Source organism: Ambystoma mexicanum, chromosome 10, assembly GCF_040938575.1.
Source record: "Ambystoma mexicanum isolate Mex_15411 chromosome 10, UKY_AmexF1_1, whole genome shotgun sequence".
In the NCBI taxonomy this organism is placed as follows: Eukaryota; Metazoa; Chordata; class Amphibia; order Caudata; family Ambystomatidae; genus Ambystoma; species Ambystoma mexicanum.
The window spans coordinates 1,327,686,202-1,327,758,290 of record NC_090932.1 but is presented as its reverse complement, the minus strand read 5'-3'; the positions used below and the strand labels follow the sequence as shown (position 1 = coordinate 1,327,758,290).

General features: G+C 43.9%; 1 pseudogene; it reads left to right on the top strand.

The window, feature by feature from the left end:
• Positions 1-32,121: 32,121 nt before the first annotated feature.
• Positions 32,122-34,432, top strand: LOC138492317 (inhibitor of nuclear factor kappa-B kinase subunit alpha pseudogene; annotated as a pseudogene).
• The last annotated feature ends 37,657 nt before the right edge of the window (positions 34,433-72,089 follow it).

The window sequence follows — 72,089 nt, the reverse complement described above, 5'->3', positions numbered from 1 at the left end:
CATCCCTCCTAAAGGTGGACGATGCCCACCTCTTCTGAAGTATGCGTTACTTCTAATGCTGGCGGAGCTTAAAAAGCCAGCAGGAATGTTGGATTCCAGCACGGTGATTCTCTTCACATTCCATTGAGCTTAAAGGAATTATGCGAGGCCCTAGCAATTTAGTCAGGCTTGCCCAAACTATAGAGTTCACTGTTGTCAAAACAGGAAACCGTACAATAATAGATCGCTATCGGGGAGTTGGGATACGTCCTCACTTAGCCCTAAAATAAAATAAATACACTCAACACCATAGGATGAAGGGCAGAGGCAAAACATGGGTCTGGATCAACTTTCAGCTTATTGGAATGCACACTTGATAAAGAAAGACATTGTTGTACATCATCAGAAGTAATGCAATTGTTATTTAAGAAGCTTAAATGGGTCGTGCATGATTCAAGATAAATGTTATGTTGGCAGATGGAATTTCATTTGCCTGTGCGTTGAGAATTACGCAAAACTGCCTCCTAAATGACAGCATGACTTGAGGTTTCGTATATCCCTCAAAGGGTAAACGAAAGCTTAGCAAACGATCGATCACACCATCAATATATTTCAATTACATCGGAAATAATATATTTTGTATTATTGTATCACTTATAATTCACGAGTGTTCAGGCAATCAGAATACTAAGACGGCATGACATTTTTACTGTACCATTATTTTTTTAAAACTTTATTCAAGGTTCATATCATGACAACACAAATAGAGATAGCATTGAATCCAGAGGTAACACTCCAAGTTGAGGGCACAAAGGCAATGCACAATCACTCCTGAGCACAAGCAATGCCAGTTTAGTTCAGCAGCTTAATCGCCATGGCCATTCCCATGAGGATGGTCAATTAGGAAAGACGTAAATGGTTGCCAAATGTTACATGGCCTAATGGTAGCTACCAAAAGTGAACAATATCCTGCTTCGTTATTGCAGCACCAAGTCATGTCCGCAAGCCATTTAGCGGTGGTGGGCGGGATAGAGCTAGAACATTGCATTAGGATACATCTGTTGGCCAGCTACAATCCTATCACCAGTAACTTTCTATCTCTTTTGAGAGAGCCAGTTAGCCACCCAAACATGCCGCACAGTATATCCCTAAACACCTACCGTCCAATCATTTGGCCATTCATTTCCTCCATGGCAGTCCAGACATCCAGAAGTTCGGGCATGCCCAAATCACATGTACAAAGTCTACGTCAACCCCCTTACATCTCAGAAATCTCGCCTCTGACCCCCTACTGAATTTCCTCTGATGCGAGCGAGACAAATGCACCCTGTGCAGGACCTTAAATTGGATCAGTTTAAATCGCGTATTCAATGCCACCTTGTGCATAAATGAGCATATATAGGCCGACATTTTATTGTCTATGTCCCGCTCAATAGCCCTTGCCCAATTTACTCTGCATGGCAGTTCCTCTACAGGGGTTGTCTTCTGCACCATTAGATAAAGTGTGAAGACTATCCTCCTCGAATTGGCTGAATTTACTACATACTGCAAGATAGGAGAACAATGGGGTTCTTGAGGAAAGCACGGTTTCCAGGCATGAAAGGGCACCGTCAACCGCAAGTAATGGTAGACTATCCTGAAGTCTTGCTTAAACTTTGCTATAAGCTGCTCTCTGGATAGAAATGTCCCCTAGGGATAGAAATCATACATATCATTTGCACCACATGTCGACCAAATCCTCATGCCGTGGCATCACAAGCAGGTTCTAATAACGTAAGGCCCCATAACTGCAGTTCTGACATGTACGGAAATACAATCTGCAGACGCTTAGCAAATCGCTTCAATGCTGCAACCGTGCAAGATACCGGGTCAAAGCTACATTTGTCCCTGATGTTGACGGACACGAGGGGGCCATGCAAAGAGAAAGGGTGCATTGACTACCTCTCAATCACCATATGAGGAAAAAGCAGAGGACCAGGCATCCAAACAACACCAGGTAATACAATTCCAAGTCAGGTGCACCAAATTTGCCCTAATCATAAGGCTGAGCAAGTGTTTCCCATTTGACTATAGGTATTTTAGGATTGCAAGCTAACCTCACCATTAACGAACAAAGTTCTGCAAACCTGGCTAGCTACAGGCCACACTGGAATATTTTTTGGGAAAAAAAAGTCATTTGGAGACTATTACCATTTTGGCAATTGTAATACGAACAAACAAGGACACTAAAAGGGTGATCCACCAATCGATCTTTCTCCTGAGGGAGGCCAAATATGCCAAATGATTATCTTTCAGCAACGAGGTGCGTGTTCAGCTCACTTTCATAGGCAGATACTGGACGGATGGATGCCTGCTCCCATCGGTATTGGTTAGACCCCATCGGTTGACACGTGTTATCATTAAGTGGAAACAGAATACATCTTGTCCAATGTATTTGCATGCCCGTCATCTCATCACATTGCTTATGCAAATGGAAGCAGGAACAATGGACAGCCATGCCGAGTACCACGACGCAGCTGGAAGGCCACACAGCTTTTACTGAACAGGCTAATCCTTGCAGTGGATCTAGAATATAGTAAATACACACACCAAAAGAAAAAGTTAGGCAGGCCAACTTTCTCTAGAAAAGCAGAGAGGTATCCTAACGATATTAAATAAACACCTTCTCGTCATACAACAGGGCCGCCATTGCCTATACATCCGGATCAATTTGGGCAAGTATCGCAAATAATCTTCTCAGATTCAAAGCAGTGGAGCATCCTGGGATAAACCCAGACTGATCCAAATGTACAAGGGACCTGAGGTGAGGGAGAAGCTGGTCAGCCGGTATCTTATAGAACATTTGGCCATCTAGGTTTATTAATGAGATAGGCCAATAGGAGGCACATTCTGCTGGATCCTTGCCAGGCTTTAAGATCAATGACACTATCACTTCATGTATTGTAGTAGGCAAGCTATCAACCTGCAATTCCTCCTGCCACACTTGTAGCAAATAAGGAGCCACATTGGGTCCATAATCTGTAAAAAATGTGACTGTGATACCATCGGAACTTGTGGCGTTGGAGGTGGGGGCAATGCTTTTATCGCAGCTTGTACATAATGGGATGTGATTGGAGAATCGAGCGAACACCCCAGTCTAACATGGGCAAAGGGGTATTACTCACGTACGCTTGCAACAACGCGGTTTCCGCTGGAGCCCTAGCAGTGTACAGATTCTCATAATGCTCCAGAAAAGTGTCCAGGATCAGATCTGGATCTGACACCAAATTCCTCTCACTCTCCCTCACCACAACTATATCTATTGGACTGTGGCCAAACGTCTGACCCTCCTAGCCATACCTGTGGGCCATTCTAGGAGCTGCCAGAAATCGTACCTCCCTCTTGGCTGCCATTCGGAATTCCTCAAGCCATGATCAAAAAGCATCCAAAACAACACCCTTTGGTACATCCAGGCCCAGCATGAAAAGGGACATTACTTAATGCAGCTGGGTCACTTCAAGCTTTTCCAGGGCAGTGCCACAACGTGATATAAGGTAGCCACCACCAAGGACCTCCAACATTCATACAGACTGGGCTGGCCACATTTCAAATCTTTCCATGAATGGCTGGCTACCTCGTGGTGTTACGGCTGAACAATGTCCTTCAGATGCCCCCTTCCTCCGGGTCCACGCACACCCTGCTTGGGGTGCAAGTATGCAATTTTACAATGCTTGGGCCTGTATCCAAGGAGGGGAGCCATCCAATCAATCCCTTCATCACTCCCCACTGATCACGGCTACCCAGGAGGATCTCGATTCCTGGCAGCCAACAGAGGACTGCTGCTGAGGCACGGGACTCAGGCTGTCGATAGGCAACTGCTTCTCCCAGAAAGTTTCAGCTCTGAGCGGGTCTAGCAAGCTGAAACACCCAACAACAGGCCTGCACTACTCCCTGTCCCTTCGGATCACAACAGGAGGTGGCCATTACGGTTGTGCGGCCCCTAGCCCCCCCTACTGTACCTTTAAACAAGGAACCATTATCTAATATATATAGTGTTAGATAGCCAACCAAGTCTCTAGTTAGTGCAACATGCATTTGTTCTGGTTTTGTTTAAACCAACTACTTGTTGCACTGTAGGTAATGATTAATGTAAGGTCCTTTGTATGAAAGCAGTAAACATTTTAATGCCTGTCATACATTTAAATCTCACTAGTAATAATGATAAGTAATCAGAAACGAAATCACATGCAAATACTTTACTGACAGGATGAACACAAAAACACAAAGGGACTAATTTTGAAGTGGGCGGATGCAGAAGCAGATCGGAATTTCTGGAGCTACATGATCTCCACCAGAAGATGGTGCAGTGGGGCTCTGGGGAAGTGCATAACTCTGCATCTGCCTCTCGGATCTGCTCCGTGCATTAATTGGCCATACATTTCCACCTGCAACAAACTTTCATGTGAGCAGAGATGTGGTCACTTGCATTGAATTCTGCACCTGGTTTTTAAACAAGCAAACCGGAACACATCGGCAGAGATTCTTGTAAAGGCTCTCCACCATTTATGGACATCCCGGCTGGTATTAATGGATGTATATGTGGTTGGGTTCACTGCATAGAAACCCAGATCCGCCAGACGTTCAGTCCGGAAAATACACATATTTAAGAAATCAAACTTGCACTGGGAGAACTTCTTAGGCGCAATGATTATGTGTAATCATTCCTTTCAGTGCAGGTAAGGGACCACTCTAAAATATCCCCAATGTGTTCTGTCATTGATTATTAACAGAAAGGGCTTCAATAAGTAAAACATTCATTCCTTCCCCCTTTAAAGATGCTAATAAGGAATTGTCCTCCCCTTTCACCTTTTTTGAACGCAATTGTTGTGTGTTCCCCATCCAATCTTCTGCACATTCACGCCCCTAGATCGATATGCCACTCTTGAAACTTGGTTTGTAGTAAATGCTCCAACACATAAAATTCAATGCCATTTCAGACAGTGGGCCTCGTTACGACCCGGGCGGTAAGTACCGGTCATTACCGGCATGGCACAATTACCGTATCCGTGCTGGCAATAGACCGCTAAAAGCGGCCCATTACGAGTTCGCAGGCACGAGCTTTGCGCCATGCCAGTAATTACCTCACCGCCATGCCGTAAAACCCTGAAAAAAAACCTTAGCGGCATCGACTGAAGTAGAAATAGCTCCCCCGGCATCCAAGCCCTCGGCATTAGTGGTAACGCTAATATCAGTTACCGCTAATAGCGGTTACCGCTAATAAGCGGAACCGGAAATAGCGTCATCGCACAGGAACGGGAAAGAGCACGGCGGCCATCTTTAAAAACACAATCCATTGCCATCCACCACAACCATAAGTCATCTGACCCCCGGAACTCTTACACACCTCCACCACTACCTTTTGCATTTAACCATGCCAAAAGTTCTGAAGAAAATGGGAGATCGCCAGCGCAAGGAGCGCTTCTCCAGAGAGGAGCTGACAATGCTAGTTGAGACACTGCAGGAGCATGCAGATGAGGTCTTTGCATACAAGATGACCCGTCCAGCACTGCAGCGGAAAAAGCAGATTTGGGCAGAGGTCAGCCAGAAAGTCAGCGCTGTTGGCACCACACCCCGCACACCAAAAGAATGCCGTAAGCGCTGGGATGACCTGCGTTTACGCGTACGCAGCATACTCCCTGCAAACCGCAACATGGGGATGGCGACAGGTGGAGGTGCGGAGTCCCCCATCAAATTACAACCGTGGGAGGAGATATGCGCCACCACCATAGGGGCAGAGTCTATTCACGGAGTCGGGGACATGGAGCGAGGAGTCCCAAATGATACAATGCTAATACCACCATGATGATGTCCACCTGAACTGACAGTGCAATGATGTAGAGCAGGGTCCTCCAGACACATGAGTAGAAGACTGCCTACAGGCAGTGCAGAGAATCACCTTGTCCACATGCTGAATGCACCCCATATGTGTAAGGCCACACACCTCTATGCATCACCCACCCAAAAGACCAGCAACCCGTATGTCACTCCCCCAATGTCAATCATCTGCCATTCCACATGGATGCAGCCACCCCAATGCATGCCCGATGCCTGTAGACCCATCATTAACCCTCTCCCTCTATTGGTCCCCCACAGACACGCAATCAGACAGTGATGATGAGGACAGCAGGGAGGAAGATGGAACACCACATAAGAAGGCCAGGGCCGAGGAGGGACAACACCGCCCCTCCACTTCAAGGGGCATGGGCCAACCAGCACCACATCGGAAGGCCAAGACAACACCGCAGGCCACAGCACCAATGTGGTCTACGGCCCCCACTGCAGCGCCCACAACAGCCACCAGCACCCAAGTGGCAGCGGCAGAAGGGACTGCATCAGATGCAAGCAGCACAGTGGGCGAGACGATGTTGCAACTCCCACCACAGGCCCCCTGCATTCCCCACAACTGTCACCATGCAGCATGCGTGACACCAGCATGCACGGGCAGTCTCCGGATCATTAATGGCCTGCAACTCCCAGCACTACACCAACTGTGCCCGAGGAGCAAAGTGTTTTTGAAACCCCTCAAAGATCCACCGCAGCCCCAACCACCCAAGAGGGGATCCAGGACATTCAGAGGCGCCAGCAGGAGCTCACTGGCCTGTTGACGCAGCACATAACTGAATGTGGGGGTGTAAAGGATGACATCCGGGAATGTGCTGCATCTTTGAAATCAGCCATTGAGTCATCCTCTAAGGACATTTGTGCCGAATTGGCAGCGGTGCGGCACATCCTCAGTGAGATGGTGGCAGAGATGCAGGCCATGTGTCCAACACAGTTATCTGAACAACCGGGTACATCATCAACTGCTAGTTCAACCAGGACCAGCCCCATGCGGAGGTCTGGCAGGAACCTGCGGAGATCGGACAGGGGGGCACCTGGTGCTGGAAGAGGGGGAGGCCAGTAGGCACAGCCATGCGACCACTGGTGCAGCCTACTGCACACCATGGGGGGGGGTTGAGGGGGGAGGAGGGAGAAGGTGTGTGGGGGAGTTGAGGGGGGAGGGTGTGTGGGGGATATGAGGGGGGAGGGGTGAGAGGGTGTGTGGGGGAGTTGAGGGGGGAGTGGGGAGAGGGTGTGTGGGGGAGTTGAGGGGGGAGGGGAGAGAGGGTGTGTGGGGGAGTTGAGAGGGGATGGGGGAGAGGGTGTGTGGGGGAGTTGAGGGGGGAGGGTGGAGAGGGTTTGTGGGAGAGTTGAGGGGGGACGGGGGAGAGGGTGTGTGGGGTGGAGGGCTTGTTCACTGTCATTAATCTTCAATACACATTTTGGTAACTCATAATTCACATGTGTGGACATTGCTTATTGTGTACGTGTCCTTTATTGCTGAACAGTCTACAGTGTCCATGTCCCTGACACACCCAGTGCCCCGAGTGTCATCTCCATGTCACACTCCCCATTCATGAGTGCTAGAAACATTGGTTGATCAGAGTCTGATGCATGTCACGTCCCTCCTGTGCATCGCTGCCTCCCTGAGGTGCTGCCCCATCCCCACCCTCCTCATCCTCATCGTCAGGTCGTTGCAGTTCAGCGTCAGGGGGCAGTGGCACATTCTGTCTGATGCACATATTGTGTAGCATGACACATGCCATGATGATCTTTGCCACCTTCTCATGGCGGTACAGGAGTGCCCCACCAGACCTGCTGAGGCAGCGAAACCGTGCCTTCAATAGGCCAAATGTCTGCTCAATCACCACACGGGTACGTGTATGTTCACAATTATAGTCCTCCTCGTGCCTGTTCTGTGGGTTCCGGACTGGGGTAAGGAGCCACCTCTTCAAGGGATAGCCTGCATCACCTGCATGTGGGCAACAATGTATATGTGTAAGTCATCACATCATATGGGACCTCATTAAGTGACACCATAGCATGCATTTATTTGTTCATTTCAACCCCATTTCCATGCATGAATGGAGACACACGATGTGACTGCTATGTGTGTATTCCTCTAATGGACTGGTATGCGTGCCATCAACTAGTGGGCGCAGAGGGGTCCAGTTCCTTTTGAGTGCTCATGCACTGTGTTAGTCCACGGCGGTTGTTTCTGTGATCTGGCAGATGTCCAGTAATTTGTATGCTTTCATCATGGCACCGTTGATGTTAGCCTCATGATGGTCTCAATACGTACAACAAATGGTGTCATGCAATTCAGTTGGGCCTCTGTGTCAGTGTGGTGGTGTATTGATGTATTTGACCCTCATGTGACTCCTTTGTACGCAGTAATGGGGGACTGTCCTTTCAGTTGATGGTGTTCGGTGCTGTGTATTGGCTATATTCATTGCTTGTAGCTGAATTGTGTAGAGGGGGATGCAATCTGATTTGGTACAGTGCACATGCAGATGGCTGTGGAATGGTTGTGACACTGCTTCATTTACATGGTAGGGCTGCTTATATCTTGCACTATGTGGTCAGGTGTCAGGTCCAGTATGGGCTGCTTTGGGGTATGAGCATGGTCCATTCCCTCTGGCACTCGCAGCCAGGTGAAGTATGCATCTCTCCCCCCCCATCTCAGCCAGGTGAAGTATGCATCCCCCCCATCTCAGCCAGGTGAAGTATGCATCTATACCCCAATCACCTACCCACATCACATTTCAATGGGTCTAACATGCGACTCACTGAGAAGCCAGGATCTCTGGCCTGCATGTCGCTCCATGTAGCGTGGTATTGTGGAGTTCCGCAGGACCATTGAATCATGGGTTGATCCGGGGATTCGGGCACAACAATGTGTGATGATCTTGTTTGAGTCACATACCATTTGCACGTTGATTGAGTGGTATAGCTTACGGTTGCGGTACGCTACCTCCATGGCATGTGGGACCACCAATTCCACATGGGTGCAGTTGATGGCGCCAATGCAACCAGGGATCCCGGCCAGTGAATGGAAACCTACTTTGGTGTTTGAGATCTCCTGGGCAGACCGTGGTAAAGAAATGTGGTCGTCTGTGTGCTTGAAGAGAGCATCAAGCACTTGGTTCAGCGTACGTGAGAATAATGGTTGTGAAATGCCATGCATGTGCCCCACTTTGTGCTGGTAGGTGCCTATCGCCAGGAAGTGGAGCACAGACACTACCTTCAGTAGGGGTGGGATGGCGGTGCATGTTTCAATCAGGCTGACAATGTTGTCATGTATCATGTCCACAATGGTGGTGATGGTGTCCCGGTCCAGACGGTACAGGGTGTGAATCTGGTCAGGGGTTAGGTTGAATGGACTGGCTCTGATGTGTGGAATTGGGGGCTGCCTGCGTGGTGCCACTGGCTGCACTGGTGGGGAATGCTAGCCCTGCCTTGCCCTCCTTCTCCTCCTGCGTCTCCTCTGTGCTGCCTGTTGTTGTTGTTGTTGTTGTTGTTGTTGTTGTTGTAGCATTTCCACTGCAATCAAGTCCTCCAGCCCCTGCATTGTTAGTAGTATTGGAATCATTGTGGAGTGTGACTGGGTGTGGGAAGGGGTGGGGTGTGCTCCTTTTCTGCTGGCCCACTCTGTGTTGCCTCCACCTGTGCTGATTGTGTGCACCTGTGGCAGTTGGGAACACTGCACATGGCCGTTTACGGGTGGTCAGCAATACGGAATTTGCACCATGGCGGTAAGGTACTTTACGGCCTTCACTAGGGCGTTAATTGCATGTCCGCATGACTCATAATCTTCCCCTTTTTGTGCAATGCCAGTTTTTGCAGCATGGGTGGTCGCGTGCCCGCGCACTTGGCGCCTTTAGTGGCACCGTTAATTACGGTGCCGCTAATAGCGGTTTATCAGGTCATAATTGGCCGGAGCGGTAAGCGATGCCAGTCATCCTTTACCGGCATCGTTATTCACTTACCGCCCGGGTCATAATGAGGCCCTGTGTATCCAAAAATGGAAACTATGTAGAAGTAGACAAAACTGCATTGTTCAAAGCGTTCTAGAAACTAGATGTACGGGTGCACCACAGCATGTTTCCATATCATTGGGAAGAAGGGAATGCACCTTCAACTCCTCCAATCAGTCGACAAGTCTGAAAACCGTATTAATGTAAATATGAGTAAATGGCATCGTTCATTATTGTCCACAAACGTTACTATCCACAAAGTTACTAGAAATGTTGCTAACAATTAGACTGAATCATACTTATCTATAAGTTCACATAGGTGTTCATTGACTCAAATAGCTAAGCACCATTAGACTACCAGAGTAGTCTAGTCATGGACATATGTGCCTAACTAGGTACAGTTTAGAAGAAACTATACAGTTTAGAACAAACTCAGCCTTTCATCCTTCTGAGGTCGATAAATGAGCACCACACACCGTGGGTAATAATAAGCAGTGCTCAGATACCCGAGGGTTTGTAGCGTTATATAAATGCTAAATTATTAAATGTATTATTATTATTATGGATAATACTTGGAGGGTGGGGCATAGTATGGACAAAATCTAAAATATAGATATTGTGGATGTTTTAGGTCTGAGTTGTAAGCAAAAGTAAGTTCCGCAATTAATCTTGTCACCCAGGAAGCACGTCCAATTCTGATCTGAAACACAAAACCAGGCCTATATTGTAGTTTATGGCCCAGATTTACAAAAGTGTTTTTGAATTAGAACGTCCTTTTCAAAAGGTTTAATAAATCAGGCTCTATGGATGTATTTGCTTTACCTCCATTTTCCCCACACCGTCAAATTACACAATTTGGTGGAATTATCACAAATGGAATTACGAGTGGTAATTCTGGCAATTTTTGAAGGAAATGCAGAGGATGTGCCTCTAGCATAATGCTGGAGGTGAATTCTCCACTTTTTCATCCAACAAATCTGCAGAATTTCCACTCGTAATTCCACTGGTGGTAATTCCGCCAAAAATCCACAATGGAGTCCTATGGACTCCAGAAAATGGGGATTTACCCAGCCTGTCATCACTTGTAATCCCATGGAAAATCCATGGGACCAACTGGTGGTAACTGTTTGGTGGTATCTCACAGGATTTACTGCCGAAATACCTCCAAACTTGTAATGAGAACCTATGTCTTTATTATCAGCTACCTAACCATGAAAAGGAAAAATAATTAAACATATGAAAAGGTAAATATTACTAGGGCAACAGGGAAACTTAAGCCTTGTGCACACCCTGCTCAAAAAGCCTTCTGCCGACCTTTCCATCCCGGCAAACTATCGCCCAATTTCTATTACTCGTTTCATGGGCAAACTCCTGGCAACCTGCACACTGAATCTGTTGGTTGTCTTCATGACCATCAGTCTGGATTCAGAGCAGCGAGAGGGCATGGTAAGTGCTCTCCTGAACACCCATGAAGACTTGCTCTCTAACCTTGACGTTAACTCTCCCTCTGTCCTCAACCTCTTTGACCTTTCTTCTTTCTTAGACACAGTGAATCACAACATCCTGATCACCGGTCTCTGAGATACCCTGGGCATCATGGATCAGGCTCTGGCGTGCCTATCCTCCTTCCTCTTTGACCGGCCTTCCCAGGTTCAACTTGGGTCCTTCCTCTCCTCTAATGTGCTCCTCTAAATGCTCTCTAAAGTGTGTTGAAGCTAACTACAAATAGCACATATGCAAAAATGCTAAATAAAATGATGAGATAACTGACAATAAAAGACCCGCTCTCTAATCTAATAAATTGAATGTAGTCAGATCTCCTCCCATGGTTGGGACACTGTGCACATTGGAAAATCCATCCATAATGAAAAAAGGACTATAACAAAGGACTGCAAACATCAACAGTACTTCAAGGGGCACATTTGTTTTGCAACAGTTTGTGACCCAGCATTCCATTGTCCTCATTTCAACTAAAAGAGTACTTGCCCTAACAAAATGTCAAACAATGCTCACTTGATGTACTCATTGATTTTAATGATTTCTGGAAATAAGACGGTATATTATTGTGAAAAATGAAATCTGATACCTGAAAAACTATACATGTGTTACAAAAATGAATAATGTTGTGAAGAAAGAAACAATTATTGATGCACAAAGCACATTTTGAGGTATTGCATCACAACATTTACATAATGTCACAATAACAGATTTTAATATTTTTATTGAGATTTACCAATAAAACAATCCACACAGCTGCAGTAAGCTGCCCACCCATGCATTGGCCAGTGACGTTCCTTATGATATTCAAGGAGAGAAAAATGTGTGGGTTACTTTTAGTTAAATATATTAAGAGGTAATCAGTTCTCTTGAAAAGTAGAAGGTTTGCTACAACTTTAGAGGAAGGGGCTGGTGGCACAAACAATCTTCCCAAACAACAAATCACTTGCACATTGCTCACAATTTCTTATTGCTAATCTCCATTACATTGAGTCCTGTTTTTCCTGAATATGGTCCTTATTCTGTACGGGTGAGCCATGCCTGGAAAAAGACAAGCACGCCGACCTCTTATATTCACAAAAATGTGAGGCCGTTTGCTGCCATTGTTGAGACGCAATTGACCAATCATCCACAATTCATGAGAGTTTGATAGAGGGAGTCCAGGACTGTCATGAAGGAAAATAGGTGTAGAGAGTATTGTTGGCATGATCCAACATTCACATATTTGGATTAAGCAGAGTCAGCAAATGTTCATCAAAACAACACAGCTTTAGTGAGCTTCCCACATAGGCTTTTTACATGAGAAATAGAACCCTACTTTCCACAGTAAGGGCACGGGACAGAAGGCTGCTGCCAAAACAACAGGCCACCTTTACAATGCTTTGATTGCTTACCATGATCTTCATAACATTAAACCCTACTCTTACCTGTCATAGTACATAGTTCACAGAGGTGAGTCATGCTTGCTTTCCACTGTCAACTGAGTTACCTTTTAAAATCAAATATATGCCCTCCCTTTTCAATGGGTATAAAGTAGCTGATCAATCACTGTTAGTAATAGACAAGCAGTACCCCAAGGTCATCTACCCAGGTAAGAGGAAGGAAAGTCAGGACTGTAGTGAAGGTGAGTAGGACTCAAAGGGATGAAGATTACCTGTATTAACTTAACTGACAAGGCTGTGCATCCAGGCTTAGGTCATGCAACAGCAAAGAATGACATGATCATGCATATTTCAAAGGATAACAGGAGCAGGGGGGAGAGAGAAACAATTGAATTGAGAGGTTTATAATATGCATAACCCAAGAAGTATCAGACAATGTTTGCTGCAGGTGACATTCATATTAACCATAAAAGGGGTAAATCAGGTGGAAGGTATTATGAACATATGAAGAGTTTGAAACATTTATGAAAACTAGAGAGAGAGTTAGCCATACAAAAGGTGGGAAGGTAGGTGGTTCCAAAAATGAGATCCAAGTACTGAGAAAAATGTGTCTTCCTTGGATTTGCAACATGAGGTGGTAGAGATGATCACCAATTGTATATCTGAAGACTGAAGCAATCTCTGAGGCATGTAATATGGGATCTTGCGATTGAGATACTGAAGTGTAGTACCATGAATTAACATTAATATTAGGGAGCGTACACTGAAAATAATACATTGACAGATGTGCAACCAGTGTTGTGCCCTTTGAAAACAAGAACTAGGCAAACCTTTTCTGTGAAGTATAAACCTTTATAACAATGAGCTGAATGGTATCATTTAGGGTGTTTTGAAGGTGCTGCAGGAGATATTTTGGAAGGCCCATATACAAGGCATTGCCATAATACAGGCAATAGTTGACCAAGGCACTACCACTGCAGAATGCTCTTCATGGGGAATGTAAGGCAGGGTACATTGAAGCATCCAGAAACAGAAGAAGGACTATCTTACAACTTCATATGCCATATCATATCATATCATTTACTTGAAAACTCTTTTGAAATTGAAGTCGTAGATGGCAGCAAGATGTTTTACTTTATCGGTAAATACTGTAGGCAGCCCAAACAGTGAGGGCGGGGAGGGGTTGGGGGGACATAGATGGCTCCTTCAGCAGTGGTGCAGGCCTGCCCTTGTGGGTGGAACCAGGTTGATATGAAAATTAATATGTATCCTTTGTGACGGGTGCAGTGAGCTAGAAAATGGTGGTAGACCCTCCTAAGTGGAAGAAATTCCATAGCACAGGGTATTTCACCTATGTTCATTCTCAACAGATGGGCTCCCACACTCCTTTGTAATTTTGTAAAACTTGGGGTTTCACCCTAAGTAACCCAGGGTAATCCAAACGTGGACCCCTTGCTCACGATGCATTAGAGAGGCTCACTTTCACCTCACTGAGGAGGACCAATAAGGACGAAACACGTGTCTGAGGATGCTGATGGTACTCTTGTTCAGAGGAGAATTGCTAGCATTTTTGTGCTGTACTGCCCTTGTAGGTGGGACAAGACTGATATGCAAATGGATATTTCTTCTTTTTGAAGGGTGCAGTGAGCTAAAACATGGTTGTGAACCCTCCTGAGTGGGAGAAATTCCACAGAGAAAGGTATTTGACCTATGTTTGTTCTCAGTAGAGGGGCTCCCACACTCCTTTGAAATTCTGTAAAATGTAGGGTTTCACCCTTAGTAACTCAGTCTAATCCAAATGTGGACCCCTTGCTCACTGTGCTTTAGAGAGGCTCAGCATCACCTCACTGAGGAGGCCCATCAAGTCTGAAACATGTGTCTGGGGATGATGATGGTACTCTTGCTCATAGGAGAATTGCCTAGCATTTCGATGATGTACTGCTCTTGTGGGTAGAACCATACTGATATGCAAATGGGTATGTCTCCTTTGTGATGGGTGCAGTGAGTTAAAATGTGGTTGTGGACCCTCCTGAGTGGAAGGCATTCTATAGAACAGGGTATTTCACCTATGTTCATTCTCAATAGATGGGCTCCCACAATCTTTTGTCATTTTGTAAAACATGGGGTTTCACCCTTTGTAACCCAAGGTAATCCAGTCGTGGACCCCTTGCTCATGTGCTTTAGAGAGACTCTGTTTCACCTCACTGAGGAGGACCAACAAGACTGAAACACGTCTCTGGGGTTGCTGATGGTACTCTTGCTCAGAGGAGAATTGTCTAGCATTTCAGTGCTGGACTGTGCTTGTGGGTGGGACCAGACTGATATTTAAATGGATATTTAATCTTTGTGAAGGATGCAGTGAGCTAAAATGTGGTTGTAAATCCTCCTAAGTTAAAGAAATTCCATAGAACAGGGTATTTCATGTATGTTCAATCTCAGTAGAGGGGCTCCCATATTCTTTTTTAAATATTCCAGTCATGATAAAATGGAATTGTCCACCATATTGAAAGCAGTAGACATATCTTACATAGCTAGCTAAGACCGATGGCCTAATTCGGAGTATTACACCTACTCATCTCAGACCATTGCATTTGCTGTTCCATGCTTGGGGGGAAACCCTGACTGTGTTTGGTCCAAGATCGTGTTCCCTTCCACAATTATACTTACTAATGTTGAGAAGCGTAAGCAACCCAAGTTCAGGCAGTTGCTTGGAAATAAGGTCCTGGTCTGGCTACATCAAAGAGTGGGCCAAAGATGGATTAGAACACAGGACCTGATAGTCCTTTGCAGGGTGCACATTAAAAAATGGTGTTCTACAGGCAATAGAGAATGCATTGTTATAGGACGTGGTTAAAGTAACTCACCAATGTTTCTGAGCTGATCTAAAAGCCTACATATCATGTCATTCCATACCAAGTTGAGAATTCTTCTGGACTGACATCTTTGTCTCATTTGTAGAAACCATGGACCTACATTTTGGGTTTTAATTTCTTGCTGATTTGACTTCTCATTTATTATATATTATGTTATTTGTTGTATTCTTTGTCAGCACACTGATGCCTATGGGCGTGCTGTGCTTATATAAGAAATAAATCCAATGCAATAGATAGTCTTGCAGTTGTGATGTCATCCATTTTACCAAGATAATAGCCATCCAGAGTAAGCCAGAAATGGGTCGATAGTTGCTGAGCTGGATTCAGGGAATCTTTCTTCAACAATAGAGTAATAAGGGCTGATTTAAGGCATTGGTGAACCACCAATTGGCTCAAAGAGATGTTAACCAAGCGTGTAATCAAAGCCATTCAATGTTAGTTAGAAAAACACATCTGGGCTGGACAGGGTTGGCTTCAAAGTTTATAATATTGGCTGCATTGCTTCCTCAGAAAATTGTTGGAAGGTAAGGATAGGTGTAGGCTGTGAGGGTTGAATCCATTCCGGTGAACATTATCTGGAGGCCCCATATTGTAAGCCAAATAATTTGTTAAAATCATTGGCCAATTGAGATGAAGGTTTTCCTTTCTGGGTCATACAAGGAGGCTTGGCAACAACTTTGACAATTGAGTGAAGTACAGCCATTGTAGTCATAGGGAAATGGACATGATCATGAAAAAATTAGATTTTAGCCTTCACTATTTCTGTTGTATACAGCCACAGGGCCTCATAGGCTTCGGCAAGTTGAGAGGCATTTCTTGATCATCGCCATATTTTCTTTTTCCTCCAGTCGAGCTGACTGAAGACCTTTAAATCAGTGGAATACCAAAACTTGAACATTCTTTACCTTAAAAACAGCTTGCTCTAGAACAAAAAAGTACAAAAAATATTTGTCTTATTCACAAGCATGTAGAGAGGACAGCAGGTCTTCTGAGGTGATGTTCAGCAAGGCTTTTTGGAACAAGGTTTTGAGACGATGATGGTAACCCTCCTTCAGTGGTCACAGAACAATGTGTACTGTAATCGTCTAAGCTGTAGAAGCACAATAGCACTGCCTGCAAAGAAACAGTGTTGCGGATAGTTGGCAATAATCCATGAATCAAACATTCAAGCAAGGATTGAATATATAAAGACAAACAATGAATATTGTCAACACAGCAAGAACATTTGGAGAAGGAAGAAATTCATGCAATAACCCACATAAGCCTCGTTCATATGAGGAGTCATGCCCCAGCAAACTAAGTATGGGAGGTAAGAAGTATAGAAAGCAGATTACTTAAATAAATGCAAAAGAAAAGAGAACACTCATTTGAGCTTAGAAGGCAACATTGTTGCCCATTGGAGGCCATTACAAGGTGGTCTAAACGAGCAATTTGTTTGGCGGCCTCCACCAGGTGAACTAAAGACATGGGGCCTCATTACGAGCATGGCGGTAGCCGTGCCTGTTGGCAGGCACGGCTACCGCCATGCTCGCTACTGGCACTGCCACCCGCGATTGGGCAATAACCGGCCCATTACGAGTTGAATAGGCCAGTAATTGCCCATTCACGGGTGGCAGTATTGACGGGCAGAATGGGGGTGGGGAGCATGGATGCGCCGGCACTGTTGATAACAGTGCCGGTGCAAATACGCGTTATGCTCGCGGGTGCTGCATAGCCCGCCAGGTAAGACCTGGCAAGCTGTCAGGCACCCACGAGCATAACTCGTAATTTGGCGGTACGGTATGAGCGGTGCCGGTGCCTTACTGGCACCATTCATACCGTCACTGCCTACATCATAATGAGGCCCATGGAATTGTTACTGCAAGGTAGACTAATCCAGGCTAGCTATACCTTACAGGCAATGACTGCCATAACACAGTGCATTAGAAAAAATCTCTGAGTAGTATCTAAGCTCCTCAGAAAGCAGCAAGCTACATTTTAAAAAAATGAAATAATAGAAAGAAATGTCCTGCCGGTGTGACAAAGAAACACAGGAGCAATTAAGATACAGTGGGTTGCAACAATCAAATCAGTGCAAAATAACTGTAAAATTGCTTCCACAAAACATTAGACATGCCTGCCTTTGCAGGCTCTGCAAGATATTCATCTGTAAAATCCTGAAAATGGTAGATGAGTGAGTATACTGCAGACAAAGTTTGCGTAGGTAAAATATTATCTGTTTCTGTGAAATAAGAGGAACATTTCTACCAAAAGTGGTGCAAGAACATATAAACCTGAAGGTAGTGGGGTCAGGCTCTTTTGTCTCCACACAATAATTTAAATATCTTTACAGAACCCTGAATAACCCGTCATACTACAAAAACCTACACTATACTTATCCATTAAAAGAATAGAATCCTACAGGTCACAAAACAGTAAATCCCTAGGATTGACTGCTAAGCTTTATGGTCAAGATCAGGGTGATGTTACTGTGAAGGCACAATGTTGCATTTCTTTAGCTGCAGTGATTGATCCTTTAGGAATATAATCATTATGAAATTAGGTGACACACAATAGAAGAGGGACATTTTCTGACAGCCACTCATATGGATATCAGCTTCCCTAGGTAAGTCCCCCATCTCTCAAAAAGGGGAATGGGGACCGATTAAAATGTTCATACTTAAGGACTAGTTTGCAGTCTGAAACCTCATGAATTTGTACACTAACTTCTCTCTGGAGTGAGAGGGAATATTTGCTTATAGTAACATAGTACATGGGTGATAATAAAAAAAGAAAAAGAAATAGATGGACAGGCGCAACAATGAAAATAATACCAACATGAGAATTACAATATATGATTTAAACTTGAATCTTGGTCTAGGTTTACACGTTGAAAGTGAGACAGAGAAATTAGTGGCATACCTAGAGCAATACTGGTGGACCATTGCCCAGATGAGGATCGTTTGTCATTTGGCATGTTTTGGTTAAATATGCCTGAGAGTCCTCGATGGCAGATGCATAATGCATATTCCTAGGCAGTTTATTTATGTATTTGTTGTATTTGTTGTTAGCTCCCAAGACCCAGAGGTATCACAGTGCTAAATTACATACTGAAGAGTACAGAGGCAGGTACATGGTTACATGGCATGATAGTGGTAGGTGAAAAATGGTACAGAGATTCATGCAAATTTGTTTAAAATAGCAGTTTTGATTCGTTTGCGAGAGATCAGGTAGGATGATTCACCTCTGATAGACGGAGGGAGGACGTTCCAAGAAAGAGGCCACAACGACGCTGAAGCTTGATCCTGCAGCTCTTTTTCTGGTGAATCTGGGGGTGGTAAGAGAGGTGGAGGAGGAGCACAGACTGCGTTGGCTGGACTTCTTGGTGATGCGGTGGGTGAGGTAGTTAAGGGCGGTGTTATGGAGCCATCGATGAGTGATGGATAGCATTTTAAATTCAATACAAGCCTTAATGGGAAATCAGTGTGCTTCGTGTCTGATTTGGGAGAAGTGATCTGATCGTTTGACGCCCCACACTGCTCTGAGTGTGTTGTTTTGGGTCAGCTGTAGTTTATTGAGGTTGTTCAAGCAGATTCCAGCGAGGATGTAATTGCAGTAGTCTAATATGCTGCTGATGATGGCTTTGGCTAGAGTAAGGCAGTTTCTAGGGGTGAAAACGTTTCTGGAAAGGTTAATGAGTTTGGTTGAGTATGACGTAGATGAGGCTACTGCTTTCACATGTTTGTGTATGTAAAGTTCGGCATCAAGGCAGACCCCTAGTGTTTTGACATGCAGGGATACTGGGATGTTGTTCCTGTCGATGCGAAAGGAGGCAAATGCGGGGTCAAGGTGTTTGAGGCAGTGAGGAGATCCGACAATAAGCAGTTCCATTTTATCGTCATTCAAGCAGATATGGTGGATAGCCATCATACCTGAATGATGCTATGAATGAGGTTAATATTAGCAGAGTCAAACTGGTGGGTGCCCGTGAGTTTGAGGAAGATCTGTGTGTCATTAACAAAGTTGCTGTAGGGTATGTTCACTTATAATATTGGAAAGTGGAGAACAATAAATGATTATATCATTATCCAAGTAGAAATGTGGTGTGACCGGTCAGATGTCCCCATTACGGAAGTAAGGAGAAGAAACCTGGTCCGCACACACCTACCCAGCAAGTTAGCAAAAACTCCCACAACATCCTATAAATTGAGTCCTGACATACCATATGGGTATATGTATTTTTATAAGGAAAACCCTGTAACCTGAGATACTGGGACCAGGCTGGAGGAAAGAAGAGTCAGATTTAAAATACAAGACTTTCTTTATTTCTGTCAACCAGGCCTCTGTTAAAAGAGAAAAAGCCCTGAAGCTGTTGTTTGGGAGTAGTAGTAAGAGAGTGCGAGAGCAGTCTGGTGACAACAAACGAAGAGCGAAACCAAGTGAGGACAAGACGACTGAGAGAACACCAACAGATAAAATAACGTTTGGCATGGTATTGCCATGTAAAGCGGAACAAAAAGGGACAACGACCCAGAGGGGTATTATTCCCCAACTGCCCAGGGTGAGAAATGGACCCCAAGACCCAAAGCCGACAGATGCTAGCTCATCCCGAAATGGTGGAGAAAGTCAGTGCGGTGGCGCACTGGCGGACCCGACTTTGTAGAAGTAAGAAAGTCAAAGACCAGTGAGGGACAAGGAAGCAACTATCAGAGCATAAGTGGTGCTCAGAGGAGAAAAGAGAGATCATCAAACAACGGGGTTGTGGCAAACTTCCTGTGCATGCTGAGGCAGCACAAGCAAAGTCCAGAGGGAGACCAGAGATTCCAAAGCTGGTGTCAGCAGCATCAGGCTGCAGAAGACAGAGCATTTCTGGTACGCTCAGTAAGGAAAAGTGGGTAAGCTGATGTGGGATGTGAATACTCTGTGAAATTCTGATGTAGTCCCGGAAAGGAGCTGAAGAGCAATATATAAGAGTGATCATTATCAAAGTCTAACAATTGGCTATTGGCGACTAAATATCTACAGGACAGGAAAAATAACCCACTTTACCCCGGGAACTAGAGCAGCACAAATGCAAAACACTGCCATAACCAAGTGAAGATGATATACATAGTTGTTTAGGTATGAAAGGGCTATGAGATGTGGGATAATAAGACCCAGTGAAGGCCTCAAAGCATAACAGATCAAATCTGGATTGCATAAAGTGTCTAGTATAAACATTGGGGGGAGCCAAAGCATACATTGGAGTAACAGAAGCTAAAACCAGGGAAGGGATTGTTCCACTGGCATTGGAAGTCCAGGTAAGGGCTTGTTCCCCTGGCATTGGAAGTCCAGGGAAGGGCTTGTTCCCCTGGCATTGGAAGTCGAGGGAACGGCTTGGTCCCCTAGCATTAAATCTCCAGGTAAGTGCTTGTTACCCTGGCATAAAAAAACTAAGGAAGAAGATCACTTGCCAGAGAACAGTACACAGGCATCAGTGGCCCAAATAGGCAGTGAAAGACCAAGGGAGAAGAACAGCTGCAGGAAATCAGCCGACATATTTGTCTTTCCCTGCAGCAGTTTAGGTCAGTATTTCAGTGTGAGGGGTAGAGTAGGCTTTTTGGACACCGGACTGTGAACCTTTATTTTGAAATCCTGATGACTGTCACTTTAGTTAGCTTTGTGGAGGCAGGGAGAGCCCTCATAGAAGTAGGGCATGTGAGTCATTTTTTTTCCTCCTCTTTTTTTTGGTGAAATAAAAACATTATTGTCAAAATGATATACTTGCGTCCGACTCCTTACTCTGGCTCCCCACAGTGGGTAGCAATAAGCATTTTTGAGATTTTGTTTAGAGTACAAAGCAACCAGAAGACGTTGACTGTAACTTTCAAATGAAACATGGGATCCATTCAAAAGCATCATCACTTAGAAATACATTTGTGATATTACAAACACTGGAAAACATCCTAGAGAAGCTACCTGAGATCAGTATTGGGACTTCCAACATTTATTGAGGGGGATACTGGAGGGGTGAATGAGGGTGGAACAGGTGTCAGGATACAATGCGTTGGTTCATTCTGATGATCAGGTAAAGAGGGAGGACTAGAGACAAGGTACAGAAAGGGTTGTGAAGTGGGGACGGAGTTTGGGGTTTTATGATGCCATTACACTCTGGGGTGGAGGGATAAATGTGGGTGGAAGGAAGGTGGATTGGAAAGGGAAATAGCAGGGGATAGGGAACAGATAATTAGGACTTCACAGGAGAACATGTCTGAGAAGGAGCCATCAGTGTGATTGGGTGACAAAAGGGTGGGTCAGTAGTTGGGGGAGAATATTGGGTTCTACATAGGTATAGGAAGAGCGAGTAAAATACAGCTGTTGAAAAGAATCTGAGGAGATTGGAGACGAGTGACTAAACATTCAAAAGCATTCAACATGGTGGATGTCCTGCCACACAATGTTGCCCTAGACGAGAGGTTGGGCTACTTTAAAACATTCCATCCTGAAACAGATTTAGCACTATAAAAAGTGGAAGCTTCAACTGGGGAAGGACATGTCAGGATGGTCATGGCAGAGAGTCTATGAACAGTCAAACTGTATGGAAAAGTGGCTTCACAGTTAATGCTAAGGGAGCTGTAAATAGGTTTCATGACACAGGTAGCCAGTAAAAGTCTTGGCACAGACAGGTTGCATCTTGCATCCGTCAAACACTTAATTGGATTATGGGCCCACATCCTAATGGTTTCTAATACAATGCAAGATATGAGCAACACACCTAAGAGCTGAAAATTGGCATTATTGTCAGAGTGGCTCCTGCATAATGAAAAATGGGGTGTTGATATGCCACTCATTATGATTGAATGAAGCCAGCTCAGTAAAACCACTGAGCACTCCCTCGGCTGCATGACGCAGCTGGTAGCGCTCCTGGGACGGCTTAACCTGTCAAAGGGTAACATGGTTTGTCTTTGGCAGTTTTCAGTACCCCAGCATACATGCCCAAAGATTGGCGTTTTGCTTCCACAGCCTTGCATGGCCCACTGGTGATGCAGGCTGGGTCCACGCATTCAGATGTCCAAGGTCATCGAGACGGACCCGTTCCTGCTCCACCACACATATGTAGCAACCAGGAAGCTCATCATACTTCCTAATTCCTGCTTGAGCTGTGCAGTAGCTTCAGGGTCTTCGTGGGAGCCTGAAGTGGAGCCTTGACTGGGTGTGCAGGTAAAACAAGAACAAGTACTTGTGTGTATGCAAGGATGTGTGTTTGTAAGTGCACATGTGAATGAATGAGCATATGCTATTTGAGTGCACATGAAATTGAGAGACTGTATGTTATATGGGTGCACAGGTAATACAGAGTGCATGCTTGCTGAATGGGTGTGCAGGTGAATTAATGCTGTAGGACTGTGTTTGTTTCTGTGTGTGCGGGTGGTGGACATCTCATCTGCGGATGTTACATTTGTTAAGAGGCACAGTATTTTATTTACTGTGGCATCATATTTTCTTACTGGTATCAGGATAAAGAAAACATGATGGGTGTTATTACATTTCTGGAAAGGTACAACCAATCTGGATACACTTTTCTACGTTATCATGATCATTTTTATTAGGCGTCAAAGCTAAAGTAAAAATGATTAGCATTCGTCTGTGGCTAGACTGGCCTACATTGGTGCAGCTACTCTAGACTTGTTGTCCTAATTTGGCATGGCACTATGTATTGGCATCAAGGTAAAAGCCAACATGATGAGTCTTCTTACATGACCATACTGACCTACATTGGTGCAGTCATTCTGGGCATGGTTTCTTACTGTGGCATGGCATATTTTACTAGCAAAGACAACAAGACTTTCTTTATGGCAATACTGAAAAATGATTGTGCCATGTGCATGGACATGTATGAGATAGCAAGCAGGACAATATTTTACAGTGGCATATATTGTTGCCAAGGAAATCATGTGTAGGAAAATGCTCCTGTGCACTGTTGGTTTGTTGGTGAATTGCATCTATTGGATTTTTTCATGAGTTACCCCGCAAAACCAATTGCAAACTGAGTGGATTTTTCCTTTTTTTTTTCTTCACAAAGAGCGTGATGTAAAATGCACCATTTTACCAATTAGTTTTCATTTTTTTCTGGGGAGATCCCTAAAACCACACTGGGTTGATTTGGTATTGCTCACTACGCTAGGTTACTCACCCATATTCGTGGGAAAAATGTAAACCCCATCAATTAAAAAGATTGCCAGCCACCACTGAATATTGTGTCCATTCTCTTTTGCAAAATGTTACATGCCAGAGTGACTGCCTGGCTGAAAAGTACTTGCAATGTGGCATATTTCCAATACCAGTTCAGACATTGATTCGCAACAGTCTTCCAATGTCTAAACCTCCATTTTACGATGTCAAAGTATGTCCAGGGTCTGGAAGTTCAAATTACCCTTGCATTTCTGTACCTACTCTCCAATGCTCTGGGTTCGATCAGGTGTATTGTTGTATTGTATGGGAGACATTGACCAAGATTAGGATTCTGGAGATTTACCGACTCCCTTGGTTGAACCACACGGAGACTGCTAGGAACACATTAGATGGGGAGTAGAAGAGTAACTGACTGATTTTTCTGAGATGTTGAACAGTGTTAGTTCAGGGTGCATGTTAGCATCTCTGTCTTTAAATGCATACGTCAATTATCTGAGTAAAACCTTAGCAATGAGTCCTATGTGACCATTATTTATACACAACGTCTGTTGTTGTTGCTATATGGGGTGGACATTTGGGGGGAGCCAGATGTCACAGAATGTGATCTTCTACTGTTGTGTATAACTGTTGGGTATTACTATTTGAAATTCTACTATTTGAAATATCAGCAGGATTGCTTAAAGTACTAATGCTAACATCCTGATAAGAAATACAATTTGAGAATCTCAAGCATATATAAGAGCTATACTAGAAGATCACAACTCAATTTAAAGACATCGCAGCAGTGCACAGTTTCACAGATCTTCCAGACATGCTCCTGCTATGTTTGGATGCTCTGGAACAACCATCTACTAACGTTAGGGTGGCCCACTCACTCATGTGATTCATGAAGGAACTGAAAAGCTTGCTCTTCATTGAACACTTAATTGACACATGAGGATTATAGACTGACAAGATAAACATCCTTATCTCACTATTTACTGTCCTCTCTATTGTAGCGCACACCATTGCTTTCTAGCAAGTGTGATGCTATATATAATGAACATGCATTCAACTATACATACTGGGTAACTATTATTAGAGACATGCACTTGCTTGTGCATTTTAGATCTGCTGCCTTCCCATTGTTGAATGCCATTGGGAAATGGACTGATAAAGAGCAGTCCAACATATTATGGCCTTGTGTGTCTGGAGATGTGCAAACTTTGAGGCGTTTTATTTGTTTCCCAATATATGGGACATTGAGGAACATAGAACATTGGACCAGACTTGAGAGAGTAGGGTTATATACAGCAGGAAGTTAGCTTAATTATCTTCATTGCAAGAAAGTAGTTTACTCTCACAATATTCATGTTGTTATTTTTATCAGGTTTTGCAGAGACTCTGGGAAACTTGAATTTAGAAATGAGAAATCATAATTCTCGTGTTATGTTACTCTGACCAAACACAAGCTATCTGAGAAGAGGTGCACATAATTGAGTCCAAGGAAACCTTTTCTTAGTCCTATTTTTACATGACTTCTTTTCTTCAACATCTATGATTGCAGTCCTTAGTGAGGTTTGGGTTTTGACATATAGGGTATACTAATAGTACTCGTATATTATATATGCTTTGCTCTGAATCTTGTCTTTGCCACCAAAGAAATAGAAAAAGAGTACAATTGTATTCGTTTTCAGTCAGATGCTTGTTGTGTTAAATATATCTACACTGAAATGAAACACTTGCTTGCTTCTTAGAAGTAATGTATTTGCAACTAAAACTTTAATTTGTTTATTGTTGTTGCAGCTATGTAGTTTATATATAATGAACCACTAATGGATTATCTTTTCTTGTTTCTTAGTTCTTTCTTTCTTCCTGTGTCACAAAAAATATTTCTTACACATGTGTATGAGCGCAATAGAAATAAAATATCAATATCAATATCAATAATGCACTTTCTCCTAGGAGGACTATCTACATATTTAGTATTGTGACCAAGGGATTGAAATTATCCCATGGGAAGTCACCATTTTTTCTATTTCACTTTTCTGCGTTATACTGAAGTTCCTGGTTGTTATTGTCTAAACATTGGGAGCATAATTAATAGTGTTTCACAAAATATATGTGGACTTGGTATTCTTTAATTTACAAGCGCCATTAGTGACCTATAGCTTTCTGTTTCAGTTATATTAACACTTCCAGTTAGATGCTTTTCTGGTAGACACGCTATCCAGTTATATCTAATAATGATATGCAAACATACATCTGGTCTTGAGTGCACATCGATCCCCAATTTGTCAGCTAACAATAGATTCAGGTTAAATGGACGAACTAGGTATATCTTGCAATCACAGATCATTTTATTTATAATAACATGACTTCATATAAAAAAGAGACACCAGCAAAGAACCAAATGTCTATTGCTTCAAGGGGGAACACAGAATATCCTTTCCAGAATATTACCTCAATGATGGAAACTTTACAAGAGAAATGCAGTTAGCTGGAAACAGTATAAACAAAGAAATAACTATATTATGGGAAATTGCCACACTAAACAAATACCTGGAACATTTCAGAATCCTGAAAGGCGTGAGGATGTTATTATTCCCTTATTTTCCTGAGCATGAAGTTCAGGAATTATCTAAACTGTGGGAAGATAACCTAACACAGACCTTAATCACTATGACACAAAAAAGAAAAACTAACATGCAGAAAAAGTACATAAAACAGAAGAACAAACCTTATTCACTTTAACATAAAAAAGAAAAACTAATTTGCAGAAAAAGTACATAAAACAGAAGAAAAAATAGCCACATTTGTGGAAGAAATACGTGCAATTCATAGATCAGATGCAATTACCAGGATATCTTCCGGGATTAACTTTAATATAGACTACATTGAGCATACTGAAACATCATGGAACAACTTGTAAAAGTGATTCCAAAGACAGTGCACCATTGGGAACACTGCTTAGTTGTAACACTAGGAGTAAATATTGTGGAGAAAGTGGAGTAAAATATCAGTAAATGAGCCAATTCAGACTACACAAAAGAGACATTATAAGTCAGAGCTCAAAAGCTATAGCTGAGCAGATAATACACCAAGTACTACTTAAAGGGTAGCTTTTTGATCAGACAAGAAGATTCACCCACATGCCAAAGATATAAAAAACAAGGAAGAAGGTACAAGGGGGGGGGGGGCACAAGGAGAAAGAAAACCTGGAGTCATAATGAAATCAGGAAACAAGATAAAAGAAAATTGATAGGAAAAGACAAAGCAATGATTAATCTGTCATCTAGAATACTAACCAGCACACACATAGAAATACTTAAGAAAGGTATTTCCTTTACTCCTAGTGCTAGATTTAGTATATAGATCTGTATACATTTTGCAACAAAAAGAAGAAGAAAATCCATTATTTTTGTTTTCATAACCAGGGAAATATTTGAAGAGGAATCTGTATCAATTTTTAAAATAGATTAACAAATGCTCACTGATTTGAAACATCTAAAGGAAGGCATAGGGATTAGCACGTACAAACTAATAGAAAAACTGGACATATAAAAAGTCCCTAGTCACTTAACTTCACTTTATTGAGATGTTCTGAAGTTACAAGACACATAAATCAGCATGTATTTCAAAAAACAATAATTCCAGAAATTAAAAAAAGAAAATACAAAAAGAAATGTCTGGCAAATAAAATAAAATGAAGTTTCAAACTAGCTTAAATGTGTTTTTGTATATTGAAAGATGATTTCAACAAGGATAATACTGTTCAATTTATAAAAAACATAATGGTAATTATCTAGTCTTCTTATAACAGAAGAGATCGGATAGAAAACCAGCAGATGCATATTAGGCACAACTTAATCTTCAGCAGATGTAAATTAGGCACAACTGAATCTTTGCAAAAAGGACAGAAAGCATCTGCCACATTTTTACTAATCCATTTGCCAACTACTAAATTGATCGGTAAGTGGTTACATTTTAAAATTGTAGTTAGATTGTGAGATCTAGAAAAGTTAAAATAAAGTGAGTATAGTGGGATAAACATGGGTAACATAAGCTCAAATGACGTATTTGAAGGCAAAAGTGTTTGGGTGGAATAATATTGATATTCATGTCAGTTTGCTTAGGCTAGCACTACATTTCTGAACAATAACTTTTCATCAACTTTGAGATCACCTTTTGTGTTTAATTCAGACATTTCTGCTAACCCACCTACATTATTCTTAATTCAGGAACTATTATTATGACCCTGAAGTGCTCATATATTAGAGAGCAAAAGAAGAGATAGGTTGTTCTCGTATTAGCCCAAATTCTCAAAATCAGAGTAGTAAGAGCCACCAGGAGATGATCCGAGAGATACTTAAGGCCCAATTTACAGTGGGCCACATAGATTGGAGATTATAATGCAAACCCTAATACCAATTTGCTAAATATATTTTCCCCAATTTGAAGAGGGGCTGACCTGTAGGATCCTTAAACCTCAGCACCATAATGAGCAATGTACTTAGATTGTGCTTTATAGCTCTTAATGGCACCCAGACAAGACAAGCCTGAAACCTCGTAAAAAAAAAAGAAATCCATGCCCACTATTGTGTGTGACAAGTCAGAAGCTTGATTGGCTGAATGTGCTTGGCCTCTTAGAATGGCTGAGAAGCTAATACCCAGATGTAGACAGGAAAAAGCATTTGGGATTCTGTCACTATTGGCTGTACAAAAGAAAATCCTTCTCACATTTGCTATACTTGCCAATGTAGTAGACCGCCAATTTCTGCACATACATTTGTAGACTCATGGGCTTCCTAAACTCTTTGTAAGATGAAACTAGCCTCTGAAGAGCTCTTAGGGTCCAAGCAGTCAAAAATAAATCATCAGCATAAGCCAATGAAGGCATTGCAAACCTGCCGAAACAATGTATCTCTGCATCTACTGACACCAAAAATGTATATAATCCATTGGTATTCAAGTTAATGAAAAGGCGGACGAGGGTAACACAAAGCCCTGCTTTACTCCACAAGCCACTGGAACGAGATGAATAGTGGCTCTCAATACAATTAACCTAACTACTGCTTTATTATTAGCGTGAAAACTCATAACATGTGTGAGCAGATCCAATGGAATCCCTACATTGAACAGGATGTCAAACAATTTTGATCGTTCTATGTAATCAAAAGCTATAACGTTGGCTCTTCCCTCACATGAATGCCCTTACCAACAATTAGATAGACATTTAATGTATGTTCTTATGTCCCAAATCCCTCCCTGATCCAAAGCTGGGTCAATAGTAAGATGTCATTATCATTGATCAACTCTTACAGTCTGGTTAGTGTTATTGTGCCTATGATCTTGAAAGAGTTATCCAGAAGGGAGAAAGTAGAATACATCTTTAGCTTTAAAATTAACGTTGTTTGTAAATAAGAACTATTGTAGCTAGTTGCCAGGATTCAGGGTATCTGTATAGTCTAAACACATTGTTACTCATATGGCTGGCACAGATTTAAATAGATCACTAGAGACTCCATTGAAACTGGAATCATATTCTATCTCATAGATGAGAGGGCTTCAAATAATTAATCCAGTGAGACAACGAGAACATTCGATTTCTAATCAATTAGCTTCCTTTCATGTTGATTTCAGTATGAAGCACTAACACTTGACAACTGATGTCTGCACTTACACTTACCCTTGCACTTGCCACCAGCTGGCTGCACTTTTATCTATTATTTATTGTTGGTATTTATTGTACTGTTATCCTATGTACTGAACTGCCCCTTCCCCTTTCTCCCCGCACTTTTCCCCTTCCCCACTCTCCCCTCCCCTGCACCTGCGCGATCTTAATGTCACCTGGCCTAGTAGGATCTCTGTCTTCCCTCTGTTTCCCCTCCTGTGCCTTGTCGCGCCTTGATTTACTTGTTTATAGGCACGTTATAAATGCCATATCATATCATATAATATCATATCATATCATGACCTAAAGCCAAATCAAAATCAGAGCTCTTGGAATAAAGGGCCACAGAATGTGAGCACCACTACTCTGCTGGAACATTTAACTTACTACCCTCACCTGAATGCCTCATCCATGAGGAATTAACACCCAGAACCGCTGTGTGTTATTATCTGCTGCAATTTCAAGAAACTCTTCCCAGGTTTACGGAGCTAATGAGTTATTTCCTTTTTTTCTCATCTGTAAACATTCCTTATAATTTCTTCTGTCATGTTAAATTGCCACTATACATTGGCTTGCACTTTTAAAGATCTTAGAAAACATTTTTTGGGCATTTCTACATTGTCCATTGTCAAGGGGAGAAGGTACATTTTCTGTGTATAGTGTGAAGTACTAATGGGGCAAAAGCAATGTTGTGTCTACCTCAAAGGGGATGAAGGCAGGAAAAAGGGTCCTAGGTCTTGTTCCATCTACGTGCCAGCCAGCTCATGTTTGTACAGAACAATTCTGTTTCATACCATGACTCCCTAAACAAATGCTCACAAGAGTCTTCAACTTTATTCCAGAGACAAATTGCCAGACCTGAGTAGCAGCGAGAATCAGATGAACAACAGCAGCCCACCAGCGCTGTACATGAACATTGCCATCAGGAAGGAGCAACAACCAGAAGGAGAGAGAGAAACACAAGAGTTGCGGAGCTCACATGATCACAGAGAAACAGCAATCCACTTCCTAAAACTGGCAGGTTCTTGGCCGGTAACTCAGACCAAACCCTAGACCACCAGAAAAATAGGTTAGAAATAGGTTAGAAATCCCCAAAACAGTTTTACCTTTCTGTGGAAAAATATCAACATGCCCCCCAATATTAACTGGGACTTGCTGAACCATGGGCCACCATTGCAGCATCATGACAGATCCATGCAGAGAAGGGGGTCAGGGATTAATACACTATTTAGCAGCTTTCTGTAACACCTCCCAAGAGGGGAATATAGGGCCAGATTGCCAAGTGCAAGTGGACCAATGGATGCAGGAGAGGACGTACAAAATAGGAAACAGGAAGCAAGAGGGTGTGAGTTGTTCCAGTGTGATTGGAGGAGTAGGATGTGGCAGACCGTGAGATCAACAGGAGGACCAAAAGAAAAGCAGAGTGTGAAGAAATTGTGGAAGTGGCTAGAGAGTTCAAGTGGTACCTCGGTGTGAATGTGCATGAAAAGGTAACACATGTGGCTAGATAGAAAGTGTAGGGAATGAATGTGCAATGTTTGAGTGAAAGGAGGGAGTCTGAGTAGGAGATGGGGAGGAGTGGTAGTTGTTGTCGAGTAGGCATCTGTAGTGTGGAGGAGGGAGTTGAAGTATGAAGAGTGACTCATATTGCTGGGAGGTAGTTGTAGTGTGGAGGCTGAAGTTGTAGTTCAGATAAGGGAGATGTATTGTGGAGTAGAGCTCAGTAGAATCAGGGTGAAAAGTCTGGCATCACAGGGTGGCGGTGAGGTTTAAGAAGGGAGAGAGAGACATAGACGTGACATAGGAGTAAGAAGAGAGAGCAATAACATGATGTGATAGGAAGTAGATGAAATTTAACAGACTGTCTGGAAGATATAATCTATCTCCCCTTTAAAACACTAAACCCTTGGAAGAGTAGCAAGATACTAGAATGTCCCTGATGGAAAGTGGATTTAGAAGGCATTTTTTCCATTATGTCATCAACTACAGAACCAAGGGGTGGTCTGGGAGTCTCTCTACCAGCACAAACACAGACCATTGACCTGTTCTTGGGTGGATGGCCCCTGGCAGTGTCTCAACCAAGTCTTTAGCTCACTGTCCCTTTCACAGAGGAGAAATATCCCTGCATATCTGTCTTTGTCCTGCCCAGGGGCAGTCCAGCACCAAAATGCTAGGCAATTCTTCTCTGAAAAAGAGTACCAACAGCAGCCCAGACACGTGTTTCGGTGTAGTCGGGTAACAGTGAGAAAGGGGTCCACGTCTGGATTCCCCTGGTAACTTAGGGTGAGACCCAAAATTACTTCATATGCAAAACAAAGGGGGGTATGGGAGTCCCTCTACCAGCACAAACACATCCCATTGGCACTTCTTGCATGGATGGCCCCTGGGAGAGTCTCAACCAAGTCTTTTATCACTGTCCCTTTCACCCAGGAGAAATTATACAGTTTTTGACAGATCCTAGACAGTAGGGAGACAGTATCAGTATATGCTAACTTGGGGTTTAGGCACATCAGGGCTAGGAAAGAGCTGCTTTATAGATGAGAGAGAGAGCGAGAGAGAGAGAGAGAGAGAGAGAGAGAGAGAGAGAGAGAGAGAGAGAGAGAGAGAGAGAGAGAGAGAGAGAGAGACCGCCAATGACCACTGTAAACTATTTAAATACAACCTTCTCAAGCATCTCTAAAACATTTACTTGTTCAGCCATTTAGCAACTTTTAACATCCTCTATGATACAGATGAGGGACTGTAGTGTGACAGGCACCGTGGCGGAAGCGATCGTGGAATGCTATGGAGAAGCCGCCCCTGCAGCAGAGTGTCCCGTGCGGGCCGTGGGAACTTCATGAGCGTCTTGGCAGTGGGGGCTTCGGAAATGTGAGCCTCTACCGGCATCAGGATTCCGGAGAGAAGATGGCAGTAAAATCGTGTCGACTGGAACTTAGTGCAAAGAACAAGGACCGATGGTGTCATGAGATCCAGATAATGAGAAAATTGAATCATCCCAACCTGGTGAAAGCGTGCAAAGTGCCTGATGAGATGAACATCCTGGTGAATGATGTCCCTCTTTTGGCCATGGAATACTGCTCTGGTGGTGACCTCCGCAAGTTGTTGAACAAACCTGAAAATTGCTGCGGTCTAAAGGAAAGCCAGGTGCTTTGTTTGCTCAGTGATGTAGGTTCTGGCATCCAGGACTTGCATGAAAACCGCATCATTCATCGTGATCTGAAACCGGAGAACATAGTCCTCCAGGAGTGCAGTGGCAAGATTGTTCATAAAATAATAGACCTGGGCTACGCCAAAGACCTGGACCAGGGCAGCCTGTGCACCTCCTTTGTGGGAACGTTGCAGTATTTGGCTCCTGAATTGTTTGAAAGCAAGTCCTACACGGTCACTGTGGATTACTGGAGCTTTGGCACTATGCTGTTTGAATGTATAGCTGGCTTCCGTCCCTTCCTTCACAATCTACAGCCATTTGCATGGCACGAAAAGATAAAGAAGAAGGATCCCAAGCATATATATGCTTGTGAGGAGATGGCAGGTGATGTCCGGTTCAGCTCACACCTGCCGCACCCAAACAGCCTTTGTAGTATAATTGTAGAACCGCTGGAGAACTTGCTTCAGCTAATGCTGAACTGGGACCCACAGCAGAGAGGGGGAGGCATGGATTCCCAGACCAAACGACCAATCTGCTTTTTGCTTATGGACCATATCCTGAACTTCAAGATAGTGCACATCTTGAATATGACCTCTGCCAAGATTTTGTCCTTCCCTCTGAAGCCTGATGAGAGCCTACACAGTCTCCAGTGTCGGATTCAGCATGAGACTGGCATCAATGCCTGCAACCAGGAGCTGCTGTTGGAGATGGGGATTTCTCTAGACCCTCGTAAACCAGCCTCTCAGTGTGTCATTGATGGTGTGAGGGGCTGGGACAGCTATATGGTATATTTGGTCGATAAGAGCAAGACCGCATATGAAGGTCCTTTTGCTTCAAGAAGTCTATCATAGTGTGTGAATTACATTGTTCAGGACAGCAAAATCCAGTTACCTATTGCTCAGCTGCGGAAAGTTTGGGCCGAAGCAGTACACTATGTGTCTGGACTTAAGGATGATTACAGCCGACTCTTCCAGGGGCAGAGAGCAGCAATGCTTAGTCTCCTCCGATATAATGCCAACTTGACCAAAATGAAAAACACCATGGTGTCCGCCTCACAGCAGCTCCGAGCAAAGCTGGAATTCTTTCAGCAAAGTATCCTGATCGACTTGGATCGCTACAGTGACCAGATGGCCTACGGAATATCCTCAGAAAAGATGCTCAAAGCCTGGAAGGAAATGGAAGAAAAAGCAGTCCACTGTGCTGAGGCAGGAGAGATTGGCTACCTAGATGAACATATTATGGTGCTGCACACAGAAATTGTGGAACTTCAGCGAAGTCCCTACGCCAGACGCCAAGGCGATGTTATGGAGAACCTGGAACAAAGAGCCATGGAGTTGTACAAGCAACTGAAGCCGAGATTGCCAGAAAAAGGATACAGCGACAGTACAGAAATGGTGAAGATAATCGTACAGACTGTGCAGAGCCAGGACCGTGTTCTCAAGGAGCTGTTTGGCCATCTCAGCAAATTGTTGGGGTGTACGCAGAAGATAATTGACTTGCTCCCCAGGATTGAAATGGCTCTGAACAACATTAAGGAAGCTGACAGCGCTCTCATGCAGATGCAAGGCAAGAGGCAGCGAGAGATTTGGCACTTACTCAAAATTGCCTGTACACAAAGCTCAGCTCGATCCCTTGTAACCTCAAGCATTGAAGTACCGGTCACGCCTCAGATTCCAGCCTGGTCCCCACAAACTGCACCTGAAAGTATTCCACACCCCTTGTCTTCGATGACTGACACTAAAGAAGATGGGGAGACATGTACACGTGTGATAGCCGAAAACCAGGAGTATCTTAGCCGACTCAGCACTTTAATACAGGAAGCCCGACACGAGCAGAGTGACAGTATGATTATCTGGGACTGGAGCTGGCTGACCTAACCTTATTAATATATCTGCATGCTGAAACTGACCGAAATGGCACAGGCTAAGATGGTCAGAGGTAAATGGTTGGTCAGCACCTGTTTAAAGAACATGACGGTAGTACATTTAAACCATGGAACATATGTGGTTAAACAGGTGAAATATAATGTTTTTTATTTACAGGTTCCAAAGGATACAATTGTGTCAATTGGGGGGTTAACATTGTTTCATGTAACAAATGATGTTTGGGAAAGTCGAGTGGAAAATATCGATTTTTTTCAAAGGGATACTTTTCCAATAGATCCGGATATGGAATATTTATTGAATCACAAAGAAAGACATGTTATAAAAATGAATTTGAGAAAAAACAATATTACAATTAGTAATCTGGGGATAATAGAAGTGGAAAGATTTAATTGCGGAACCTGGGGGGAACGCTCAATAGTGGGTTTGGCTGTCCTGGTGCTAATCATGGGTGGATGGTTGATTGTGCTATCAGTAAAAATGAAAATGTTACTGATTTTACTAGCTACGTCAGGAAGAGAAATATATCAAAATACAGATGCATTTTAAAAGAAAAAAAAGAACAAGTTGTTTTTAGGAATTGGCTTGGATCGTAGCCAAGTTCTAAAAACAAAAGGAGGGTCTATGTAAGGATATTTGGCGTGTTACAGCACAGAGTACAGCACTACTGCACAGGTAGCAATTTTTTTTTGATGCAGCACCACCACATGGGTGTGGTGCATTGCTATATGTGTTGCCAGATTAACATGGACATATAAGTAAAGACAGGCTATTCAATCAAAAACGATTTTAACATATAAGATGCAAATCTATTTTTACAGTTAAAAGCACACGTGCACATTCAAAAATGCACACTATTTTTCACCTGAAATGCCTATGGTGCAAGAGACACATTTGAAAATTAATAACTAACATTATTAATAACTAACCTGACTAATAAAACTGCATTTAACATAACCCACTAATAAAAATGTGTCTCCACTGCAGAATTAGGCCTACTCTGAAAGTGAACTTTTAAACGCACATTCATTTTTTTCTTTTTCTCTGCTGCTCTGTCCACATAACTACAGAAGCAAAGGGCTCGAAGGAACAGAAAATCAGTTGGTTACAAACGGTTACTGTAGAAATGAGCCATTGTGTAGTGAGGGAGTAGATGGCATGATTGATTCTGATTGGAGCAGTGTCATAGCAAGTATCATGCTAGAGGCAGTGATTAGAGTTTTGCTGGGAGAGCTTGAGGAGAGGGGGAGAACAATCAAGATTTGGCAGAGCTGGGAGAAGGACCTGTTTCCTGGCTGAAGCATTCCTGCTGCAAAAGCTGAAAATTCCAGGCAATAACCCCGGTTTGAGAACGAAAGATGCTTGTTTTCACTGGGGTTAATCTTCAAGGGAGCCAAATTCAGAAAGAGAACAGCTGAAGAAATCTCATGCTGAACAGATAAGGTAATTACAGAAGTTTGGGGGCTGAGTGTGTACGAGAATATTCAGTCAGTGTAGGAAAGGAGATTCCTGTGCTTTACTCACATGTTTAATGTTGCAAATTGAGTTCTTGTCTCCGCCACTCTCTTTTCAGTGTATCACAGACAATGCTGTTACTGTGCTATTTTATTTATTTCTGTAAAGAGTGAGATCGTGTTTAAATGCAACTTTTATAATACACAAAAATATTTGAAAGCAGACGGGTGGTGTGTTTTATATTTACCAATACAGTGCTGATGATGTGGGGAGATGTTTAGACAGTGCAATTGTCAATTTCAAAGTAGCTAAACGTCAAATTTGCTGCAGCCGTGTGCACAATGTAATTCAGTATGAGCAATTATAACTAACTGTGTGTGTTGTAGTTTGTCGGAGGTCTATGAGTCGGCAAAAAGGGAGGCCCGGGACATAGTTCAATACCGTATATAAGATAGTGAAAATACCACATGATAGCTCGCTGCCGTAGATAAGACAGAGAGAAATTGCCCATGGTGGCACACTAAAAATGAAAATGTGGTGTTCCTGAAATGCAAGCCTGAGGTCTCTCTAGTGATTACACGAAAAATCTAAACAAAAATAAGGGGTTCTGGATATTGGGGCCACAAATAAAACAAGGGAATTATGCTCACCAAAATACCACCAACCACGCATACCAACCACGCATACCAAATACGCATGTCTGTGTGCTGAAATAATGCATGTCCACTGTATTATTGTTGTACATGGCCCAATCTGAATACAAGGAGTGATTGTTGCTAAGTTATTTTTCGGCAGTAAGAAAATACCGTCAGGCCCCAAATCTTCACAAAATACCCTACAGGACGATGCTAGCTCACGTTTAGTGGCATAGAGATCAAGGAAAATACCAAAATCCTTAGCATTGTTTTGATTAGTGTCTGCAAAATATGTCATTTATCAAATAGTTTCCATCAAATTGTTCTAGTGTTACAGAAAACGACTTCTGACTTTGCTTTGGTGATGTGGGTTCCCTCTTACTCGCACCAACCAAATTCAGTATCAGTGTTGTTTGTTTTTTATCTATCTGTATATTAATCAGACGCTAATCCCTGGGAACTGAACAGCAGCCCCCATATCTGGGCACAGGTTTCAAAACACAAGAACCAGACAACACAACTCTGAAGTAATCAGCAGAAGAGAAATATTTAGAGTTTTTTAAATAAAAATGTCAATAATGTGTCAACCCTGCGTAGCTCCAGAGGGAGCTTATTCCACAGTGTAGGCACAATTACTTCAAAGTGTCAATCGCCCCTGGAACAACAACGAGTGTAATGAATTACCAGGATGTTGCTGTTCTTTGACCTTAAGCAACTTATTTGCTGATGCCACTTCAGTAGCGCAATCAGATAAGGCGGAGCCTGGCCAAGCTTGCACTTATAGACCCAGCAGATTATTTTAAATTGTATCCCCTGCTGAACGGGAAGCCGATAAAGGTCACGCTGGAAATATGTAATGGGCGTAACTTTTGGAAGCTGAAAAATGAGGCGCACTGCTGCATTTTGAATCTATAAAATGCCTTGATACTTGAAAGTTCGGAAGACCAGCATATACACTGTTACCATAATCAATGTACAAGTGAATTAGTGTGCTGGGAACCAATTTCCAATATTCTTTGGGGATGAATGGCAGAGCTGTTTTCAGTAGCCAAAGTCAAAATCAGGCAGCTCTAGAGACTTCATGAATTTGTGATGAAAATTATAAATCCCATTCACATATAATCCCCAGACTTCCCACATTTGATGCATACGAGGTAGGGAGCCAAAGTAGTAAATGAGGGCTAAAATTACAGTGCGGCCTATCTAGCAACAATCTTGGACCAAGCAATAAAACCTCCAATTTGCTTGTGTTGTGCCGTAGGCCATTATTAGTCAAGCACTCATGAACGTTGGCTAAACCTTCTACCTCTATCTGCATATAAGTGATATTTTACCTGAAACCCTTGTAAGATCCTCAACAAAGATTGTAACTACAGATTGATAAGTAAAGGTGACAGAGGTGAACACTATGACACACCACAACTTAATAGGGTCCGATGTATAAGGACTTACATTGACCATTTGTTCTAGGTCATCAAGAAAGCACTTCAATCAATTAAGGGTCAAATCAGTCATCCCTGTTAGACTATTGAACCGAGACAGAAACATGTCATGATTCACAGTGTCGAAGGCCATACTGAGGTCCAATATAATTAATAATGACATCTGAAAATAGTCTGCCTTGGCCAAATTGTCATCCCAAACAGACAGAAAAGTGGAGTCTGTACCATGAGTTGGCAATAGGCTGAAAGGTATTCAAACTGGGTCCAAATTATGTTTGTTTAATAATGGCAGTTTTAAAACCTTCATAAATGAACATGGTACTGCACCTTGAGAAAAAGGAAAGATTAATAATATAGGAGACCAATGACACCATTTTGGGAGCTATATTGCTGACATCAATGAATGATATAGCATCTAGCTTAAGCTGAGTAGGTTTTCAATGCAGAAGTAAACATGAGACCAATTCAGCCAAAGTTGATCGCAACACAAAGGCAGAGAAACTCAGTGAGATTTTGTTCATTTATCCTGAGAAAGTGACTAGACTTGTATGTCCTTTGTGATGGTTGAATGGCTGCTACCTGTATCAAGCTACCTGTATCAAGAATATGTCCTTTGCTAAGTTTAACCTGGATGTCCTTTACTTTGGAGACAAAAAAGCTACTAAAATCTTAAACCAACTTTTCTGAGGGAATAAGTGTGAGGGACAAGCAAGAGGTCTTGATGGTCGTGAAACGTTCCTTTGGTTTATTGCTTGCTACCAAAATGTTCTCCTTAATGTAGGAGGCTTTGGAGGAAGTAATCCCTGTATTATAGGCTGACTGTGCTATGCATACTATCTCCAAGCAAACAGTGACGTGATGCTGCTGCCAGTTTTTCTCAGCTTTCCTGGCTTCTTTTTTTAGGAGCAATAAATGTGAATACCATGATTAAAATATCATTTTTCATTCTACCTGCTTCATGGGAATATACTGGTTCATTATCGGCAGCAAGCTATTGCAGCATTCTGACCAAAAGGAGTGGTTCAGCCACCAGACATGAGGAGGAGATTTTTAATAAGACATCTTAAGATGTAGAGCTTAAATGGACATTTCCCTGTGGTGTCATTGTCATGTAAACCAGATCTAAGATAAATTGTCACATATAATGATCACTCCAGCTAACAGGGATTGTAGTGAGGGACTCAATAGTCAGTCGCCTGCTAAATAAATGCGGGGGAGGGTTAGTTGCAGATAAAAATGAGCAGAGATAATGTCTGATAATTTCCTGGAAGCTGATAATTATGAGAGCTTATAATTAATGTTGAAATGTTCTAAGATCCGAGGTTGCTATTGTCCAAGAAGGTTGAGGATAACAAATCCTCAAGTCTATCAAGGAATTTATTTACCTAGAGGTCCAGGTGGATGCTAGCGTAATAATAATAAGAGTCTCTAGATGACACTTCAGAAGGGAAAAAAACAACTTGCAAAGACTCATCCCAAGAAAGGTCTTCGAAGTTGATAATAGATATAGAGGCCTTACTAATGACGGCCTTACTAATGACAGCAATACTGCTTCCCTTATGAGTTGTTCTATTAATCCTTTTAATGGAAAATTCTTCTGCTATGAAAAGATGAAACAGAGGTTGTGAGTCGGTTTCAGTGATAAAAAGTAAATCTAGTTCATAATCTATCAAGAACTCATATATAATTGAGGACTTATTCCGAATTGAACTGCAATTAATCAAAGCACAATTAATCTTAGATTGTCTATGTGAAGTTACCAGTTTCTGAATACTCCCCAAACTTGGAGTACAGAGTTGGGATAGATTCCAGGCTATGCTGTGAGCCCTATTTTAATTTGATGTATGTACCATGGTGTGACCTGGAGATTCTTTGAGCATAATCAGCTCCTGGGTGGTATAGGCATATGTAATGAAAATTAGGCACAGTGCCTGAAAAATGTAAAGCTGTGCTTACTTGCAGAAAAGAAATAGCATGGCAAGCCAAACGTCTCACTTGGTCTAAATAGGTCTTAACAGGCTTCGCCCCTAGCGAGACCTGTGAAAATGATGAAGACAAAGGGTGTCATAAGGCAAGAGTGCCCAGAAATATAGTCCAAAATACTGAATGGCAAATAAAATGCAAACTATGGTGGAGGAAGCAATAATAGGATGTGCAAATTCAACAGAAAAGAGCTGCTGATGTGTAGCTGACAATTAATATAAAATTCAGCTCTTAACACATGGCAACATACAATTTTTTAAAAGGAATTAAAATGCAGTTAAAACACCATGTGTTTAAAATAAGTCTTAAGATAAAAACACTATAAGGAAATATCTAGAAATTGCTACAATCAATTCACAGGTTTGTGATGCATAGGTTGAAATATCTGAGTAGAGATATTAGATTTGAATCTTGCACTGACGTGATTCCTATAAGGCTGGCACGTGGAAAATTATGCGGACACAGAACGCCGTAAGGCAAGCATGCCGGGTGATGTAGTCCAAACTACAGAACGGAAAATTAAAGGCAAGGTACAGTGGGAGGTGCAACAATAGACAGTGCAAATCTAACAGAAAGGTGCTGCCAATGTGTAGCTGACAATTGATACAAAATTCAGAAGATAACACACGGCAGTCAGGGCAAGGATTGCTCTCAGAACTTGGTAAGATCTCAAACAATACATGTGCAGTAATTTATTAAGAGATGCATGTAATTGATTGAGGATGTCCTCTTTAACCAAATAATGACGAATTGCCTAGTATATCTATAGACATTCTACCATTCAAAGTTTCTTAACCATGGGACATGCAGAATGCATAATAGCATAACAGCTGATCATACATCCTTGACTGAATCATATGTGTGGATGTAACCCCTCCCTAACCATATATTCAATACAGTCATGTAAATTAGGTACTGGGCCATTAACTAATTTAGGAGTAACATTAGCTTCAAGGATTGTTGTTGTGTTGCATCTGTCATATTTCCTAATTGGTTCCAATAGAATGCTATAGAATGTATTATGAATGAGCCTGCCTGGTCGTTTAGAACAAAAGTAGAGAAATAACATATGGCCAGTAAAATACAGTTTCACATGCGATTGGCCTGGGTATGTGTATTACAGAGGTGCGCGAGAAGTTTCACATGCGATTGGCCTGGGTACGTGTATTTCAGCGGTGCGCGAGAAGTTTCACACGCAACTGGCCTGGGTACGTGTATTTCAGGGGTGCGCGAGAGGTTTTACACGCGATTGGCCTGGGTACGTGTATTTCAGGGGTGCGCGAGAAGTTTCACACGCGATTGGCCTGAGTACGTATATTTCAGGGGTGCGCGAGAAGTCTTACACACGATTGGCCTGGGTATGTGTATCTCAGGGGTGCGCGAGAGGTTTCACACACGATTGGCCTGGGTACGTGTATTTCAGGGGTGCACGAGAAGTTTTACACGCGATTGGCCTGGGTACGTGTATTTCAGGGGTGAGCAAGAAGTTTTACACGCGTTTGGCCAGGGTACGTGTATTTCAGGGGTGCGCAAGAAGTCTTCCACGCGATTGGCCTGGGTACGTGTATTTCAGGGGTGCACGAGAAGTTTCACACGCGATTGGCCTGGGTACGTGTATTTCAGGGGTGCGCAAGAAGTTTCACACGCGATTGGCCTGGGTACGTGTATTTCAGGGGTGCGCAAGAAGTTTTACACGCGATTGGCCTGGGGGAGCGGTTACGTGTATTTCAGGGGCTCGTGGGTGGTTTTACATGCGAACAGGCCTGGGGGAACGGGGTACGTGTATTTCAGGGGCTCGCGGGTGGTCTTACACGTGATCGGGCCTGGGGGAGCAGGGTACGTGTATTTCAGGGGCTCGTGGGTGGTTTTACATGCAATCGGTCCTGGGGGAGCGGGGTACGTGTATTTCAGGGGTGCGCAGGTGTTTTCACACGCGATTGGGCCTGGGGGAGCGGGGTACGTGTATGTCAGGGGCTTGCGGGTGGTTTTGCACGCGATTGGGCCTGGGGGAGCAGGGCACCACTCAACGTATGCCTTGCGTGTAGAAGAACGTGTAGCCAACACACACCCGCTGTGAAGTAATAGCCTGTGAACCCCAACACCTGCAAAACACACGCACCGCACCCCACGAAAAGCACGTACAGTGCAATGGAAATCCACGTGGGATCTTCAAGCCCTGCCAGGGCAACGCCCGTGCGCAATACATCACAGACGCGCTTACGCGCTAAGGGCCTTTGGTCCAATGGAATCGCGTATGCGTGCTGACGCGCTTACGCGCTAAGGGCCTTTCCTCAAATTACACGCTGACGTGCAGAATTTTCACGTGCCAAATCACTCCGTATCAAGCTGGCCACGCGTAAGCACACGGAAGACCACGCTCTTGCCCAAAAGGCCGAATTACTACCCCCCAGAGCCCCGAGCACCCTCCCACGAGCCATCTGCTGCTGCCTGCCTGCCTGCTGCCACCGTGCCCTGCCATTTGGTGCCTGCACATCAGCCATCTGCAGGGGTCCAGTTGCTGTGTCCACCCCTGCTGGAACAGAAGACTCCCGACTGGGATACCATCGCTCCACAGCCCAGCCCCAGGACCCAGTTGCCCACCCACGCCTGCCTCGGGGGTCACCATGTCGGGGAAAACACCATCCGAGACCACTGGCGACCCCCAGCCAGAGGGGCAGAGGGCCACCAGCTTCAGTCAGAAGGAAGTTGGTGTCCTGGTGGAGCTTGTCCTGGGGCATTATGATGCCCTCTTCGGATTATCACGCGCCGACAAGGAAGGACGGGACAGGATCTGGGACGACTTTGTGGTTGCCATCAACGCGGAGGGGGTGCAAACCCCCAACATCAAGCAAGTCAAGAAGCGCTGGGAGGACTTGAGGTCCAGGACCCTCATGAAGGTCCGGCGCCTCGTGGAGGGGGGCCGGGGCAGCATGAATACCATCCAGATGAGGGTCCTGGAACGCGTACGCCCAGCGCTACATGCCCAGATCCTTGAGAGGCAGACCCGTCTGGAGTCGAGCGATAAGCGGCCAAACATTGCTGTGTGAGACAGGGAATGTTGCAGTATGCTGGTTGTCTGATACTTGCCTGTATGTGTGACATAGGCCATATACGCATGTGTGTGTGCAGGGACATCATGGTCATGCATGTGAGACCAGTAATGTGTGAAGCACACGGTTGGTGTATGTGTTTAAATGCAACATGGGGAGCCCTATGCGGAATGGACACATGAGAGCATGCCAGTCTGTGTTCCTGGACATGGGTGGGTGTGAGGGATGGGTGCTGATGCCATGTACATGTATGGTGTCCATGTCTGTGTGTCTGACCTGCGTGTGAATGCCATGGATGCATGACTCATGTCTGTGACAATGTTCAGAATCACTGATGCAGCCTAGTTATCCTTGCATCCACTGTGTCTGGGGTGTACGAGTGCAGATGGATGAAAGTATGGTGAAGTGTGTGCATGTGATAGGCATGACCCATGATTCATGTGAGTTCCAAAACAACATTGTATGTTTCAAGAGTCCCTTGGACATGTTTGCTAATGTCCATGGCATGCGCCATACCTGTTACTGCATGTGTTTTGCCTGCACTGACCCATGTGTTGTGGAGGGACATGATGGAAGTGATCTTTGACAGTGCCACTCATCTGCTGTTGCTTCCTGTTTAGGGGACCATTGTACAGTACCCTGATGCTTGTGTTCTATGTCTCCCTCTACACAGCGCAAAGTGAAGAAGTGGGCGGAGACGGCGCTGTGCAGCAAAGCGGCGAGGATGCCCCCACGGCTGCAGCGGAAGGGGTGGGTGAGCCCCCACAGGGGCTTGCAACGGCGGAAGACGGGGTGGAGCCATCCAGGTTGGTGGTTTCCACAGAGGAGGAGGAGGCCGCTACTGAGCCGCACATGGGGCCTCGTGGGGGCATCCCTGCTGGTGCAAGTGGTGCAGTCCAGGGGCAGGGGCAGGAGGCAGCACAGGTCCCCGTGGAGGGGCCTGTGCATGTCACTGTCCCTGACACTGTGACTTCACCACCATGCACCAGCAGGGATGCCCCATCCCCGGCCAGTCTGCAGGTAGGGGGGATGCCCATGTCATCTGACTCCCCTCCACCTGCAGACGAGGAGACCACTGGCCATATGGAGAAGGTCCTGATTGGTGTCGCGTTGAGCACGGGTGTCATTCGTGATGACGTGCGTGCTTCCCGGGGGAGCACGCACGTCATCATGAAGAGCACCGTGCCAACGTGGCCCAGTTGGGAGCGGCCGTGGTCGGGGGTTTCGTACATGTGTCGACCACTCTGGCGACCCTCTCCTCCTCTGTGGAGGCTATGCGCCAGTCGTTCTCCATGCCGTCTTCCGGCCCAGATGCCACCAGGGCCCCCTTTGGACCTGCCCCGACCAACGAAGCCAACTCGGTGGGGATCCCATCCCTGCCACAGTCGGGAGTCAGAGGTCCAGCAGGGGTGGACACACCAGCAACTGGACCCCAGCAGATGGAGGATGTGACGGCATCATCGGGGAGGGCACGTGCACTACGGCGTCGGTGGATTCCATCAGCCTGGATGCCGTCGTGCTGGCACAGGCAGTTGCGTCGGAGACAGCGGCAGGCTCGACATGGGAGGCATCATGGCTCGGGGCCATCAACATCAGGGGGGCAGACATCGGCCGGAGGGCAGGAGAACCCGGGAATGGGAGTGTCTTCCATGTGGGAGCGGTTGGGCCAGCAGATAGGTGCGGAGCGGCAGCGGGCAGAGGAGGAACGGCTCACAATGGTCAGGGCGGAGAACTCCATGCAGAGGGCGCTGAGGCTGGCTGAGTACCTCGAGGGTATTCGCAGGGAGTTGGAGATGGACACTACATTATCCCTGTGAGACCTCGGGGCCAGGGAACATGCCCGTCTCCAAGCCATTGAACAGGAGTTCGATGATGCCCTGGCCCATGACATCAACCAGTGAGCCGTCGGACTAACCTGCTGCCCTTGTAAATAGTTATGTAGTTAGTGTTAGGTTTCCTTTGCTTTTCTATTTATTTTGGACCTTTTGGACAATGTACCACATTTTTGTATATAGTTTTTTTATTAGGTAATATTTTTAGATAGGATTCATTTCTTCAGTTGGGATCAAGGACCTTGGATTGTTTTTCTGTATATAGTTGACTGTTGGATTATAGTTTTTTTTTGGATTTACCCATGGAGCAATGGTTTTCGGTTTTGTTTTTCCCTTGGATTTACTTTTTTGGACTGTGACTTTGGACACCTTTCCTTTGGATTATGATTTGTGGTTTTTCATTATTTTACGGACATGCTGCTTTTGGCTTTTAATTCCCATTGTTGTTTGTTTATTTTTAATTCCATTTATGTTGCTTTTAATAAAAAAATTTCATCAAAGTTCAATGTGTTGTATCATCTCATTGGTTTCATGCATATCATGATATGGGTTTTGACATTCACTTACACCCATTGTGTATATGTGAGGGACATGTGTTCATTTACATACTTGCCATTGGGGTTGTATAATGTAATTGGCATTTCTAAGTGGGTGGATGCAATACTTGGGTCGGTGTTTGCCATGTGGAGGCTGCCCATAAGGGCCAGGGATCTAGATTGTGATGACTTGTTGGCTGGGGGACATGTGTCAGGGCCTGCGGGCAGGTGCCCCACAATGCTGGGGGGTGGGGGCGCAGGGGGACATGAGTGGGACATGAGTGGGGGTCTGCGGGCAGGTGCCCTGCACTGCTGGGGGGTGGGGATGCAGTGGGACATGAGTGGGGGCCTGCTGGCAGGTGATCGGCACTGCTGGGGGGTGAGGGTGCAAGCGGACATGAGTTGGTGATCAGTAGTGCAAGGAGACATGTGCCTTTGCTGGGGGGCATGCCCATGTTGGGTGGGCTGCCTGCGGGACATGACCAGGGGTGCAGGGTAGTCCCCTGTGGTGTGGGCTGCCTGCAGGGGCTGTGGAGGGTGTACAGGGAACACCTGGGAGGACACACACTGCCAAATCACGTGTAGGACTCCCCGGCACCCCCGAAATAGACGTACCCTGCTGAAATCGCGTGTGAAACTTCAAGGGCACCCCAGTAATACACGTACCCCGCTCGCACAGGGCCAATCACGTGTGAAACTTCCCGCGCACCCCAGTAATACATGTATCCTGCTGAAATCGCGTGTGAAACTTCCCGCGCACCCCAGTAATACACGTACCCCGCTCGCACAGGGCCAATCACGTGTGAAACTTCCTGCGCACCCCAGTAATACACGTACCGTGCTGAAATCACGTGTGAAACTTCCCGCGCACCCCAGTAATACATGTACCCCGCTCGCACAATGCCAATCACGTGTGAAACTTCCCGTGCACCCCAGTAATACACGTACCCTGCTGAAATCGCGTGTGAAACTTCTCACGCACCCCAGTAATACACGTACCCTGCTGAAATCACATGTGAAACTTCCCGCGCACCCCTGAAATACACGTACCCTGCTCGCACAGGGCCAATCACATGTGAAACTTCCCGCGCACCCCAGTAATACACGTACCCCGCTCGCACAGGGCCAATCACGTGTGAAACTTCTCGCGCACCCCAGTAATACACGTACCCTGCTGAAATCGCATGTGAAACTTCCCACGCACCCCAGTAATACATGTACCCGGCTCGCACAGGGCCAATCGCGTGTGAGTCTTCCTGCGCACCCTTGAAATACACGTACCCTGCTGAAATTGCGTGTGAAACTTCCCGCGCACCACAGTAATACATGTACCCTGCTGAAATCGTGTGTGAAACTTCCAGCGCACCCCTGAAATACACGTACCCTGCTGAAATTGCGTGTGAAACTTCCCGCGCACCCCAGTAATGCACATACCCTGCTGAAATTGCGTGTGAAACTTCCCACGCACCCCAGTAATACACGGACCCTGCTGTAATCGCGTGTGAAACTTCCCGCGCACCCCAGTAATACACGTAACCCGCTCACACAGGGACAGTCGCGTGTGAAACTTCCCGCGATCCCCAGTGATATACGTTCCCTGCTTGCCGTGCTGGTACAGGGTTAGCGCAGCCCTTTGCGCTGGATTAGGGATTTTGATGGGTTTTCCCTGCGCGAGGGGCGTTCTTGGGGGCGTAACTGGCGCTGCTGCAGGGTCGCTGCGCCACTGTGCACCACGGCTGGTTTTGGTAGCTGGAATCCATGAATAGGCTGTGCGGAAATGGATTTTAGCACACGCGGCTGGTGCAGTCTATCGCAAGGGAACACTGTGCGCCAGCCGTGTGCGCCACTTTTGTGCGAAATTCCATGAATTACCCTCATAGGGTGTCATTTACAAGTTAGGCGGTATCTGCCAGGATACCACCCAAAGCAATTAGCATTAACACAACTTGGTCTGATCACAAGTTACAGTGGTGAGGTAAATACCCATTTGTTCTGAGTCCATGGGAAGCAATGGGACATTTTCAGTGCAAATACTGTAGCGCTAATTGTGACATGATGATTGCGCCGAAAATGGACAGAAAATCAGCATATTCACCTCCAGCTCTGCGGTTCCGCAAGCTCGGGATTGAGTGGAGCGATAATGCGATAATGCGGCAGTAATAGCGTTACCGCCGTATTTATACTGCTCCACCCAACTCCTGATGAGGCCCAATGTTGTCCCAATTACAACAGGAACTTGAAAGGTGCCTTTCTACCACAATAAAATAAAAATAAATACATATATATTCAGTGAAAAACGTTGTTAAAGGGACGTTATGGTTACAAGTAAAACCGAAAAACCTCTGAAAGCTAAGCAACCATAACTCACGCCACCATTGTGAACTGCTAAAACTAACACCCAGGACATCAAATATGACATCACAAGTGTGATTGATGAGATCACTGATGACATCACATATCTGGGCCACTTTTTTTGTTCACTGACATATCTGGACCAGCTGGTTTTGTTCATTGACAGTCAGAATATTGAAATTCAAAAGGTGCTGTATATCTAGACGTTAACCTTGTCCTATGTTCTTAAAGTACTTTCCATAGGGTTTGACCTCAGCTCTTGGTGCACGTACAAAGGGCAATAGGTTGGCCTCCAACACACAATCCAACTGGATACATGAAGATAAACTTTAATGCTATTAACATTTTCTGATGATGCTGTTTCTTTCTTCCTTACTTTAGTTTCCCTGTATGTGCCTCTGATGTGTATGCGTTGTGGGTCTTCATATGCATTGTTTGTACTGGCACAAGTGTGTAGTAAATATTGAATTGTTAGCTAGTTATTACATGTTTAAAATGTTGTTACCCGGGACATTACTCCTACGGGACCACCTCCATGTGCCGCCACACCAAATCCAACTACCGCAATGCTCTCAGAAAGATTGTTCCTTTCTTAGCAAGTAGTAGGCTGTCTTACTCCACATCATCTTACTCAACCAATACTTTAACCACACAGCCTACTTCTGTGGGACACAAAATCCCACCAGATACTTTGCAAGCAATAAAAGAGGCTGTTGATCCATATCTTTGGAAGACAACACTACTCTGTATATACTGCAACACACCACTTTGCATTTCCCTCCTCACCTTAGGTTGTACTTTTTTTTTTAAACAACAAAAGAAAGGTTCCTTTAGGAATCACCTTTCACAGTTTAAAAATAGAACTAAATAAAAATCTTATAGAGTCCATCTACTTTACATTTCTCAGTAAATACATAGGGGGTCATTCCGCGTATGGAGGTAGCCATGCCGTTATTAGCGGCATGGCTACCCCGATACCGGATACTGGGTCCGGGTTCCCTGAATGGGGAAATACCAGGCCATTCCGACCTTGGAGGGCCCAGTATTTCCCATTCAGGGAACCGAGACCATGTGCATCCCCATTCCCATTCGAGCCCCCATAGGGCTCAATGGGAATGGGGAGCATGCTAACAACTGGCCCGTTAATGATGGGCCCGTTGTTAGCATGCTGGACCACTCGCAGGACCCGCTAAGGATGCCTGGTTTTACCAGGCATCCTTAGCGGGTCCCACGAGCGGACCTCGTAATGAGGCCGTAGGGGGTTAACGGCGCTGGCAGTTCTACCGGCGCTGTTAACCCCCAACTGCCAGGGTCTGAATGATCCCCATAGACTCAATACATTTTTCCAACATTTCCATTAGCATTTTGTGTTATGCTAATGGAAATAACGTGGCATTCATAACCCGTACCAGGGACTGAAAGGGGGATAATGGGCCGGCAGCCCAAGTTATCAGCCCAAGCGAAGTGTGTCTTTGTGGGCCCTGATGCCTGTGGGCTTCGGCATGCTTTAAATAGCAGCCCCTGCAATGGGGGATAGAGGCCATTAGCACCCCTGACTCCCAAAGCGGGAACAAGGGGTGCTAAAAAATTGATTTTTCTTCCTACACTGGCATCCATCCCATTGTAGGAAGGAAAATCCTTTTCTAAGATGACCACCATGGAAAGGAAAGGCGGGGCTCCATACAGAGAAGGCAAAGACAGAACCCTATGACCATATTACCACAAGCAAGTTTTTTTTACCTTTCAAACCTATCCCACTTTCGAATAACTTGACCACATAGCTGGTCCAAGGTTGACATGGCCACTTTCACCCCATATTTCATCCCTTGCGGTCATGGCCAGTAGCCAGATTGTCTGGGTCATGGACTTATACCATGACCCGGACAATCTTGCCACTGCCCATGGCCACAGGCTATACCTCAGTCAACAAAGGTATATCACTATTTTTTGTACCTACATTATGACACTTGTCAAAAAATAAAACACAGGCACATTTGCAAATCCATGCTTTAAGGTCCTTGCCAATGCTCCTTGCACATGTTTTCTTGAAATCAGCCATGTTATATTTGTTCAAAAGTGTCAAAATGTATGCACATACAATAGTCATATAAATTAGCCCTGACTTGACAAAATCCAATCAGACTTTACACAACCATTGAAGGTTAGGTCTATAATCTTTCTGAAAACTTGTGTCCACATTCGTCAAACAGCAACTAAGTTATAAGCCATCTAAAAATGTTGAGACCCCCCTCTAATTTAGCCCCCTCCTGACAAAATCCCTCCAAACTTTAAAAAAACCATTTATATCTAGATCTAAAATCTTTTTGCAAACCTTTGTGTAGATTTGTCAAATGGCACCACATGTTTAAGCCTTTACAATATTGTGGGACCCCCACACTAAATTTGTTCCCTCTTGATAAAAGAGCTCCACACTTTCCAAAACCATTCAGAATCAAGTCGAGAATAACATTCCAAATTTCATGCCGTTTCATTGAGTGGCGCCAAAGTTATAATCCATCCAAGAACTGCTTTTCACCAACCCTGTAATACAGAAATAGGCACAGATGTCCGCGAACATCTCAAGTGTGTGCAAACTTCACAGGACTGCCCCCGAACATCTGGACTGTTTGGAGACTTTTGGTGTGAAAAACACCAGTTTGTTGGCTTCTTATGACCATATCCCATCCCACCCTCATCACCCTTCACCTCACCAAATTGTTTTTACCGTGATGTATGCGGACAGGGGCAGATGTCTGCAAAGCCAACATGGTGAGCGTTTAAAAAGATCTGACGCACTTCAGGTTTTGCTTTTCACCATCCAATCAGGGGGCACATCTTATGTCCGCCGACGTCATGTCACCTTCTAGACCAATGATATACCTGTCCGCGCACTGAGCAGGGAAATGGGTCAGCGGCGCGGAGGCAGATATCACTACTTTTTTTGTCCTACATTTTGCCTGTTTTAAATAAAAATACTGCACAGATTGTCACAAAATGTACAAAAGCACACGTTCGGGACCAAGCCACCACTCCTGCTGCGAATTTGGTGAAAATCCGTCCAGCGGTTTGGGCTGTAGGCGTGAGCAACGTTTTTTCCATTCAATCTATGGAAAAAAACAATTTTTTGACCCCCCTATAACTTCCCCACCCATTGATGAAACTTCACCAATCTTGCCAAAAACATTCACAGCATGCAACACATATTTTTCTGCAAAGTTTGGTGAGGATTCGCCCAGGGGGAGAAAAGTTATAGGCCACCCAAAAAGTGCTCATCCTATGGGTTTATCAACTTAACCATAACTACACGTCCGCTACCACAGGCTGTGTAATGAGCAGACTAGATCAACAACAACCTGCCATTAAAAATTCAAGTACTCTGATTCTTTAGTTTCTTCCTAAAATACAAAGAATATTTTTTATTGCCAACACTGACATCAATAGCTAGTGGTATTAAATCGATGTTGTAGCCAGTATCAGAATTCATAGATGGGTTCCTTAACATAATCATTAAAACATTACTTTCCAATGTGAAAGGCCGTATGCATGGCCGCTGTGCTTTGTGCTGGCCGCGCCTGACTCTGTCCCAAGTGTATGCCTCACTGCATACTACCTATTGCTGCCCTGGGATTGGTTGCAAATAGCAACATAGCCTGCCACCTATCACCGACAGGCGAGAGCTGGCCAATGCAAGGTAAGGCCAGAGAGAAGGCCACCCCCTGACTGAGCCGAGCCTCTGTCTGTGTAGAATACGAGCAGGAGCTCCATCACCTTGCTGCATGCTGCCGGAGCAGTTGCAGTCGCCCCCGAGATGCCGGGATGCAGAGGTAAGCTCCAGGCAAATTACCGGCTGCCTTAGAGCCCCTCTTAACATCGCGGAGCATCGTACCGAAATTTCACCTAAATTTGATTTTATCTTGAAGCATGCTGCCTGTTACAATCAGGCAAGCTACCCACCTCATTGCCTGCTGTTCCCACATGTAAATTGCCCGTGTACATTGGTAATTACCGAAATCCGCCTGTTCAGAGTTTTCTAAGATGGCCGCTGTGCTTTGAGCTGGCCGCGCCTGACTCTGTCCCAAGTGTATGCTTGACTGCATACTACCTATTGCTGCCCTGGGATTGGTTGCAACTAGCAACATAGCCTGCCACCTATCACCGACGAGAGCCGGCCAATGCGAGGTAAGGCCAGAGAGAAGGCCACCTCCTCACTGAGCTGACCGAGCATCACCGGCGTGGTGGCATGCTACCTGTAGCTGGTGAATGCCCTCCTGTGTGTGGATTATCTGACAATTAACTTAAGGTACAGCTGCTCATGTTCAGCGCACCCGAACTATGCAACTAACCATATTTGTAGTTGACTTGATACAGACAACAGACTTGCCCTACACACGTATTGCCAACAACGACTGTCTTTGTACTTGCGCTTATGACATGCTGTATGCTAGGCTATAAGTCCTCCAAGACCGCAACCCCCGCAGACTCCATTGCTGATGTGCTTTAGTGAACGCTTAACTGTACCTGCCCAGCCTCACTGTATTTATCCTAGCCCTACTAACCACGCCGTATCTGTGAATGTTTTCTGCTGTTCTCATTACTTGTACACCAGTTTGCACTCACCCCATATTTGTACACGTGCACCGCGCACCACGCTTACCTGCACTCTTACTTGGCACTATTATCACTACGTGCTTCTATTGCAACCTACGTGATTTTCGTAGGCCCTCGCTGCACTGCCCCTTATCATTACTCAATCTGAGTGATATACCAAACAGTAGCCCCACGCTGCATGACACCTGATACTATTTTAGCCTGTAATGCCTTGTCATTTGCCTCTCGCTGTTTTTTAGTATGCCATCTATGTGATTTGCCGGATTTGAAAGATAGCTGCCTATACGGCACTCCACCCTGCTATCATTTTAGCCTGTGTGACCGTTTAGTCATTAGCCTCTCACTGTATTTTAGTATGCCATCTATGTGACTTGCCAGATAACTGCCCATACGGCACTCTACCCTGCTATCACTTTAGCCTGTGTGACCGTTTAGTCATTAGCCTCTCGCTGTATTTTAGTATGCCATCTATGTGACTTGCCAGATAACTGCCTATCCTGCACTCTACCCTGCTATCACTTTAGCCTGTGTGACCGTTTAGTCATTAGACTCTCGCTGTAATTTAGTATGCCATTCATGTGACTTGCCAGATAGCTGCCTATACGGCACTCTACCCTGCTATCACTTTAGCCTGTGTGACTGTTTATTCATTAGCCTCTCGCTGTATTTTAGTATGCCATCTATGTGACTTGCCAGATAACTGCCTATACGCTACCCTGCTATCACTTTAGCTTGTGTGACCATTTAGTCATTAGCCTCTCTCTGTATTTTAGTATGCCATGTATGTGACTTGCCAGATAACTGCCCATACCGCACTCTACCCTGCTATCACTTTAGCCTGTGTGACCGTTTAGTCATTAGCCTCTCGCTGTATTTTAGTATGCCATCTATGTGACTTGCCAGATATGCCTATACGGCACTCTACCCTGCTATCATTTTAGCCTGTGTGACTGTTTAGTCATTAGCCTCTCGCTGTATTTTAGTATGCCATCTATGTGACTTGCCACATAACTGCCTATATGGCACTCTACCCTGCTATCATTTTAGCCTGTGTGACTGCTTAGTCATTAGCCTCTCGATGCACTTTAGCCTGCTATCACCTCTAACCTATGTGATTTGCTAGACAGAAGCCCTTACTTCCCCTCACTTAGCACTACCCCACTCTGTGTGCCCCGTCCAAGTCTCGAAATCCTAGAACTGTGCACCTTCAGATCCACATATATGACCTCCATTCAAGGTCCCATCCTGGATTTTGCCTACTAGCACACAGTCCTCACTTGTACCGCCCACTTAACACATATAGCCCCACGCATACACCATGCACCTGCAAGTGCTATATATGACTCTACTAAGGGTTCTCTTTTACATAATTACCCTACAAGAGCTCACTATGATACAACACCCCCACCATTGACAATTGCACGCAGCCTCTCCAAGCAGACCAACATAACTACTAGACCATGCTCCTTAATACAGAGGAACATTAAACTACGCGCAAGACTCCCAAGACTGTATGACGCCCTAATTAAAAAAGTGCCTAATAATGCCACTGCCGGCCTTTGCAAAAATAGCCGACACCACCTTCAACTCAATAGTAGACTCTTCCGAGAGACTACCACGACTCCGAAATGCACTGCACCCAATCAACTCTGCCAACCATAAAAGGTGCACTTATAAACGCACGCTCTATGCTCGCCCATGCAACAGAGATTGCAGACCTACTACAAAATGAAAACATAGATTTCCTAGCCATTACAGAATCCCGGCTCCACCCCGCAGCAGGTCCAGCAATTATGTTAGCCATCCCAGATGTCTATACCCTCCTTAGAACAGATCGTACCACCTCTCGAGGCGCAGGTCTGGCCATAATACACAAAACTAACCTTACATTGAAACTCACCCCACCTCACAATACAGACTCTTGCGAAGCCCTTACAGCTAAGCTAACTACAACCACTCACAATCTGTAACTATTCACTTCATTTACTGACCTCCATGCCCCCTAGGGCTCTTCGAAGAAGAACTTACAAACATTTTATCTAACAACCTGAAATGCTCTTCCCAGAGACTTGTATTAGGAGATTTTACCTTGGGACTTAATGACCCTCTAGATTCTAATGCCACTCTAATCAACAATTCCCTAGAGGAATTAGGATTCGCCCAAAAGATTACATGTCCTACCCATACGAAGGGTAGAACCCTTGACTGGATAGCTGAGCATAATTGCCCTATCACAATCCTATCCATAACACCCCAGTCGTGGACCGACCATCATCTAATTACATTATCATCAGAGGTTTCACATCCTCTGCATACCGACAGTGTAGCCGCAGCAGTTCCCACTACAAATAAAAGAAATATAAATCCTGAAAACCTCATCCACCTGATCCTACCTACTCTTAATTCTATCCCAGGTCATATAGACCCATTCTCCATGGTAGACTCGTACAGCAAAGTGATGCTATCATCCCTTGATGCCATAGCACCTTTAAAAATGAGAAAGAGCAAACCCCACAAACACGTGAATGCCTGGTTCTCTCCACAACTGAAAGCAATTAGACTTGAGAAACGTTGTTGCGAGAAAATATGGAGACTTGATCGATCACAGATTAATAAGAACAACCTAAATAAGTAATCAGCCCTCTAAAAAAAAGAAATAATCTCCGCCAAACAAACTTCATACAACCTCCAAATCACGCAAGCTAAGTCTAATACCAAAGAGCTCTTTGCAATCTAGAAAGAGGTAGAATCACCTATCCAAACTCCAGACGCATGCCTTAAGGATATAAACTGGTGCACAAGCATTCAGAATGCTCTGGCTAATAAAATCACTACCTTGCAAACTAAGATCAGCCACAAAAAGAACACGCTTCTCACTACTTCTAAACCTAGCAATAATAACATGACAGTGACGCATTCCATCCTGACCCCTTTACATGAATCCACCCCACATTTCCTTTTCCGCAAAGTCTCTATCAAAGAGGTTGAGAAAGTTATCCTCACTCTCAAACCATCAAACTGCCATGGCGGCTCATGCCCAGCACAACTCATAAAAGATGCAGCTCGTGAACTGTCACCATTTATCACTAAATTAATAAATGCATCTTTCACCTCAGGTACGATACCCAACAATCTGAAATAGTCCTGGGTCCACCCACTTCTCAAGAAACAAAACCTAAACCCTTCCATTACCACAAATTACCACCCTATTACCACAGTGCCATTCCTGCTCAAAATCCTCGACAAAATGACTTACTTACAAATCCAACAATATCTAGAACACAATCATCTTTTAGGAATCCGGCAATCAGGTTTCAGACCTCAACATGGATATAAAACCACTCTGGTTGACCTTAAGACACAAATAGACAAGCTGAGAGACAAGGGTAAGACAGCACTACTGCTGCTCCTTGATCTCTCAGCAGCATTTGACTTAGTCGACCATGAGATCCTGTGCAATCACCTCGAGTTGGCCGCCCACTTCTCCCAAGAGGAAATAGACTAGATTCAGTCCTTTCTCAGTAATAGAACAATGTGAGTCTTCTCACCGCTGGCAGCTGCTGACCCTACGCCCATTACCTGCGGTGTGCCTCAGGGCTCCTGCGTCTCACCCACCTTGTACAACATCCATATGAAGCCCCTTTTCGATGATCTCGATGGTCTGGGTGTCACCTACACAAACTACGCTGATGATACCCAGATCCTCATCCCGTTGACGGGGGGATTATGACAAGGATTTGGCTTTGTAAACAGAGTGTACCTCATCATCCAGGCATGCATGGCCTCACATCGACTATGCCTGATTGATGACAAAACAGAACTACTCATTCTTGGTACCACAGCTAATATTAACAAACTTGGCCAAAACTACTCACCATTTGTAATCGACAATAACACTATTGCTGTGGCCAAGGAGGTAAAAACGCTTGGCTTTTACCTAGATTCCACATTATCTTTCAAAAAACAGGTAAATGAAATGGCCTTCTCCACTGCCTATACCTGTAAACTTATCAGACCAGCCAAACCATTCCTATCCTCTAACAACTGCATTACCCTGGCTAGATCAAGTTGGATTACTGCAATGCCCTTTATGTAGGTAGCAACAAATACATCATAAACAAGATTCAAATCCTGCAAAATAACGCTCTAAGAGCAGCCCTAAGTCTCCCAAAGAAAGCCCATATCTCAGACACCAGAAGATCTGTCAACTGGCTCTCCACGAAAGATAAGATATTCCTTAAATCTGTCTCTTTGATTCACAAATGCCTTCACGACTTGGTCCCTAAATACCTCATATTGAGATTCACCAGACAGTCATCCTACCATCCTTTTATAAATGCCAATGCCAACCTACTATTAGTACCAAGATTCAAATGCACTATGACTAGAGGGAGCAGCTTCCCAGTCAAAGCAGCATTACATTGGAACTCACTACCACCACCCCTAAGAGAAAACCTCCCTTATTCACAATTCAGGACGAATCTCATCCAATGGATTAAGGATCATGATAACTAATACACTGGCATCACTCTTGCCCTGCTAATCTAACTACTGTAATTACTCTATCTATATGTAAACTGTCATGGATAACCTGTCGATTGGTACTTGTTACCTATGTTGTCAATGCGTCCTTCACTGTAACCATATGGGACGTTATCTAATATGCTCTGTGTAACCAAGCTATACAATCCTCTTTCTACTCTTGCGCCTTGTTACCCCTGGGTTAGGTGCACATTACAAATAATTAAAACAAACAAACAAACAAGCATGTCCTAGAACAATTGAGTGAAATTACATGGGAGTAACAATTCTGGCTAGTGAAATTAGATGTGCAGTAAATATATACAGCAGTTGATCATAAATCAGGGATAGGTGTAGTGGAATACTTGCATGCAAACGACAATGCAAAAAGTCGCATGATTAGAGATCTTTTCAACTTCATACTGGCCAATATAAAAAAGTTCAATGGCAGGGTGTATCAACAATTAAAAGGGGGACCTATAGTCTATAATTTTTCGCATCCCTTGGACATCCTTTCTATTGGCCAATTTCGGGAGGTTCATTTTCAAATATAGACCAAACAAGATTAAGAAGTGGGCCAGCTTCATAGATCATATGGAGTGGAACAAAACATGAAATGCAAGATTTTTTATAATTACAACACTGATAATGAGATTGTTATCAAAGACACAATTACATGTCATTCAACAAAACATCTTTCCTTGGTCTAAAGATATACATATGTGACAGCACAATTCAGACAAAATCTATCATAAAAGTACAGTAGCTATGCTTCAGGCTACCAGTTTTGACAAACTGTCATGATCCCGGGGAACCCAAGGCTCAAGGAAGTGCCTGGGCTGAGAAACTGGTTGCCTGGCACCTGCACAGCTGTTACCTGTGTTTTATCCCCATCCAAGATGGCCCCCGGGCTAGCCCAGTCAGTGTTATTAAACATGGCCTCTACAGGGCCATTGTACAAGTTTTCCATGATGGTCTAGTGGAGTTGAGTGGGCCAAGGGCTATATAAACCTCACCCTGAGCCACACCCAGTGCTTAGCGTTTTCTCTGGCTGCCAGCGTGACGCTTGCCTGTCACAGACCTGCTTCGTTCTGCACTGCGGATCAAGATTAGGACTCCTGTTCAGCGTGACATGTCAAGGCTTCGTGCTCCAGTTCTGCATGACGTGGCAAGCCTCAGGAAGCCAAGGACTTCACGACGTGAGTCAAGATCTGATTACTTACCTGTATGCGGACCGTAGAACTCTTCTGACTTTATCTACAATGTCCACTGGATTCTATTTGCGTGACGGTGTTCCGCATATCTCCGCATCTGAAAAGGCAAAGGACACAGGGGTAAGCGGTGACCTAGTCGTGCTGTAATAACCCTGCCCACCACCCTCGCATTATCTTACCTGGACAGTTGATCTCAGCAGCAGTGCCCGCTATCACCCACGCCGATCTCCTCATTAGCATATCAAACCTGGGGAAGAAATCAGAGACAGAGTTAAGACAACGCATTAACAAGCATGTGAACATATTACCCACTATCACGTGGAAGGGTGCCTATAACCAATACAAGGACAATACCCAAGGCGGATTGAGGGTGTCGCAGCAGGCCTGGGCATCCTTTTGACTAGTGGAGTAACTGGCAAACCGCCTACCTCAGTGGAAAAACTGGAGATTCACCAAAGACTCAGTGAATGTACTGGGGGAAATCAGTGAAGGAACTGAGCAGGACTGGTACAAGCCCAGTGAGGAAACTGGGAAGAAGCATCAACAAACCAATAAAGAGACTAGGAGTGACATTTATCAAATACGCCTTCAGGCACTACATAAGAGCGTTCCAGATCCTATTCTTCCATGCTTCTCCTACTCCTCTGACCACTTGGTGAATACACCTACAGTGAGCAGAGTGGAGGGAGTGTTTTGGGCAACATCAGGAGGCATTCACAGACTGGACCTGAACTCGCCGACAGACCGGACCAGGCACTCCTGCATGGCCCCAGCGGTAAGCTTTACACAAACACATTTGTGCACTCATTCAGATTGCCTTTTCCACGTCTTTGTTCATTTACACATATCAGAAAGAATGTATACACATTTAAAAGCACATCCCAAATCCACAAATGGGATGTGCTTTTAAATGTGCAGAAAGGAGTGTCATCCCCTACACCTTCTGCGAACATGAGCAGAATGAGGCACAAATCATGGCAGGGTCATTTGTGACCCTGTTATGATTTTTCTTTTGAAGATGGAAGAGTCACGTTTTAAACCACGACTGTAACACTCGAATTTCTATCCCCCAAACAGGGATAGAAATATATATTGTATGTGTATTTCACAGAAACATGGCTTTTAGAGCCCTGTCTCTGTGAAATGGGCTCCTAGCAACCACGTGGTAGAAATCAACATCTGTGATTTTGCATGCCTTATAAGTGGTTGACAATGTCCACTGGTCAAAACTGAGACGTCACTTGGCATCCAGGTTATCTAGTGTCCCTGAGCCCTTTGGATCCAGATAAGAAGCTCTCCTTAGCTCTGGTGCCCTTTTAGCTCAACATACATCCTTTTCGGGACAACTCCTACTTTCCTCCTATACATTTTGGTATAAAGTACTTCAAATTTGATGATTGTCAGTAAACTACGAGAAAATTATTCATTTCTCTTTAATCCCATAACAACAACGCATTTTTACACTGCGGTAAACCCAACTATGCAGCATCATTTGACAATACAATTTGTATTAGATGGCTCATTTGATTGGTTTTGTTCTCTTATGTCATACCCACAAAGGTCACTCCTCCTTCCCATATTGGCACATTGAATTTGATATGCCATAAGAGGAAAGTGTCAGCTACAAACCAGCACCCTCTCAAGAGTGAGAACTGATACTAAGCAAAAATATCCTTTGTTGATATCATTCTTTATTAATTATTTGATAACGGGGAAAGTGGCATTTTCAGATCCATATGAATAGTCTGTATTCATTTACCTAACCTACGTTTTGCCACTTTTGTGCATACTGTGCCATCAATATAAGTGGATTAGGCACCAAGTATCTATTTTGAAATGACTGAATGATATACATTTTCTAAATTTGTTTAGCTGAAATAAGATGATCTGTGTTTATTTTTTAAGTGTGACAAAAGTTTAAAAAGTTACAGTTGAAAATACATTTCCAGTGGAAAATCCTGAATGTACATTTTAAAACGAGGCCAGCGGTACATTAGCTAAGTTCTATTTGTGTGACCTAATGATTGTCAGTTACAGGCATCTGATTTTAAAGTGTTATGACAAAGAAATGTGCAATTATCTATTCTCTTTTAGCTAATGCCAAATCTAACATTTACATATCCTTTTTCGCCACATAACATGTTCCAGTGTCAGGGGTAAAAGCACATCCTTAGGGTGAAAAAGCCTTTGCCCGTGGAATTATCAATTGCCAAAAATATGTGGATCTGGAACCTGGCTTGAACTACAAGATCATGTGTTGGGCTAATTGCAGCTATAACAGTTACATTTTCATGTATGTCACATTAGCTTGGAAGAAAAACGAATTAAGTTGAACACACACCTGTTTCCTTTATCTTCCATGCATTGAACTATTTGTAGGGATATTGATGTGAAAGAAAAGGATACAAAGAAAGAAAAGCACCCGTTTAAAAACAAACATGTGAGCTGCAGCCTGCACTCAGCATCTGAGAAGTTATACGTGTGAGGGGATGTGGGATGTTGACAGCCCATCTACAATAAAAGTATATGTCCAACACAATGCACAAAAAGAAATGATTGTGTTAAATGAAATAATCCTGCAAATGTTTATTAAAATGGAGAACTGTCCAATCTGAGATGAAAAGCAAACCATGTCACAGGAAAGGCAAAGACCGAACTTGATCCTTGCTTTGTGCATATTATCCTTTACAGGTATTATAATCTGCTTTATATCAAGAAATGTAAAGAAATAAAAAATATAAGTTGGGGAAGTAGTTGCACTGCCAAGAAAATGCTGTAATGTTGTTCTGTTTACAATGTAGAAGCCACATGTAAAGGAAATGACTGTGAAGGCTGTATTAATGAATAAAGCCACTTTGGCCAAATGTCATTCCTGCTTCCGAACCACAGAAACCCAACATGACTAGGAGTGTAGCGGGGGTATGGCAGGCTGCAAAGAGTGGACTGGGATATGTTTTATTCTACCCTCTATATGGTAGTCTAAAGGCACAGAACACCCCAGAAAGGCTCTCAGTTTGGTAGCAATGTACAAACAGCCAGGCTTAAGCTTTCAGGAGATGATTCAGGTTGGTTCTTAAGTACAGTGCTTCCCCAAAGAACCCACAAGGGAATGTCCACATACTATGTTAGGTATTAACACATCTTCTTTATATAAACTAAGGGGTCACAGATATATACATCTATAAATAATAACACTTTTTGCTTGGAATACCTTTTCAAAGTATGATAAACATATACATCCAGTAATAGATGCACTAACTGTAGACAGTTTTAAATAGGCAGGTGGATTCTTAAGTTAGGTATAATACCATAGAATAGGGAAGACATGCAGGTTAGTTACTAACAGTGGCAGAATGCTTTCTATAGACTAGACAAGTCATTCTGAGTGAGGATCCTACCATCTGGGCAACCTATAAGAGAAAAGTTATGAAGTAATTTATGTTGTCGTTTACAGCCCAGTCCAATAATGTTAAATAACCTTGTGCATTCTTTTGAAATGTTCTACCAACTCAAAGTTCCGGAGCGGCCACAGGAGAACAGGATCCAAGATAAATCTGGGATTTCTGGATGACACCCGAGGCTAGAAGATGCTCTTCCTCATCACAGTACCATTGTTACCTTGGCAGGCGAAGTGGTAGAGATTCTTGAATTTACTCGACGATTCCCTCTGAGGATGGAACCCCTTTCAAAGAAGGAGCCAATGGGATGCTGAGTCCAAGAACAAAAAGGAACCAAAATCTTTCTGAAGTGCAGCAGTTTGGCACTTCGCAGTGCTTTGCTTTGGTCAACAGTTTCTCCGACTGTAGAAATCCTGTGAAGTGGAAACTAGCTGTGGGCAACTTAAAGACATAGCAGATGAAAGTAAGACCCATGGGACCCTTTGATGACTTCTGGCAGCCATGGGTGCATAGGTCTATTTTGGTGTGGGGTTTCTGAATATCGCTGTTTTCTGGTTTTCGGTCTTCAGTGCTGCAGTGGCAACACAGACCTCTGGATGGCTTCTGGTGACCTGGACTCGACCACTGCAGTAGATCTCAGACCCTCTCCAAGTCTGGTCCCTCGGGTCATCTTCGTTAGCTTCTGGTGGTGGGAAACCCACCAACTGACCCTCCTCTGCTTCTAGTGACTCTGGACTCTCTCCGATGAGAAAAAGTGGTCTTGGATGATGCCAGGGATGTCCTTTGAAATGTTAATAGGCAGTTTAGGAACTTTTGCATACCCGTGTGGCCAGCAGCACTATGCCACGGTACCCCCTCTTCTTGGCAGTGGGCAGCAACGGCTTCCAGCAGTCACAAAATGATCCTCTGGACCCTGGGTGACCCCAATGGACTTCTCTAACTCCTCTTCTGGACTTTCAAAGACCCCTTCTCCGGACAGCAGGCACACAGGGCTGGCTTCCAGGATACTTCGATGAAGAGCAGCAGTTTTGCACAATTGTCCCTGGTAGCTTGGCGAGAGGTCTCTTTGGCAAGTCCTCTCTGGATCAGTCCTTGGGAGACACAACCATTTTTGTATTACAGTGAAGAAATACAGAAGCAGACTTCTCCAGCTGGGCTTCAAGGAACATCTTTTTCTTCCTTCAGCTTTGACTTCAGCTTCTGAACAAATTGGTAAGTGAGAGGTCACCAGATAAACACATCTGTCCCTCATTCACTCTGGCTGAGCCAGGCTCAGTCAGCCAATCACACAGAAGGGCTCACAGGCCTTCAGGCCATTCACTCCACCTAGACACCCATAATAAATAATTTAGATTAGGGTAAATGCCCAACCTTTCAGCACACTACACTGCATTCATGTCAGTCTCAGTCAGGGCTGTCTCATTCATTGTCTCACACAGACAGAAACCACACACCCACAACAGAGACTGTGAGTTGACTCCCAACTCCATTCACACAGGTCCCAGCGCTAGGGTGTACCCACAACACCTGGGAAGGCTCCAGTCAGTCTGACAGGAGGAAGCCCCTCATTCATATATGGTTTTTCCACCCAACATCCAATCAGGGGGAAAGAGAACAACAGACACATATATGGTGTTTCCACCCAACAGCCATTCAGGAGAAAGGGACAGAAAGATGGCTTCCAAAGACTTTGGGAAAGAAGGTAAAAGGCAATAGAAACCAAGAGGCCACAGTGTCCATCTGGACTTTGTGTAGGAATCCATTCAGGCCTCCAGAAATGGTGCGTACTAGGCCTTTTTATGCATGAAAATCTTGTAAATACGACAGCTTTATTAATTTCCTGTGTACATTTACACACAGGTTTAGAGCAGAAGGCAGTGCAAAGGTCAGGTTACTTGACAGAAGCCAGAACGCTTTCAACATTTAAATATATACAGGAGAGATCAAATTGCCAAACATTAGAGAAATAAGGAAAGGTGTATTCTGTCACAATGCAGAAGGATGCCGCATAGTAATGATTTCCATACGTCGGCTGGATGTCACATACATTTTACTCTCTTGCAAAGGAGAAAAGTCATTTTTACTCTCTTGAAATCACATTTACGCTCAAAGTTTACAAATAGGGAGTACAATACTTCCACCTCAAAATCTTATCTGGAGCACTGCCCCCACCCACGCATGCCATAGGGTATCCTATGGGTGTTGTTCACCAAAAGATAAAATGAAGAGCTGCACTTTCAGAGGTCCAGACTGGACCTCAGTGGCAGAAAACATAGATAAAGCACACACAGATAAGTGGTAGGACAAGGACAGGAGGACTCCATAAGGCATTTACAACATCACACAGGCTTTCCCAGAATAAAGCTCTGAACATTGGCTTTGAAGTTGACCATAGAAACGGATGACTCTGACTGGAGTTAATTCTCAGGAAGCTAGGCCTTGCAGAGCAAAACAAATGTTATTTAATTAGAACTTCCATCCGTCTCTGGGCTTAGACAAAACCACCTTAAGAATACGATTTATTTGATGATGGAAGTGGTGACCAGCGGGCTATCTCAAATACCTGAGCATTCAATCAGCCAGGCCTTTACACAATGAAACACCTCATACCTTTGGGGACTGGGTAGTTCCTGGAACCATTCAATGAGGCAGGACTGAAGTCGTGAATCGACCTGCCAGCCTAACCTAAAATAACTAGCACAATGACTACAGCACTCCCCAACTCCGAACCAACAGAAGGGACACCGTTTGGCTGAACCAACAAGGCACTGAAGAAGCCATTTAATATTAGTACAAAGTAGAGAAATCACCTTTTGAATTTTGCAGCAGGAATGACATTTTTCCCTTGTAACTCCTGATCCGAAGGTCAAAGAGGCAATTTATTTTTTAAATGATATGGGTGAAAAGTTCTATCAGCTGAAGGAAAAGTGATTTTTGTTTATATATTATCTTCATGTAGGCAAATGTGGAAATCTACACGCAGAAACAACACTTGCCAGTCATGTATATATCCTGGCATCTGTGTCGGGGAGCCTGTTATTTTTAGAAGTAAAAACAATGATTGTATAAAGGTATTAGTGAGTAAAAAAGGCAGCATTTGTAAAACATCCACCATTGGTTGTGTTGAGATGGAAATCATGCCATTTGATTCACCTGACTGAGAACAATTTGATAAACTGGTAACTAACATGATCACATGTGAGGAATATAAAACTGGGTCTAGAAGTAACTCTATTTAGATGGCCCTCTTCATTGATATGCTGAATGAGTCTGAAGGGTTTGGTTTAGTGTTATTTCATTTTTGGAAGGCTACGTGTATACATTGAACAATTAGATTAGATAAATGTTAGACAGCTCTAATGGGAGTGGCGTCTGCTCTTTAAAAGGCAAAACCCATACATTCTGGGGGGCACTCACTCACTCACTGACTGGCTGGCTGGTGGATAGGAAGAAAGGGAGAAAGGAAAATTGATAACAACAAAAAGGAGAATGGAGTAAATTGCTTTCATTTTGACCCATTTTGGTTTATAAGCGGAACACTATAAGTGAGGCATACCTGGAGGTAAAGTGCCAAGCTTCTTAAGTGGAAATGACAGCAAACATGCACATCACAGAACGAGGGAGACAAAGCTGTGGATGGAAAGCTGACATCTTGCTGACTGAAGCCCACCTGTTTCTAAAACGGGAGGCTTGAAACAGTCCAAAAGAGTCTACCTACCTGTCTGCAAGAACGAAATTGTGAGGTGAAACATACTCTAAAGTATCTAAGTACTGGGGGGTGGGAGAAAATACATTGTACATCCTTAGAAGTTAGGGAATATTTCAGGAGTGTATGTACTTCTGGAGATACATATTTGATAGAATAGATTCCATGGCGTGTATACTGCACGATCCCCCGACTCCTTCTCTGTGCAATGTTCACATACAGAATAAGTATTCTGGGAGCATAAAGGATTTCTCACTAGGTGCAGACCTAGATGGTTAATGTAATTAAAGGGATTACATGGTTACATCATAAGCAGAGTTCTGTTACTGGTGCTGATCTTTTAAATAAACGTTTCTGGAATGCTGTTTCAGATGTTCACATGTCTATTGGCTAGAAGGGAGGTGGTTATGTTCCTTCCAAATAAATAGAAACATAGATAGGCACGGATGAGCCCTGTGGGTCAATACAATGAGTATATGCTGATGTGTGTGTGTGTTACAAATGTCCACGTTCATGTAAACATACCATAGAAAAGTGATGCAAAATGTGCATTTTTTTTTTCTTCATTTAAGTCACTATCATCATTGGAATTTGATAGATGTTATCATTTGGAATGTTTATGGAATGGTATAATTTCTTTATATTTAAACGGATTCAATACTTTCAATGTATTAATAAGTAGACCTTCTGTGTAACTGTGTGTTTCATGTCCTGTAGGGAGTCACTATTTATGAGTTGGGTGTTCGAGGCTCATAAAATGGAATGCATTAAATACATCTGTGCACGCCTGATTTTGGGTGGGTGGAAAATTATCCCAACTAGTTGTCACTCGTTTAAAACAACCTGATAAGTAATAGGTTAACAGAGGTCTGGAAAGTCTTGTTAATGAAGGCTGACAAATGGGTGATCTCTACAAAATATTGTTGCTTCACTCTTGCTGGAGTTCGTAGTTCATACATTTGTGGGATCTCAGTGCTGCATAAGGTGCATTCTGTCACATTAAAACATGAATTGCAATCTCTTGACGCTTCTAAACTTTTCATAGTAATGAAACATTGGGCCTCATTACGACCCTGGCGGAACGGGTTAAACGGCGCCGTAAAAGGCTGTGGCGCCGTTCAACCCGTTCCGCCACATTACGAGGTCCCCTCGTGGGACACGTTAAGCACGCCTGGGAAAACCAGGCGTGCATACCGGGTCCCGCGAGGGGAAGAGGGAGCAAACAACGGGCCATCTCGTAATGGCCCCTTGTTTACTCCCTCTCCCATTCCCATTCAGCCCTATGGGGGCTGAAATGGGAATGGGGATGAACCGTGTCCATGTCCTCGAGTGAGGAATTACCGGGCCATCCGAACTCAGAATGGTCCGGTAAGTCCTCATTCCGAGGACACGGACACGGATGCGGCCCGCAAATAGCGGCATGGCTACCGGCATAACTCGTAATGAGGCCCAATATGTTGATCTGTAAAAAGATAACTATAGTTCTGGTGTGATTCAGAAATAGTGCTATTTCTTTATAAACAATCATAATTTTTAAATTTCCTTTGTTATATCACTTATGTTGTAGTGGACTACTCTTTAGGTTGCATCTTCAATGACGTGAGACATGTAGAAACATCTGAATGATATTGGGCCTCATTACGAGTCTGGCGGTAACCGAGCCGGAAAAACCGTCAGGTTACCGCTGGACCCGTATTACCAATCCGCCTCTGTGATTCCCAGAATCACCAGGGCATTACTACCCCAGAGACCCGGCAATTCCAGAGGCGGAATTGTGTAAGTCCCCATTCCCTTTGGAGCCCCATAGGACTCCATGGGGATGGGGACAATGGAAACACTGGTTCCGTCTATGACAGAGCTGGTGTTTCCATGTCCGCCTGCAGGCGGGTGGTGTTAAACCCGCCAGGTCAGACCTGGCGTTAGTGACAACTCCCACCTGCAGGACTCTTAATCAGACGGTCCGGAAAGAACGGTGGTGGTGGTTTTACCACCACCGTTCTTTCCGGACCGGCAGGGTCGTAATGAGGCCCATTGTCTTTATTTCAATAATTTCTACACACAGAGAGAAGAAAGGTTTGAGATAGGGAAATGCATTTTTTGTAATATCTTGAGTGCATGTAGATTTGTATATGGTGGACTATAGATCACGATTGGAGAAATAGTGTAATTTCTATCAGGTTTGGAACAAAACTGACTTTCTACAGAAGGAAGTATCAAAGAGCAATGGGTAATGGAAATTCATTCATAGCACTTAGAGTTTGGCTGCAAGATCAAATAGAGATGTGTTCAAGCGCGATCCTTTAAATGTGGTTGTATTTTGCCCAGGATTATCTTTAAAATGTTCTGAGGGGCAAACTCTGGAATATTAATTCTGAGACTGACAATCCTAGAGGCCAGTAGAGGCCAAGTTGGATATAGAATGTATAAACAGTGCATACATGTGGAGAACAAATTGGTTGGACAAACCAGTATTGTCCTATTAGAAAATAAAAAGGATAATCAAACAAAGGTGAAAGGCAAAAATGAAAATTCAAGGGAAATAAGGGAAAGGCGAAAGCGGAATGAGGAAACAAATTAAATTTAAAGGAACGATAAGGTAAATTAAGGGATCAATCAAGGGGTTTCAAAAGCACAGAATTATGCTCACCAAACACAATTAAATGTCATAAAGATGGAAATCTTTCCTGAACCTCCAAAGGAGGTGTTGACTTGTGATTGGTTTACATAATTCTTGTATGTCCATCAAGAGTCTGAAGTGCCAACATTTCTTGAGAAACACTGTGTCACCTTAAACAACTATTCAGAAGATATAGTTGAATAGTTGGCTATTTTCAGGATATTCACAAGTATTCATTTTAAACATCAACTTATAAATCACAGGCACAAATTGAGTTAGGATGAGTCCTATATGTGATTTCTCATTTGACCCTATAACATTAAGCAGCCATTCAACTCAATTATTGAAAGTTTTGGACTGGCTGCATTATATCTGATGGTTCAATAAAGGCCACATTTTGAACTGTGTCCATTAAAAGGCTAATGGAATATAAAGCCATAAACATCAAAGTTTGGATCCTTGGTTTGAATGTGAAGGTTATCAAACAGTTTGGAAGTGAACATGACATGCTCATGGCTAGAAATTACTCTCTTTTTACCTTCATCTATTTAGCTCTTTAATTTTATATGTTGTTCCGTTTAAATCCTTCAGCCGTGAGGATGTATTTTTTTATTTATTTATGTACAGGAGGAACAATGCTCTTTTGATCACATAATAAGGTACACTTGATAATAAATCAATATGACAGGAAGCAGTGAGCTTCTTAGAACAAAGTGAGTTTGAGGGACATTTTGACCAGGTTGTGGAGAGGAGCAAATTGAATATATAAGTGGACTTAGACAGATTAAGGAGAACAAATATTTGATATTTTAAAGTGCAGGTAGGCAGTATGGCCAGCTGTGCCTGGCATGTGGCCTTAATGGATGAAGTGTTAGAGTGAAAGCAAAGGAAGTGAAAGACAGAGGCAGGTTAGAGGTAAGGAAAAAATGTTAGCTAGCAGGCAGATGAGAGGTTAGAGGGTAACTCAGAGGTGAGGGGGTAGGATTTTAGTTTGGTTTTGAACACATCCATGTGGACTGTTTCTTGGATATCTGGAGGAAGAGAATGCCAAGAAAGTGGAGCAAGAATAGAGAAAGAGCGAAAGTGCGCAGAAGCACCGGGAGGGTGAGGAGCCACAAGGGTACTTGAGGAGGCAGAGCGGAGATTACGAGAAGATTTGTAAAATTGGATAGTGGTGGATACATACAGTGGTGACTTAACATGGATAGATTTGTTAACCAGGAGAACACATTTCAATCTGGCCCTGTTCTGCATCGTCTGCCATCCAAGCTGGTGATGGTATTAGGAAGTGAAGTGAGGGAGTTCAAACAAATTCATGTAGCAAAGTTAATGACCTTGTTGAGAGGACAGAAAGCATAGTAAGGGAGACCAAAGAGCATGCTGCCACAGTAATCAAGTTTAGATTAGACTGATGTGGTTAAGAGATGCTTGGCAGTGTTGAATGGGAGGAGGTGATTGATTTTCCTAATAATGATGTGTGCTGCAGTTCCAGTTTTGGAGATGAAAGTAGAGAAGATGTGAGAAGGGTCATAGATGATGTTGAGTTTCTATCTGAAGAAGAGTAGGAGAGAGTGTCAGGTAGGTACTGGAAAGGCAGAGGAAGAGATGGGAGAGAACCTTCGGTAGAGTTTAAAATCAGATGGTGCAAAGTCATCCAATATTTAATGGGAGAGAGAGAGAGCAGAGGAGAGTTCATTAAAAGAGAAGAACATTTGGACGTTGGCCACTAAGTGTTGGTACGAAAACCCAAAGGAGGAGATTAGTGCACCAATAACAAAGGTGTAGAGTGTAAAGAGGAGCAGACCCAAGATGCAGCCCTGTGTAACATCGATAGTTAGAGGAGTGAGTTGAGAGGTGTTGTTGCTGCAGGAGACAAAGAACTGGTGAGGTGCAAGATAGGTTTCAATCCAGGCAAGGGCAAGGGCTTGATCGTGAATCCCAAGAAGAGAGTATTAAGGAAATCAGGTGATCTGCAGTGTTAAGTGCAGCAGATATGTCGAGGAGAATTAGGATAGAGAATAGGTTGGAGTGCTTAGCAGAGACGATGAAGTTGGACACATTCATGAGAGCAGTTTCCGTGACAGGAGCGGAAACCTGCTTGTAGGGGTTCTCAAAGGTTGTGGGTGTCTAAGAAAGATGGGTGAACACAACCCTTTTGAGCACTTTACAGTAGTGTGGAAGGCGAGACACAGGGTGAAAGTTAGCTGATAGGTGCGTGACAGCCCCTTGCTTTTTTAGGTGACTGATGACCGTGAGTGTTTTGAAAACAGAGGGAAAGCAAGCAGAGTTGAAGGACTGGATGAAGAATTCAGCAAGGTGAGAGGCCACTAAAGGGGTTCCATGTAATAATGTCCCCTCAAAAATATCACCGTGCAACAATATGGCCGTTTTTGTGGGGACATTATTGCATGGAACATGCGGGGGACACCCCTGCAACCCCCAAACCCTTTTTTTTCTATTTCTTGTTTTCTTTTTTTTTTCGGCTGCCCCTGTCCCTATATATATGGTCACCCACATAATATCGACACAACCTTTTCCCGGCTATATTATATACGGCGACCATATATATGGGGATAATATTACCTGATACCACTAAAGGGGTAATGGCCTTCACTAGCTGAGGAGCAAGAGGGTCTGATGGGGCACACGAGGGGTTAGCCTTCATCAATAGAGATAGCACTTTCCCAGTACAGTGTGACTAAATGGGAGACAGAGACAGAGGATGATAGTAGAGTAGGTGGAGTGTAAAATATAGGAAGAGGGAGTGTGAGAAGGTCAGGAGAGAGTCTCTAATTTTGAAAATGTTTGTAGTGAAGTTTTCCATTAGGACATTAGCTGTGAGAGTGGATTTGATAGTCATAGGGCCTCATTACAACCCAGGCGGTAAGTTCCCTACTTTACCACCATGGTGTAAACTCTGTTTACACCATGGTGGATGGCGGATTTACCGCCCCATTTCAAGTTGAGTGGGGCGGTAAATCCCCATTCCCCATTTACCTTTCCCCATTTTTGCCCCATAGGGCATAATGGGAGTGGGGAAGGCGCTAATTACGGCACCGTACATTACGGTGCCGTAATTAGCACCAAGGCGGGTTAGTGGCTTGCATTTTAACGCCTGCTAAAAGCTAAAATGGTAATCAGGCGTTAAGAGTTAACGGCGCCGACGGCGCCGTTAAACCCTTAACGCCTGGGTTGTAATGAGGCCCATAGACTTTAGAGGAGTGAGGAGTGAAAAAGTGTGTGGCCTATCCTCTTACAAAATGTCATAATCCCCCAAGAAAGGCTATCTTTCTGAGATGATTCATTGATTAACCCTCTTCAATGTGTACTGTCGTTAATCCACATGCACGTTTTGGTAAGAATTGCTGGGTCAGAAAATTGAACCTCTCTTGGGAACATTGTCTTCCTAGCCAGAGCTACAAATAGGTTTAACCCCTAATCTGAGTACACATAAATATTTAATTAAGCCCAAATCTATGACAAATAAAATGAAGCCATGGAGGATTTGCAAATTGGATAGCTTGATTTTCAGACATTTTGGAGACTAATCTTCCTGGAAATTAAAGATTATAGCTCGATTCTTCAAATATGCTACAGCTGCATATTTAATCAATTTTGGGTACTGTTTTGCAGATCTTACACTGGTGTATTTTAACCCTTTACACGTTCTCATTGATAAAGATTAAAATGGCAGAGAATAGCTACAATTGGAAAAATGCCCCAAGCCACATTTAATTATAGTGTCTCTCTCTAAGCATGATGAAGTACACATATTATGAATGCTGTAATGGCAACTACAATCCTTCGCCACCTGGAAGAACAGCAGAACTAATACTGTCTCATAACAGAGTTGAAAAGACACAATTGATAGATTATCACACCATTTCCTCCAGTGGGTTGTAATTTGAAGGATTTGCTTTTTTGTTATACAAAATCAAACTCCCACTTGACATGGACAATATAATGTACCCATGTGAAGCACGTTTGATTTGCTCATTAACTACGTCAAATAAAAATAATCACTAATCTATGTGCCATAAACAATAGTTAGAGCTTGTTATTAGAGGAATGTTATGGGCTTCCCCACTTCATGGTAAGAAAGGAGATGGGCCCAGTGTATTGCCTATATCACCAGGAGAGAAAGTGGTGTTTGGCCTGTAAATTGCTTCACAACGACATTGTAATGATATCATTAGCAGCACCTGGGTTTTATAGAAAGCATAGGAAATCCGGCAAAAAAGCCTTGCATCAGATGAGGGCAGTGATAATAGAGCAGAGATGTCTGTTGTATAATGGAATTTCGTTCTTATATATTTTGTCTCAGATGGCTTTTGATAT